This window comes from Diadema antillarum, unplaced genomic scaffold, assembly GCF_040938485.1.
Source record: "Diadema antillarum isolate AM-2024a unplaced genomic scaffold, OU_Dant_1.0 scf00000031, whole genome shotgun sequence".
Taxonomy (NCBI): Eukaryota; Metazoa; Echinodermata; class Echinoidea; order Diadematoida; family Diadematidae; genus Diadema; species Diadema antillarum.
In genome coordinates this window covers 1,499,444-1,560,391 of record NW_027270920.1, presented here as the reverse complement: position 1 = coordinate 1,560,391, position 60,948 = coordinate 1,499,444, and the positions used below count along the sequence as shown (strand labels likewise).

The window sequence follows — 60,948 nt, the reverse complement described above, 5'->3', positions numbered from 1 at the left end:
ATCAAATAGGAAAACTGAAACTTGTTTAAAAGATGTGGGGAAATTTTGGCCCTTGTTTTGTTAGATTGTCACCGACTTGATCTGTGGGAATCCTCATAGCCGCCTTGCTCCACTTATATGGTGGATTTAACTGTGCAAAACCAGATATACTTTCACAGGGGCGGGGTCTTGAATTCCTAGCCCATCACGGGCCATATTGTGATAGTCTCGAAAAACTGATGAATTGCTTTCACTGGCTTTCATACAACTGATGTTTGAGGTTTCAATTGCGGGCATCTAAATCTGAATTGCCAACTCAATGAGGCTGTAGGGGCATACACTATAATCATGGAGGTATACAGCTTCATGCCGTGGTGTACTGTGAGTATATCTGTTTTCTGTTCGCTGTGCATTTGTGGGCGGTGCAGACATAAAGTAGTACATGACATGCATCGCTACCGTTATGTTGTTGACTGACGTGCACAATGCCACAGACGGGAGCCACTACAGCAGACGATAGTAGTAGTGTCACTATTTACCGTCACGCTCGGTAACAGTGCATTGTAATGCGAAATCAGATGAATTCTTTCGGTGGGTTGAGCATGACTTCTGATACTCCTGGTCTCACAGGTCTCTCAACTTCTATCTGGCAATTCAAAGTCTTGATCACTCTCTCTAAAATCTCATGATTTCCGTTTCGCTATCACATCAGGATGGCGAGGAAGACGTGTTCTCATGGTCACGGAGGTTGGCCGTGCATTGTGCTCGCCGCTGCTTTCGTCCATCGGTTTCTGACCTACGGTATCGTAAAGTCCATGGGAATCCTTGTTCCCAGCCTCGCAGATCAGCTGAGTGCATCGTACACAACTATCGGCTTCCTCTTTTCACTTGAGCACACACTATGTACAATGCTCTGTAAGTATCATTATATTTGTCATGTGGTATATGAGGTGGTAGATGGTGGTGTGTATATTTTGGTGGTCACTGGATCCTAGAGGTATAGGCCTACTGTATCTATACAAGGAGGGTACAAATGAATATACAGCCAGCTAGAGTAGTTGTATAAAATGGTACTGATCACTGTGCAGATATGTACGGTACACTTCTTCTATAAAAAGGTGGTTTTTTTCGGGATCTAGATATAAATGTCATCTTAGAACAATAGTTGTACATGTCTTCTTAAAATGTCATTCATAGCAGCAAAGTCTACACACACACTTGCCCAATTTCCATAAAATCACTAATACATAATGTAACTATCATCTCTAATGGCCCAAATTCACCAAAGTACTACAGTACTGAAATTCAATGCATGAACAACTATTCCAAATGTGAAACTGGTATATAATATATGTATATATAATATGCACAATGTTGTGTACATTCAGTACCAAATATCTATTCATATACACCATATGTGTCATGTGTATATTAATTTATTAATTTTGTTTTCCTTTTTTGGTTTATGTTCTTAAATTTATTCAAAAAGTAAAGTTTTTTGAAATTCTCTTTTTATTTTCTTTATATGGTTGTACGCATATGACATCACACACTGTAGTAGTCTTCTCATCCAGCAGTGACTACCCAGATACTTTAAAAATTCATAACTTTTGAACAGATTGTCCGATTTTCCTCAAACTTTCACTGATGTGTTCTACTAATATTGCTGCATTCACTCAATCCACATGTATATGAAGGTGGACTTGTCCTTAAATGATAAATGACGCACAGTTACTTGACACTGGGAACATGCCTAATATAGATGGAATAAATGGTGTTCAATCATTGCTCATGTCAACATTTTGAGATGCATAGTATTAATGTTATCTCAACATAACATGAATCTCAACACAGCATGAATAACATTAACATACTGATCTCACACAACATGAATGTTATTAATGTTCACTTAAGGTATTAATATTGATAAAAAAGAAATGCTTGAAATATGAAATGATGTGGTGTAACTTAATTCAGTCTCAGTGCTCACTAGAACACTGCGTGCATGAATGTCCATGAAAATGGTAGAAGTACAAGTGACATCAACTGATGGGAGTATATAATGACAATGCATCACAATTCAACCCACAGAAACTATTGTTAGACAGCTAAGTTGACATTAGAGTTTTCTTTTGGTTTAAACTTCCAGTTTTAGTTTGGTATTCTGTTCGGTATTTTCTAGGTCTTCAGGTTGTCAACCATTCTCTTTGATCTCTCCTTTTAATATTCCTCTCATCTACTTCACTTCTTTCATACTCAGCATTTAAACGTCCATTCATTCCATCCCCATTTAAACACAATCATTTTTATGACTCTTTTGCATCCCCACATCTCTCATGTGCTGATGAACATCGGTAGGTGAATAGAACCACCCATCTGTAACATTGCTACTTTGAAATAGTTCTGAATAGAATCACATACAATAGCTGGGTCTCAAATCTAAAATTTTTTGACCTAAAGTACAAGCTTGGCTTAGGCATGTTTGACTGTGCATAAAATGCAAAATAAGAGCTTTTATAAAATGGAGCTCTGTGAGTCCATGCACACACAGTAAAGAGTGAGTTATAGTGTTTATAGATACTTGGAGATCTTTTATTCCACACCATAATCAAGTTTGTCATTAAATAGATTGAAAAGAAAAGTAAAAGTTTATTCAAATCTGTTCCTGTTACAAGATTTCTTTTTTCTTTTTCTTTGTTACCTTGGTATAATATGCAAATGTAATGAGGTGAGGTTGCATACCCCCATCAAATTCTTTTATTAACCTACACTACAGTTTTCACTAAATTTTCTTTTCATGCCCACCGTTTTCTGCAAATGCAACAATAAAAGCTTGTATTCCAAGCATTAGAATTTAAAGGGAAAGGGATGTAGGTGCTGAATTATTGACCAAAAAACTTTTAATTTATTGCTATATACTTTTTTTTTGGTGAAAACCAATATGAGAATTGTGATTTTCTGTTGTCACCACTGTAGATATTTTGCATACAGTGGTTGTGGCTATTGTCCTTTTTTATTTAAAACATGTAAGACTTAATTTACAATTCCATAACTTTCTTATTCCAGGCCCAGTTTTGATGAAACTTTCACCATGCATCCTGTTCATCTGCCTTTTCTCTCTGTAAAGTTGATTCAAACATGGAGAGGAATTGTATGTACCCTAACTTCCCTGAGGTTGAATTTCTATTATAGATGTAAATTGATTGGTAAATTCAAAGTTTTGAAGAGTTATGTATCCACTCTACATCAAAATTAATGTATCAGGGCTGCCAAATTGGGGGGGGGGGGGGGGGGTTATAACTGTAAACAGTATGTGAGAATTCTTCAATTAGTTGTGTTTCCTACTGAATATATTTGTAAGTATGGGGAAAAGAAAAGAAAAAGCAATGGAAAAAAAAAGATAAAGAAAAGCTTGATAAGAATTGTTAAGGGGGAAAATGAGGAAAGATCGCACTCTATACCACAATGAATGCCTCAAGGTGAAGGTGGGTGGGAGGTACAAAGACTCCCCCTCATAGCAGCAGACAAACACATTTTCTATTTTCTTTTTCATACCATCTTGATATCTAAAGAAAAAGCCTTTTAATTCCTTTTTCTCAATCAACCATGCATCATTCTCTTTCCTCAGTTAACCATGCATCACTGCATTTGTTACTTGGCAGTCTGGTACACTATACCTCCTTCAACCTATGTATACATTGTCACTACCACAGACTTTTGATCTTGAGGTCATAATAGAATGCAAACAGGTAGAATTGCCCAACTATTATTCTAACAGCATTCCACGTAGATAATGGCATGCTGTCTATTGAAGAGAAACAGTGCTTTATGTTGCAGGGGCGGATCCAGGAATTCTGTAAAGGGGGGGGGGGGGGGCGCAACTAATATTTCTGGTGCCACTTCTGGGTTTCATGTCATTGGGGGTTTCTTTTTATTTCTTTTGTTTTTATCGAAAAATAAAGGGGGGGGGGGGGATGCACCTGTTGCGCCCCCCTCTGATCCGCCACTGATGTTGTATACCGGTATAATTGTTTCACGTGAGATGGTATAGCAGAAAGATAGAATCACCCACTCATGTGGAATCAGGCAGAAGTTTTTCAAAACTTTTCAAGAAGCATCTTTTCAATTTGAGCTAATGGTGATTTACAGTCTGTTGATTATTTCAGTCTAATGTGAAAAACAAACTGAAGGCCACCTGCAATACAGCCTCACATTTTTCTGACATCACAACAACTTTGATCACACATTTCATATTCATTTCAGATTCAGATTCATTTATCGTCCATAAAGGAAATTCTTGTTGTTTTTAGGTGTTTATGTATTACTGATTCTCTATCTACAGGAGCGTGACAACTCCTGGCTTTATAAAGAATTGTTTTTATCTACCTTGACTCTTGTATCTTGTATATCTTTGAGTGAAATATTCAGATGAATATCAGTGGCGGATCCAGAGGAGGGTGCACTGGGTGCGCCCCCCTCTTTCATTTTTCGCTAAAACAAAAGAAATAAAAAGAAAAAAAACTGGGGGGTGCGTGCGCCCTCCCTTTAATTTCGCAAAGGCGCCTCCCTTTTACGAATTTCCTGAATCTGCCCCTGAATATCGTCTGCACTATCCTGTTTAAATCTTTTATTTTTCAGTCAAATGCAAGTTTTTCCAAACTTCCTGATAAAAACAGGATAACAGGAGGATAATTGACCGATATATGATTGCAGGTCCATTCGCCAACCTGCTACTGCGGAAGAAGATCAGCCCCAGGGTCCTGACCATCAGCTGTGGCCTTGCGACAGGTTTATCTTTTATCCTGCTGGCATTTGTTCAACAACTTTGGCTGATTGGAATGCTGCTCATTATTGCAGGTATGCAGAAAATTGATGTAATAATTCCAGAGAGGGACTGATCATTTGTTGTTTGCTTTGTTTGTTTGCATGCAGGAGGTATAGATGTTACAATGTAATTCTCCACACTGTAGGCCTATAGTTATATATGCCACATAATTTTGCTGGTTTTTGTTTAATGATTGCAAATTTCCCAAGTCGGAGTGCAATTCACAAATATAACAACACAGGAAAATATCAACTCTGATTATTACATAAAGTGATATGCATGCATCTGTGTATTTCTTTGTCCATTATTGTACTCCATGATCACAATTTTAACCACTTGCAAAATTTTCAGGAAGTCCCAGTTTTTATGTTAAAAATGTTTTACATGAATACTGTAAAAGTGGATATTTTTTGCGCTACTAATTTTTCGCGCTTAGCCGGGTAAGAAGAGATTTGCATGTTTTTAAATCTGCGGAATCAGGACATCAACTACTGAAACATATGGCAAGCAGTAATATTCATGTGCTTTTATTTTCACACAAGTTTCTTGTTGCGCGAAATGCATGAAAATTTCAACACCACGAAAATTTCCACTCATACATAACTATTTTTGCTGTTATTATGACACACAAAATGGCTTTATATTCTTTCATCCCCATGCAGTAAATTAGTAGTTTCTTTAAGTTGTTTTTCTTTGATGAATGGTGTCAAGATGAGTTGTGTTGCATAGTGATATGAACTTAGCTAGCTTGGTAGGCAAGTTGACAATACCAGACAGTTACACCATGGTTGCGAATGGGTAGCACTTTATTCAGAACAACTCTCTTGCTCAGCCATGTTCCTTTTGGCTATCATACAGCCCGTGTGTATTACAGTGCATGTGTGTGTGTGTGTGTGTGTGTGTATATATATTGCCATAGCCTGTTACGCAATACTTTGCAGTGGCACATTATTACTCATTATGTGGAGGGCTCCACCTGGAGTCACATGTATTACAGATGGCAGATGAATGAATGGAAAGACAGTACACTTTTGTGGTATGTTTCAATTATGCTGAGATTCTTTATCATGCATTAATGATTCAAATGTTATTTGCGGCCTTTATTTCTTTTTAAATATCCTTTATTTTTCTGTTTGTTTCGTTGAAAATTATGTTTGCAAGGATCATGCACTGCTCCCTTCTTCCAAGTTGCAAGCATTGCCATGAAGCAGCACTTTGGAATGCGCTACGGATCAGTGAATGCTATCACCCAGCTTGGCTCGGTAGCAGGAGGCGTGGCACTTCCCTACATCACGTCCATGCTCTTCCAATCATACGGCTTGGCGGGGACGTTCCTGTGCATGGGGGCGATAGTGCTGAACAGGTGTCCTGTTGGTGCAGCTCTCAAATACACACCAGAGTCTAGCAGAGAATGTAACCAAGGAGAGGTCATTGAAGACAGTGGGGTCAGTCTGCAGGTCCAGAAGTCAAGAAGACATCCATGCAGCGATGATGGGGATGACGCCCATCGTGAGGTGGAGAGTCGCCTCTGTGAAGCTTGTGAGGAGAGAACACCATGGATGAGTGAAGAAGGGGAGGATGGTTGTATTAGGTATAATGGTTCACCCACCCAATCCAAGCCTGCGGATGAGAGTGTGACTTGCCACCCTAACACTGAGAGCAATCAGAGTAGGAACCTTTGCAGAAAATTCCTTCATCTCTTTCCCACCGTCTTTGACTTTACGTCGATTGCGAAGGAATGGCGAGTGACGGCATTCTTCTTGCCTGGAACTTTCCTCATGGACTTCTGCCTCTTTGGTTTTGCGCTTTTCTCCACCTCTTATGGGCGCTCCGTGGGCATCGCTGAAACCCAGGTGGTGTACCTCCCCATCGTTGGTGCTGCTGGTGGTGTCCTCAGCCGAATCATCCTGGTCTTTCTCCTCTACATCAGGCCCTTCTGGAGTAGCCACCTGTTCCTCGTCAACGCTTTAATATCAGCAGCAGCGTTCCTCGTCTTTACGCTCAACTCATCATTTGTGAACCTGATGTTCTGCTCGGTGCTAGCGGGCTTCGGTCTCTTTGGAGCAAACTCTTCCTTCAATGGTGTCATCTCCGTGTCTGTGACAAAGAAAAACTTTCCAGCAATCGTAGCTGCATCATTCTTCCTCACAGGTGCAGGAGCTGTTGTGTCTGGGTCCTTGACTGGTAGGCATAATTCAACCATGTTTAGAAAAGAATAATAGAATATGACATTACAGTGCACTCCGGCCATAACGAACACGGTTATTACAAAATTCCGGGTACGGCAAAGTAAAAATTCAGGCCATTGCATTATCCATTCTATGTTTTTTATTGTTTATTTGTTAGTTTATAACGAAATTTAGATATTATAACAAAAGAAAATTGCAGGTCTGGAGAAGTTTATTATAATGGGAGTCCACTGTGTACCTATAACTGTAAGTCGTTTTTCACAACGCTGACATCCTGTGCCTTTTTAATTTAGCATTTCCAAGTGCGTTTACTGGTTATCAAAGGTAAAGTAATATGAAAGTGTATTGTGCATTCAAAGGGTCACATTTTTAGTTGAGCAGAGAAAATACTAATTGAATTTAACAAAATTTACATTTTCAAAACAAAGAGAAACAGAGGTGAGACTGAAATTGTTCTTCATCGCTACAGGATATTCACACATATTAATGATTATTCTCCTTCCATCTCTCTGTCTCACTCTGACCCAGGATACCTATACGACGTCACGCAGTCGTTCAAAACCGTCTTCAGGGTGTATTCAGGATTGTGCTTTGCTGTCGTTCTTCACGTTCTCATCTCTTACAAGTTTCGACGAGTGGATGGGGAGGAAGTGACAGTTCAGCAGAGAAAAAGAAACAAGCAAAGGCCTGTAGAATTGTGAAAGGGATGAATCACATAATTATGCATGAGTATTTTGAATATACTGTAGTTCTGTCTTCTCATCATTAAAGCAGAAAGGATTGAAGTGTGAGAATTGCACAAGTGAGCTTTATGTCTTTTCAGCTACCAGCTGTGAGGATAATGTTTGATACACTTGTAGATAATTACACCATACAGGATTTGCATGGACAGTGTTCAAATTTTCATGTGATTAGTAGAGTAAAACAAAAGAAATAAAGATTTATTGTAGAGCAATTATGAATTTAAGATTTTCACATACTTTACTAACCAGTAATATCAGAGGCAATCAGTTACCACAGATGCCAATTACGACCTAAGATGTCAGGAACAGTATATTTATTATACCCCCGCCAAACGAAGTTTGAAGGGGGTATATAGGAATCAGCGGACGGTCGGGCAGTCGGGCGGTCGGTCGGGCGGTCGGTCGGGCGGTCGGGCGGTCGGGCGGTCGGGTGGTCGGTCCGTTGCAAATCTTGCGTCGCGAACTACTTCCTCAGTTTTGCACCGATTCCCATAAAACTTGGCACAGATGTGTGCCTTGGGTTGTAGATGTGCAAGACGTTTTTTTTTGACAGTACCCAAAAGTACGTTGCCATGGTAACGGCATATTATGGGCAAAAATGGGTACAAATCTTGCGTCGCGAACTCCTCCCACAGTTTTTGATCAATTTTTATGAAATTAGGTACAGATGTTCATCTGAATATGTTAATGTGCAAGACACATATTTCCGCAGTGGCAAAAAGTGCATTGCCATGGTAACGGCATGTTATTGGTAAAATATAGGGCAAAATGCTTCATGGCAAAACTGCTTCATCAGTGTTCTTCCAATTCTCATGGAATTCATATTGAATGTTTGTCTTAGGATATAGGTCAGCATGACACATTTCTTGACAGTGACAAAAAGTATGTTGCCATGGTAACAGCTCACATATTATGAGCCAAAATGATGGAAAATTTTGTGTTGCAAACTACTTCCTCAGTTTTTGCCCAATTTCCATGAAACTTGGTACAGATGTGTGCCTTTGGTTGTAGATGTGCAAGACGCATTTTTCGACAGTACCCAAAAGTACGTTGCCATGGTAACGGCATATTAATGGCAGAAGATCAAGGAAAGATCTTGCGGATTTAACTACTTCCTCAGTTTTTTGACCAAAGCTTATGAAATGTTGTTTTGACCAAAGCTTATGAAATGTTGTTTGGCGGGGGTATAACCAGTCGCTGTAGCGACATTTCTAGTTGTTTCTATTCTTGGAAACAATTCGTAAGACAGAACAAAATGTCAAATGCACGTTGAAGCTAGTAATAGAATCCTCAGTGTCAGTCCATCCAACTATGTCAATCAAAATCTATTAATAATCAATCATTTTCAAAATACAACTCATGTGAGATTAAATCTCATCTGAAAAATAGTAATATGAATGGAAATTGTCAGCAATGTATATCCGTGTACCAGTGCTCCATATATTCTCAGGTATTATGATTCAAGTCATTTTCCATGTAGAGAAAGATGAAGAGGTGAACATTTTAAAGGTGCTGTGCTGAACAGATGACAGTTACTGTGAATCCACATTTTACAAAGAGGTGCAGTGCATCTCAACTTGAATGTTTAACCTGTTGAGGATGAGTCCCGAGTATACTCAGGCAAGCATCTATGGGAAATGTGTGTTGTAGCAAAATCAAACTGTCCTCAACAGGTAGATAATTTTCATTTGTGGAGTGCAGATCACTTATTGCACTTTCTTCATGTTGAGGTTTCTTTGTAATTGATAGATGTGTTTCACTGAGTCAGGAGGCTGTAGTGACTGAGTGTAAGAAGACCACAGGACCTCAGTCTTGAGGTACCCAATTTAGGGTCCCGTCACTTGCAATAGCCTTACCTGTAGAGGCAATTTATCCTCATAATCTACCTGTAGTCCTTCAAAAGGTGCTTATAGCTGCCAGTCCTGTGGTAGGTTCCCTCAAGCCAGCAACCAAAGAGTCAATCTGGCCAGCAATTCCATGCATGAAACTAAACCAAAATACAAAAATGACATTTTTCATGGACTACTAAGAAAATTAATGTTCTTATTCATATAAGTGGTGTTCTGTATCTATTGTATTGGAGATGCTTATATGGTGTATACTGTTTAGACAATCCATGGAATATAGAAATGTTCAAATCATATCCTGTCTTGGGCACCCAAACAATCACAGCAGATGATAATTAGAATGATGCTTGCCATACTCCATGAAATCCACTCCATATTGTAACCGTGCATACGTAAAGAAAATGAAATGTGAAATATGGAATGTGAAAAACTGATATATCACAGTGGAGGATATTCACCTAATCTTATAGCAGTGGTGGATCCAGGTGGGGACATTAAAATAATTGAAATAAAAAGACAAAAAAATGGTAAAGGGGGGTGGGGGTCATGCACCCCCTTTAATTTTGTAAAGGCCTCCCCCTTTACAGAATTCCTGGATCCGCCCCTATTATAGTGTATTCTTGTGTTGTTCATGTCTTTATGTATCACTGACAATCATCACTCAAGCTGACCAACTACACATTCCAACATAATGAAGGCACAACAATTTAGACTTGGTTCCAAGCTATATGTGTATATTATTGGGATTCCATTTTGTATGCTTATACACTCTGTCTCCTGGCAACAGGTAGCACTATTTCCATAACTAGGGCTCAACTTTAAACGGTGGCCCGGTTGCCTGGTTGCCTGGTTGCCTGGTTGCCTGGGGTCTCTAAAAATTTATGTTAGGCCACTGAACTTCCAAAAAGTGATCTTTTGGTGGCCCAATTGGGCAAATAAGATTCTAAATGGATTGTTAGGTTCCTGTTATTTTAATCCACATTTATTCTTTGGTTTACCAAAATTTCAAATTTAAAGATTTTAGCGGCCCAAGTGAGCCACTAACAGAGACTCCAACCCCAAGCACCTGATGATCTGGAGATTCTCCTGCCTGAAACCCCTAGCAAACGGGAGACTCCAACTTGATGTGCACTTCATGCACATCACGAGCGCGAAGTTCGTTGTGGCGTGGGTTCAGGGCCCGCTTAGGGCCCTGGAAGCTCTAGGGTTCTAGATACTCTCTCGTGCTATCGGAGGCTTATTTTTTAATATACAATGGCACAAAGTAAGAAATCATTTCAAGCGGGAGAACAGGAGATTTTGCAAAAATGGGCTTTTGGCGGGAGATCTCCCATTGAAAGCGGGAGAGTTGGAGTCTCTGCACCAAAGGAAAGACTATAATATGTGTTGAGCGCTTCCATAACACACCTGTTGATCAAAGCAACTGTCCATCAAAAGCCGCTGATGAAGCATGGGGTGATCGAAGCAGGGCTTGACTAATTTGTGAGGGCAAGGCCACTGTTTTTGATATAAGGCCATTTTGTTTCAATTTGGCATTTAATGAGGTGAAGAGTTAAGAATAGGCCAAAGAAGGATTAGACTAATCAAGAGACATCCAAGGCCATGGATTAATATTAGGCCCTGGTAGAGTGCCTTCAACCTGATGACCACTGCCCTACTCTGTTACTCCAGGAAATATAAATGGGTACTTGGTAAATAGTTGACCCTTAATATGCTTGAATATATGTATTATTATAGTTATATAAATAATCATTATGAATATATGAAGAGTTTGTTCGCAAAAACCGTAAGTCTATTTTTGAAGATTTTGAAGTACAGTCTCTGTCATAAAGGACAAAATAATACCTTTTAAATGATATATTGGTCACTACATAAAAAGGTATATTTGAGAAGTTATGGTCAAAAGAAGCAAGAATTTTCTTATTATTCTCTTTATTTTTCTTGACATTTAATCGCAAATACCTCCATTTGGCAAATATGGACTTATTGGTTTTTGCAAACAAACTCTTCATATTATATATGTGTCATATAGGATAAAGGAGCAAGTAGCCTTGTCGGAATGCTCCCCTGGGAGTAAGATGAGTGCACCCGGTATATAGAGCAGGTTTGATTCCTGTGGCTGAAGTATAGACAGAAGTTGTACAGTAGAACAGTGTTATAAATAAATGGGATATAACAAATCCCTCTTATAACAAGGCGATTATGCAGGTCCCTGCTCTTTATATATTTCTATTTCTGTACCCTGTTATAGTGAAAAACCTGATATAACAAGGTCTTTAGGATGGTTACTGTGTCCTCTTTATAATATAATATATATATTTATATATTTCTATTTTTGTACCCTGTTATAGTGAAAAACCTGATATAACAAGGTCTTTAGGATGGTTACTGTGTCCTCTTTATAACAAGGCTCCCATGTACGCCCTAAAAAGCTTTGAAGACTACAAAGCAGTGGAGATGAGGTGCAGTTTTTTTCCACATTATTAAAGTGACAATCGTATATGAATACTTGTTATATCTATCAATTATTACCAGGTATCTCTATTGTGGGCACACTCATGCATAATGAGCAATTTGGACTTATCTAATGTCACATTTTCCCCCCATTTCATAGTTGCCTTATATTCGGCTTTACAATAGGACATTGAATACAAACTGCAATGTTTGTAATCACGTAATCATAATACAAATATTGTATAGTATGACAGGAATGTAACTTGTTGCTGGTTGTTACATCTGTATCTGTGTTGAAATAGATTTGAAAGCGTATAACAATCAGTAGGCCTATTCATCATATTTGTGTATATTTTTGTCACTTTGAGTTGTCAATCAAAATATATTGAGGTTGGATGGCATATTATTGATATTTATAACCCTACCAAACAAAAGTTTTGGTGATTATCTCAAAATGTATTTTGTCATCAAAGTCCACTTGGGTTTCAGTGACTCATTTTTAATAGACTCTATCTCAGTACAAAATGATTCGAAATAATATTACTGTCTCCTGAGGCTATTTTTCTCTCTTGCGTTACATTTTAATTCCTGAGGACCAACTAACCATCAAATGAAAATGTCTTGTGGACACAAATCTCAAATAAGACTTGGTGATTTACTTTGAAAAAGAAAGAAAGAAAAGATGTTGTACATGTATTCTGGAAATCCTGCATGAAATCTGTGGATTTGGCATGGTTCTCTCAGTTTCTCGAGAGGAAGTGTTTTACAGCCTAATGAAATTCTAGGATCAATGAATGAGAGGCTGTCAATATGTATGCTGCCCTCTTTGGTGATATTATGGCCAGTCTGTCTGTGCTTGCCAGTCTGGCAACTTCCATTTGTTCTTCTGAAACATTTTACTTCGTGTCTCTTGTTGGGTTTTTTTTTTCGGTTTGTTGTGTGTTATTATTCTGTTATTGTTGTGTTTTCAAGGAATCAGATTATTGATATTCTCTGTGTTGGTGCCATTGGTACTATTTTACAAAATAATGCTGCAGTATAAGAAATATTAATGATTTGTTCATAATTGCTAGGTGGCTTTATGAAAAGTTTTTATATTTTGCTTGATTGAAAAAAAAAATATGAAGGCTACAGATGATATTTTGTTGTGTTTAATGTTAGCCCAACATTCAGGAGTTTAACTGCCTCAAAATATTAACTGCATTGCATTCAAAGAGGTTACTGACCACTGGGAAGGAGTTAATCTATCAATCATGTAAGCCCAATGTATAGAGGACATTAAGCATCTTCATAATGCTTTTGTACACTCTCCTGCATACCTATAGATCTAGTAGAATCAGACCAAAGTTTTCATCATTTTTCAAGGACACACAATACAGATTACTTGGTGAGTTGAATGAGTGGAAATAATTGATTGACAGTTTTTTTTATTTTTAAATGTAGATTTTATAGTCTTGGATTTTGTTTGTTTGTTTGTTTGTTTGTTTTGTTACATTCTAGAGAGCAGTGTGAAGGCTGGGGCATGAACCCGTAACCTTTCTGGAATCACTCAGGTGTGCAAACCACTAGACCAATATATCTGGCCTCATGTGTGTTAAGTTGTGAACGTGCTTAGTATTATGTTACCATGTATAAATGTGTACATTGTATCATTAAGTGCACATGTGTATGTGTAGTGTGTTGTATGCACGATTGTAGTATGTTTATCTCATGAGGGTATGCATTCTTTATGACTACATTTAATGATTTAATGATTTGTCTTTGTTCTTAAAAGGAAAGGTTCTATATGCACGTACACTGCTTTTAAAGGATATTCTTAGGTAGGAATAAAATTGATATGTAGAAGATTTGAAGAATGGCTTCTTTCCTTGGTAGGGAACCTTTTTTTTGTTTTGTTTTTTATATGCCCTTTTAGTTTGAAACCTTCAAATATGCTTTTTGTTAAAAACAAACTTCAAACTAGAAGGAATTGCACAAAACTAAGTGTCTGCATAGCATACAAGGGTTATTCAAGTCAGTTGACTCATATACCTGTGAGTTGATTTTTGTCATAGCAAAATAATACATGTTACCATGTAGTGAAGGTGCTGCATTGAATCAATTCATCAATCATTTTTTTTTCTTTTAGTGCAATGGACATTTCTAAAAGTCTTTAATCCTGTCAGCATTTTTCCATGATATTTAAGTCGATATTACTCTAAAATGTATAAAACTTTCCCTTTAAATGAACTATATATCTTTTTTATTGATGTGTATGTATGAATACATAATATTGGGGAAAAAAACCTGCAAATCTACCTTGTGACAAATGTTTTTAATGTAGGCCTGTATATGAAACATATTTTTGCAATAGAGCATACATCAGAATGTTTGCACAATTTTAGTACTGTTAAAGGTATATAAATAAGTTCCTACATAGGAGCCTAGTTATGCCATTTTAAAAGTCAGTAAGCTTTCTCTACACAATCCAGCAGTCTTATTGTTATGGTCATTTTATTGGGTTGTGGAAAAAAAGAAGAAGACAAAACAGTAAAATGATCCTTTGTGTACATACAAGATTGCAGTGAACAAAATTGATGTTCTCCATGCAGAACATTACAATGATCTTCTGTAGTCATGAAAATATGTGTACAATAGGAAAGAATGAAATTAAACAATCATTGCACACAAGATTGATTAGGAATTTACACAAGCGGCATGACAGTGACATTTTCTAATAGAAATTTTTTACGAGACACCATTTGCATGATGTCTTGTCAAGTATATCTCACATTGATATCAACTTGTGATAATTTATCCAGCTCTGTACTGTGTAGGCCTACTTGTCATTATTCCTATGTTTCTACAGATAAATGGTGCTATATAAATGTTGTTTTATCATTATGTACAAAGCCTACAACAGCTAACTGTACTTTTTTGCTGAGCATGTTGTCCTGGTGTAGATACATGTAATGTTTCTCCTATGGAGGATGTTGTTTGTAATAAAATCATTGGAATGGGAACTCATATCTTGAGAGCAGATTTGTGTGATATTTAGAGAAAGTTATGCTTGACATGGTTAGGACTCACTTGATCAGACCAAAACAATGGCATGAAGGGACAAACCTGCAATCAACATTGAAAAAAGTGCACTTTTACTTTTCATGAAGTGTTTTAAGCAAAGAAGAGACACAATTTCAGTGTATACAGTATTCCCTATACACAGTGCAGATTGGGTGGGGGGGGGGCACACTGGGCGAGTGCCCCCCTTATTTTTTTTTGAAACAAAAAGAATCAAAAAGAAAAAAATGGGGGTGGGGGGAGCGTGCGCCCCTTTAATTTTGTAAAAGCGCCTCCCCTTTATGGAATTCCTGAATCTACCCCTGATACAGATGGCATTGATGTAATGGATACTAAATAATATAGGAGAATAAAAGTGCAGGAATAAAGCTGTAAACATGCCTCCAAATCCACTTATAATTCCCATCTGCATTGACACACAAGCATAAAAATATCCAAATAGTAGGCTTTGATGATAAACTGCTCATGAGCAATAACTAAATCTTGACTCTCCTTGGCTTGCATGGAAACTTGGTCCATTTATGGTCTTAAAAGTCAGGCCTTCCAGAAGTTTCTAGCTTTTTAAGAAAGTAAACAATTATACATCAGACTCATCACCTGACACACTTTGTTTACACAGCTCTGACCTTAAGAGTTACTTGACCTACTTTGGCAATTAATATGTAGCCTTAGTACACACTCACACAGAGGTATAAGTATATACAAACAAAGGGTATATTTACTACACAAACAGTGCAAACAATAAGGGGTGTTCCCCTCTGTGAATAATCAAATGTTTGATGTTAAAGGGACTGTGCAGTACTGGTTGAGGCGGGGATTCATGTTTTGAGCATTCATAAGTGAGATGATGAGAAACCTCTTATGAAATATGAAAGAGCATGTAATTTTAAGAAGGATTCAACATTTGTTTGATGAATATTGGTTTTCAAAGGGCTGAGATATCCAAAAAAGTGATAATAATAAAAGGCGACAGGTCACGCCTTTTATTAGGATCTCTTTGTTTCACCTTGTTTTTGGATATCTCAGCCATTTCCAAACCGATTTTCATCACATAAACTTTTGATACCCCTTAGAATTGCATGTTCTCATAGAGTGGTTTCTGAATATCTAGCAAAACGTTAAAAGCTAAATCCTCACCTCAACCAGAACTGTACACACCCTTTAACAAACACTTTATTTTACCAGCCAAGCCAAATCTCAGATATTCTAAATCAGTGGTATCACATGTTAATTCAGTGATATGAATTCAAAACTTTGATACATAGGCCCTACTTCTAGAAAATATTTTGACAAAGAATGAAATAACATATCTCTAAACAAACACCTTGCAATACAAGTTTGTATAGTGCATATAAAAGTATCACATGCATGTTGAATGTAATCAAACCATCACGGGGAGGGGGGGGGGGGCACTTTTTTGCACCATACAAAGGATTACTTTGGGCCTCCCCTTTTTTATATACCCCGGAAGTGCGTAAGTGGCACTAGAAAAAAATAGATGGAAACCTTGAAGTGTGAGCGCGGTAAGACTTTTGTTTTGCACTGAAGACCATTTTCATTTTCTTTTTGCTTGTTAGCTCATGAAACCTGGAAGTGCCCCCCCCCCCCCACTTTTGAAAACGTAGCACCGGCGGTTTTATAGGCCTATATTATTTGAGATGAAATAATTCATGGATGCATTCTTACAGCACACAGTCAGCACATGCATAGTCTTGTAAGAAGTTGCTCTTTCTGCATGGGCCAAATATAAAACCTCCAAAAGACCCATTGTAAAGCAAGTTTCACCAAACACCAAGCAAAACAACTTTTATTCTTAGACTACAGACCTTGAGTTTTTCATACAAAAAAGAAATTGCTTGGAGGAACACAGTTGAAGAGGGAATAAGTGTAAAGCCTGGCCTTGACCCTGTCTGACAAGCATGCGACAAAATTTATAATGAGGAGGACTGAAATAAGTTTTGTCGTCGCAAAGTGAAAATTAATCTTAAAATAAATAGTCTTGTGATTTGTTTCTGTCGACTGTATAATGATATGCTTGAGAATGCGTGCGCGTGGGTATCGCAGAGATTACATAATACGGTTCTAAATTGTGTACGCGACCGCTGAGCACTGTGCAGCCTGGATTTGTTTGCCCTTCTCTGACGCACGTACATGTACTGTGTGTGTACTAGAATGTTCTCCAACTTCCGGGTAGTTGCGGGTATGAGTACGCGCGTGTATATTCTCGAAACGGCAGGAATCAACGAGGGAGGTTTCGTCGGCGATATAAACCGTGAGTGTGTGATGAAAAGAGTTATTTTAATCTTTGCTTTCTGGATATAAGCTGTCGGTCACAAGTCGCTAGTATCACATCACTTTACAGGATAGAGGAATCATAATGTCATTGGTACGTATTGTGGTGAACGTGAACGGTGATTGCTCGTGAAATTAAAGCGTAAAACTCTCTGCTGCTCTGCTGAGTATACTATTCTGCCTGCTGCTGCAACGCCGCAGGATTTGAACAGTTGCTTGTCGAATACTACGCGGGCGCTAAGGCGCGCCAAACAAGTGAAGGTTGGTGTTGGGACCGCGATACAGAAACCAGTCAGTCTGCTGCTCGCATTCTTGGGAACGTTTACTGTGCTCCATTTATTGGTATTCCATATGAACTTGTGAACCAGTGCAGTGAAACACAATGGGAAAAGACTACTACAAAGTGTTGGGCATCTCTAAAGATGCTGGGGATGATGAAATCAAGAAGGCCTACCGGAAGATGGCCCTGAAATACCATCCGGATAAAAACAAAAGTAAAGGAGCGGAAGAGAAGTTCAAGGAGATCGCTGAAGCATATGAAGTCTTGAGTGACAAGAAAAAACGTGACATCTACGACAAATATGGCGAGGAGGGCCTCAAAGGAGGTGACGGCATGCCGCAAGGAGAGCAAGGCGAGTCGTTCCACTGGACCTTCCACGGAGACCCTAATGCGACATTCACCAGCTTCTTCGGCGGGAACAACCCGTTTGACGTCTTTTTCAACATTGGCGGCACGGGAGGCACACAGAATACCCGTTTCTTTACCGGACAGCAGGAAGCCATGGACGTTGATGATGACTTTGGTTTTGGTGGCTTTGGGGGCCTGCAACCGGGCGTGGGCACACGAAGCGGGAGTCAGAGAAAGCGCCAGGACCCTCCCGTCCACCATGATCTTCGTGTGTCGCTAGAGGACATTTTCAGAGGTTGCACCAAGAAAATGAAGATATCGCGGCGAGTTCTGAATCCAGACGGCCGGACAACGAGAACTGAAGACAAAATTCTTGAAATCAATGTGAAACCTGGCTGGAAGGAGGGGACGAAGATCACGTTTCCAAAGGAAGGGGACCAGGGCCCAAAGAAAATCCCTGCAGACATTGTATTTACCCTAAAGGACGTACCTCATTCAGTATTTAACAGGGATGGATCCAATCTAATCTACAAGGCCAAAATCCCGCTCAGAGATGTAAGTATTCCCTCATTTTTGTCTTTCTTTAAAACTAAATCAGTTCGGGAAACCCACTCACAAGGGGGGCCCCTCCTTATAAGTAACCCGTCCCCCTTATAAGTAACCCCGTCCCCCTTATAAGTAACCCCCGGGGCACCCCTTATAAGGAGTCTCCACGCTTTTTTGCAATGCAACGCGAAAATGAAAGGACTGCGGCAATTTGCTTGATTATGTCCATAAAGCTTCACAAGTTTCCTAGTTACTCACGAAATTTGAGCAAAATCGGTTCAAGGCATCATATCTAAAATCATGGATTTAAATGCGATGTCAAACGACCCATGCGAATGCTGAAATGCGAGCGATTACTGGCATGAGTGTCGCCAGGCGCGGCGGCGCGGCAATGCTTGAGTGCAGACGTGGCGACTGAGTACATGTACATGTACATGTACTCAGTCGCCACGTCTGCACTCAAGCACTCAAGCACTCAAGCATTGCCGCGCCGCCGCGCCTGGCGACACTCATGCCAGTAATCGCTCGCATTTCAGCATTCGCATGGGTCGTTTGACATCGCATTTAAATCCATGATTTTAGATATGATGCCTCGAACCGATTTTGCTCAAATTTCGTGAGTAACTAGGAAACTTGTGAAGCTTTATGGACATAATCAAGCAAATTGCCGCAGTCCTTTCATTTTCGCGTTGCATTGCAAAAAAGCGTGGAGACTCCTTATAAGGGGTGCCCCGGGGGTACTTATAAGGGGGACGGGGTTACTTATAAGGGGGACGGGTTACTTATAAGGAGGGGCCCCCCTTGTGAGTGGGTTTCCCGAACTGAAATGCATTATCATGAATATTACCCCACTCAGTCTGTGTGTGCGCACTTGCATAATTTATACATGTCTCATTGAGTGGCACATGCAGACTACAGATACTGTGCAAAGTGAATGAGTGGGGTCATATTTTTATGATGAATATAAATTATGTTTATGACACATGTATGCAGTCGGTTGGCATTCCCTGGGATTGAGGCCTGTGCCTGCAGCACAGCCATGATGTCAAGCATGAAAAATGTGCTCAGGGGTCTACTGTATAATGTATTGCATAGATGATAGATACAGGAGCTGAGGCATAAATTTGCAGATGTGTCTAAAGTGCTTTCACTTCCTTAGCATGACCAAAGCACACTCATGCAGGTAGAATCTACTGCCATCTACTGGGGGGGGGGGGGGGGGGGGGGGGCATTTCATGAAGCATTTTCTTTTTTTCCAACAAATTTGCTCTCAGCCAATAAAGATGGAAGGATTTCAGTAGCTTATGACAGTTTGTCAGAAAAAAAACATATCAGACAAAGTGCTTCATGAAATGCCCTTCCTATGAAACCAGACTTGAACAGTTGTGATTCTTGCTCCGTGCTCCCCGTCCCAGAAAATATTTTGTGCAATTGCTCCCCCATGATTTTGCCAAACTTTTCTATATTACCCTAACCTTCTTGGTTTAAATACACAGATGTACGCACGTATGCACATTTGGCATGTGGTAGGGGCAGCGTGCATCCATGCGTAATTTGTAAGTTAACATGAGTAGGGTAGTGTAGAGTGGTATGGCAAAATGGGGGGGGGGGGGGGGTTATATGTACACATCATGTAAGGCAATCTTTTTGAAATTCCTCTTGACATCTCGAGATAGAAGCAGTAAACCTGTGATCTTACCATACATGTATTTGGGTGAATCGTTCAGCAGTTTGTCATCACCATTTACAACATGTAGCCCATAGCTGACAGTGAGAAAACAGTGGGTAGAACTACACCATTTGTAGGGTACTGACTTTATACCATTAACCTGCATCAATACAGTCTGACAAAGAATTTAAATCAGCTCATCATGTCATCATGGTTCATATCAGGCACCAGCTTGAATGCCAGTGACTAATTAATAATACCGCCCAGTTTTTGCTTGATTTGGGATACCAATAATATTTTGAAACCCATGCATTCATGAATACTTGTTGTTACATACTGTATTTGCCAGACACGGAAAAGATAAATTTGCTTTATAGTGCTGAAGAATAAGTCAAGACAAAGAAGAACTTAATGAGAGATTTTGTTTAGCAAACATGTCTTGCCATTATACGTTATACATGTAGGCTGAGTAAGACATGAACAAACCAGGTGCTCAGTGGTGCATGGTGTTCAAGGTCATGAATATATTCTCCTACAGAGCAGAAGGGTAGTCTTTGCATAAAACGTGTCAGTGTGAGCTTGGATCTATGGACTAAAAGGTTGCTTACTAAGTAGTGCACTTGGTAGATGCTCTGCCCACCACCCACAACCATGTAAAAGAATATTCCAAAGTTAGATGATAGTACCAGCAAATTCTTTGACAACCTACAGCCAATGGAAATTGGTCTGTAAGTTGTGCCACAATTATTACATGGGAAAGCTCCCTGTGTAGAAGCTTGCAAATTGTCAACACATGAGTGTACCGACTACATGTGTAAAAAAGCGAAAGAAAAAAGAGCTGTTTATTTGGGTATGTTGTGCAGAAGAGGGTCACAGGAGTTTGAGTGCATTTTAATGCATACCCATTGGATTAATCACTGTATTTAAATGCATGTTTATTTTGGACAATACCTCAATGGAAGAAAACCTCTCAGAATAGATGAAAATTCTTCGTCTGTTTGCTGTGAAAAACTCAACAAATGTACTTCAACTCAAACAATGTCCAGATAGTTCTAAGAGGACCCTCAAAGACAACAGAATAGATATGGGGAACATGTGAATCATATTGAACTTATGCCACCATAGCAGGATCATTCATGCACAGAATGGATGTATACCCTTGCCTGTCATACTTGCTCAAGTGGTTTTTGGGAAAGAGAAAACTTTCCAAAAATTCTGCTACCAACCAACTTGGAGTTTTTAGGAACAGACTTTCAATAGTTAAGCAGCTTTTTAGAGCAAGTAAATATCGTTACATTCTACCTCTGAAAGGGCAGCTAAATTGCATTTAAAAGTGGTCTAATTAGCATAAATACATAGACCAATATCACTGTTTTGTGAAAATGTGTGAAATACCCCCCAAATTTTCGATTTCATGTCTGAGTTTACAAATCTTCTATCATTCTATTTACACTGTATGAATCATAAGGCTCAGATCAGACATAAATTCACATTGCACTTTTAACCCTGTATTTTAAACATTTTACGAAATTTTTGTTTGTCTGTTTGTTTTCGTGGAAAATGAGACGAGATGAAGGTTATCCACCAAGCCAGGTCACAACGCAAACACAAATGCACAAATGAAGTGCAACAGATTGGAAAGAAATCATTCTTCCCAAGTGTAGGTTGGATGGGTCCTGTGCCCACTAGGATAGATGTACAGGTTTTGTACAAATGGTTCCAGTCGTAATAATGAAGTTGTTTGCCACGTTCTATTTGTGACATCCCAGACAGTGTAAAAACGGGAAGTCTGGAACAGCTCTTTGTTTGCTTAGTGGAGGCATCCATATCTCTCACCCCCTTTTCTATGGGTGAGGAAGTTTTCTCAGCAAGTGAGTCATGATGTGTTTTGCTGAGTACTCATGTCATTGTTTAGCAATCTTGTTTTCCCTTCTGGGCATACAACATAAGGAGAAGACGGTGATGTGGGTCTTTGTTATTTCAATGTAGGCCTATAATAACAATGATGATAATGGCTGTAATGAAAGGTAATAACCGTTAATCATAATTCTAACGATATTATAGTGATAGTAATAATGATAGTAGTAATAATGATAACTATCAGCAATGATCACTTGTATACTTAAATGATTTATCGTGATGATTAATGACTTTATTGCTATCCTTGTTATCAAAATTCAATATGTGACTGCTGCAAGTAGACAAGATCTTCTGTATCCTGTTCTTGTTGAAAACAGCAAAGAAGACGAAATTCACATATTATCACTATCATTCTAGAAATAGCTGGATTCAAGAGGGTGAATTGCTGTCCTGTAGTATTGAAGCTGACAGATTCCACTCAAACCTCAGGGTAGGAAGAAAATAGATAGCGGGAGAGAGATAGGTGGACAGGAAGAAAAATATGTAGATTATGTATTTCTGTTTACTAGCTTTTTGTCACATGCAGTCAGTTAGGAAAAGTGATTTGGAGGGGTGTGAGTTCCAGCTACTGGATAGGAATACTTGGATAGTTAGTCAAGTGTGCCCTAGACCTTCTCTCATTATGTGGTGTAGTCTGCACCCCATAGACCACTTCTTTGTTTTGCAAGCGCTCCACTTCTCTAGCGATATATGGATAGCTGCCATACCAAGCATTCTTTGCAATTGCATCTAGCCCTGCGAGAAGCCACATAGGTCGCTCACTGGATGTGTTATGGGATGAGTGATCGTCGGCTGCTGATGGATGGGACATCCTACCGTTTTATGGAGTAATTTAGAAACAGAAAGTATCCCATGGTAATCTTTAATGAGCAAGGCCAAGTGAACTGTTCTTGTGTGCAGATTTCCTCATCATGCAAGGGACTCTGAGACTTTGCCAATGAGTAATGACAACCCTGGTGATAATTGGCAGACTTCCTGATAATGCCAAGGCAAATGAAAGTTTTTATTTAGAAAACATTCAGATGAGATGGAATTTGAGCTGGCATGCAGCAATTTAATGGGATGATTTTAAACCAGAAATGCTTTAATAATATCCACATTAAATTTTTTGTGAAAGCAGTATAAATGCAAAACTGACAAGTGACTGAAAATTTTAGTGGAAAGATGCAGAATTTCAGAACTGTTGCAAATCACAAGATATTTGATGAGCTTCTCAAAATGACTGTCATATTTACCATCATTTCGCGAAGTGATTTTACCATGCCTGCTTTTGAAAAATACACTGATCTTACGTATCCTCATAGACCTTTGTCAATGCCTTTTAGACAAATTACATAGAGGTCCTTAAAAAAAAAACAAATAAAAACTGGTGCTACATGTACATGGATCGTGTAGTCATGTGACCAGTCTGCTTTTTGGAATGGCCCATGGCGTCGGGTTCAACGATGTAGACTTGCAGGCATTAAAGGGGTACTTTGTCTTATCATGCGCTTGGCCTTGGGTCTGATTTTCATTGATGCTCTGCATGATTTGAGCAAAAGATTGTCATGTGGAAAGTAGTCTCTTCATAGGAAAATATTCTGCTTTGATGGCATTACTGCATACTATTGTTCAATTATTATTAAGACACAAACAGATAGGGCCTACATGACCACAGAGCAAAGAGGTCCCAGTCAACAGACTAGGAGCTGGCTTGGTCTGGGGTGAAGCCCAAACGCCAGACATTCCTTCTGGCTCTGCCTCGGTACAGTCAGCAGCATTCCCCCAAACACTTGGCCTACTTTGGTATTTGCGTCATGAGGTCACGCCAGTATTTATAGGGCCCCTCCTGCCATGACCCTGAATTAATCCACCCCCAATCCACCCTAACAGGCAACATTTAATTGCAGCATCAAAACTGGACAGTAACCTGCCCACCCTGCTGTCTGGCAGTATCCTGTGATCATAGGGGAAAGGGGGGGGGGGGGGGGGTGGTAAAGAGAAGGGGGATGTGCAATGGGGAAATTATGGCTGACCATGGAATGGCCATGTGTCATGACTCACAAACATTCCCACTGTGACAGCTTTGAAAAAAAAAGGAACAAAACAAAAACAAAAACTTTCCCAGATATGATTACAACTTTAGCTGATATTTGCTCTGACCTTTCACTTTAGCGTGCAAAAATTGTTATTTTCTCTCCGTTAAAAAGGGAAATTCTTCTTTGAGTTTCTAATCACAAAATCCTCTGGATGAGAATACATTCCATAGAGCAACATTTAATCACAGCAAAGACAAACTAGAAATGCTATGTTTTGGCCACTTTCTGTCCGAAGGGAAAAAAGGAGGTGAGAGAAGATGGAGGGAGTGAGGGAGGGATATCAATGATGTACCGAACTTCTCCCCTCTTTTTACGTATCATGATTGTTGTAAATGATAGACTTTCTGGAGGTTGAATTGTGAACATTGGCTCAGTGGGGAGCACCAGGCAATAGCTTGTATTCTGGCGGAGCACGCTTTCATTAATGTGATACCCTTCATCAGGCCGGCAGGCTCTGCAGGGGGAAAATGTGGATTAGACTACTTGAGTACCTGAGGCGTGAGCTAGAGATCCACCTCCCTGCCTCCCTGCCTCACTCCCTCCCCCAGCAAGTATGAATGTAATCGAGTTAGACGAAGCGCTCATCATTACGTGCGGGAAGTGTAAAACATTATAGCCCCATGATGAGCTTCGTGCACCAGCCCAAGAATCGCATGCCTCCGTGTCTGGGCGTTAATGGCAAGGGGAAACAAACACGCCATGTACCTGTACGATGAATGCCCTTCATACACCTGTGTAGCAAACGTCTTCATGCTGTGTGACAGTGCAGCCATATAGTAAATATTTCCCATGTGAGAGCACTGGCCATGTTCATTAGCTCCTACCCACTATGAACATGGACTAGATTTAAATGATCTTAATCAAGGCAGGTTTATGAACGTGTGCTGCTGTCACTTCCTCCCATCCTAAACATAGAAGCGGAGCAGTATTTTTCTTTTTTTCCCAGGCCGTATTTTCTTTTGATGGCATTTACTATGTGAGGCAGACATCACATGACCTTATCCAGATGGAAAGTCTGGAGGGGAAATCAAAGATCCATTCGTCCGCAAAGATATTACATCTGAATGTCAGAGGCATGCCCCGCGTGCATACTTTATGCTGATTTGGGCAATAAACTCGGACCTGATGTTTTCATGCTTCCAAGCACTGCATTAACATCTCTCCTTGCCAGTGCTGTCTCAGCATAGGCCTGTGGGGATAGCACACCCCATGCTTTCAACTTTAAAGGGATCGTATAGATTTGGTTGAGACCTAACTTCAGATTTCTAGCGTTATTTGGTAAGATAACAAGAAACCTCTTATGAAATATGAAAGAGCAGGTAATTCTAAAAGGAATTCAACCTTTATTTGATGAAAATTGGTTTTGAAATGGCTGAGATATATCCAAAACAGAGCGATCCTAATAAAAGGTGGGACCCACCTTTTACTGTGATCGCTTTGTATTACTTTGTTTTTGGATATCTCAGCCATACCAAAACCAGTTTTCATAAAACAAATTTTGAATTCCTCTTAGAATGGTATGCTCTGTACTATTTCATACGTGGTTTCTTGGTACTTTGCCAAAAGTTTAAAGCCCAATCTTCATCTCCACCAATACTATACAATCCCTTTAAAGGACAAGTTCACCTTCACAGACATAATGGGTTGAGTAAACGCAGCAATATTAGTAGAACACATCAGTGAGAGTTTGAGGAAAATCAGACAATTCATTCAAAAGTAATGAATTTTCGAAGTTTCTGCTCATTCACGGCTAGATGAGAAGACTACTATAGCTTGTGATGTCACATGTGTACAACGATATAAAGAAAATATAAAGAAATTCAACATATTTTCACTTTTCTCGCAGAACAAAAGAACACTTGACTTCTCTCTTTCAGAAGGCAAGGGGATTGATATTACCCATAACATACATCAGTCAACAAGTCAAAGAAAGGTGCACTTTATTCAAAAAGAAAAGTTTTGTGGAATTCTCTTTTCATTTTTCTTATATCGTTCTACGCATGTGACATCATACACTGTAATAGTCTTCCCATCCAGCAGTGATTGCGTACATACTTTAAAAATTCATAACTTTAGAATGGATTGTCAGATTTTCCTCAAACTTTCACATATGTGTTCTCATAATATTGCTTCATTCACTCAATCCACATGTATATGAAGAAGGTGGACTTGTCCTTTAAAGGGATTGCACAGTTATGGTTGAGACCTAATTTCAGGTTTCTAACATTCTTTGGTGAGATAATGAGAAACCTCTTATAAAATGTGAAAGAGCATGTAATTCTATGAGGAATTCAACGTTTATTTGATGAAAATTGGTTTTGAATTGGCTGAGATATCAAAAAAGAGCGATTCTAATAAATGTGGGACCCACACTTTATTACGATCGCTTTGTTTTACTTTGTTTTGTTAATGTTTCAGTCATTCCAAACCCGATCTTCGTCAAATAAACTTTGAATTCCTCTTAAAACGGTATGTTCTGTACTATATCATAAGTGTTTTCTTGGTATCTCGCAAAAATTTAAAAACCCAATTCTCATCTCCACCAAAACTGTACTATCCCTTTAATACATTGTACATGGATGTTTCCAGCTTTCCATTGTGTCCTTGATGTCTGCAGATTCCCATTCTATAATAATGGCATTAATTACTGGCAACCATAATTTTTAGACTTTCCTCGTACAGTATCATGCCATGTACTCATGTAATGAGATTCTTAAGTGACATAAACATAGTTTAGCTTGCTCGATAGTGAGAGCTGAGATACAATTGTATAACCCAATCAAGTTTAAAGGTTCCTGTCACACAAGTGTAAATAGCCACTTAAAATTGTGTTATTGTTTAGACCTCCATAGATGCCTTTGAGAAATATAGTAAGGAGTTTAGATTTAAGTTTATTATGAAAAAAAATGATCATAGGGCTTGGTTGAATTTGTACAATGTAATTGCTATGACATCATTAGGGGTAAATTTGCTTGAGCTTATTGAGCTTTGCTATCCTCAGCAGTTAATGGTCTGAACAGCTGGCAGACATAGCATGCAGTGAGTTTCCCCAGATGATATGTCAGGGTGATTAAGGAAAGAGGTTCAAGTGTAAGTGAAATTCTTGTGAAAAGACTAGAATTGATTGTGAAATGAAGTAAACTTCCAGTGAAAGACAAAAAAAAAATGGAAAAAGTAGGAATTTTAACTTATAAAGATGAATATGTGTGATGCTTGCACAACAGAGCACCTAATTTGTTTTTTTTCTCTTCAAAATGTTTTTTTTTGATGACAAATGAATGTGAAAAACATTATCTTTGTGCAACAACTGAATAGATAATTGACCTAGATGTAATGAACACTTGAATACTGTAAAACGAGGAATTTTCGCGTGCATTTTAATTTCGCGAATTTCGCGAGCGCCAAAATTCGCGAAATTAAAATGCACGTGAAAGTTTTTGTCTACACTACATGCATTGAACGCCAGTGACAATTCGCGAAAATTTCATGCCACGAAAAAGGCTGTCGGCTCCAATTCGCGAAAATTTCATGCCGCGAATATATCATGTTTTACAGTAAATGAGATGAGAAAATAGGTATTTTGTGTGATCATGTACATAGATTGTATCAGACATCTTTGTCTGTAACAATCTAGTCTGTCTTCCTCTTTAAATTAGTGTTTTGTGTTTGTGCTTTTCTAGGAGGCATTTTGAGTGAGCAATTAAAACTTGTTGTTTCCGAGGTCTAGGCTTTTGTGTAAAAATCAAGCAAGAAATGAAGAGTAGTAGCAGCTGCTTTGACAGTGACATTAATGTGTGATGTGGTGTAGCAAAAACAATAGAAGTGGGCCTCGGTTGAGCAAGGATTGTGTCTGTTGGCAGTCTGCATCTCTGTGTAGAATCACCCTGTACACTCGTAAGAAGACAAGGTCTGCTTGAAATGCTTGCACTGCTGGCTTGGTGATACATTAGAGGTCTAACTTTAAAGGGTGTGTACAGTTCTGGTTGAGGTGAGGATTTAGCTTTTAACGCTTTGTGAGATACTCAGAAACCAACCTATGAGATGTGAAAGAGCGTGCAATTCTCAGGGGTATCAAAAGTTTATTTGATGAAAATCAGTTTTGAAATGGCTGAGATATCCAAAAACATGGTAAAACAAAGAGATCCTAATGAAAGGCGTGGCCTGTTGCCTTTTACTATTATCACTTTTTTTGGATATCTCAGCCATTTGAAAACAAATTTTCATCAAATAAACATTAAATCCTTCTTAAAATTACATGCTCTTTCATATTTCATAAGAGGTTTCTCATTATCTCACTTAGGAATATTCAAAGCATGAATCCCCACCTCAACCAGTACTGTACAGCCCCTTTAAAGACCCGGTAAAGCTTGGGGATTCATGGGTTGCCTGATTCATTTGCTGTCCAGCGGGGTACATTCGAAAAACCCTGAATACTGAATAGCGCTGGTCAGTGGATATGTGCATCGAAGCATATATGCTCATTGGTAGCGATTGACTCCAGTCAAGATATTTTTGGCTTGTGTGTACTCACATAGAGATCAGTGATAAAACTGTACACAATTCGTTAGAGTTATTCGTGAATTATATCCGAGCCAGGTCAGCCTACCTACTCCATAGCATACCCCTGTCAGTGCTACCGGGTCTTTAACACCAAATCAACGTTTTTCTCCCTTGATGAACTTCACAGCCCCTCATGACTTGTTAAACTTACTACATATGGAATTTAAAATGAATGCAATTATTTTATATATAAAAGCACTTTTCTTATATGATTGTCATGTTTGATTGTTTGACGGGGCATGTATTAACCTCTGATATGCATGGCTATGCTTGTAAAGATGACCACATGTAAGTCATAGTTTCCTCAATGTCAATTGCGAAAGAGATTGATGCTTGCAGTTCATCAGATAAAATTGAGGCATAGTATGTCTCCCAATGCGACAAGGTGCATGACATTTCATTGACACAGGATCCTCACGATGTCTTTCACAGTCTTCAGATGTTGAAAGCTGCTTTCACACAAACTTGTGGTTGCAACCATAATGGTATACCAAGAATGCTTTGTGTCTTCATTGAGAAACATACTTCATTCACTAAATCTTGTCTACCCCTTTCTCTCCCATCTCCCTTCATGATTTCAGGCCCTCGTGGGAACGAGTCTGAGGGTACCGACGATAGACGGCAGGACAATTACGGTCCCGTGTGTCGAGGTTGTGAAGCCGAACTCGCGAAAGAGGGTTACCGGTGAGGGCCTCCCATACCCAAAGCAGCCCAGTCGCCGCGGCGACCTCCTCATCACCTTCGATATCGTGTTCCCGGACCATCTGAGCAGCACCACGAAGGAAATTCTATCGGACTGTTTGCCAACCTCGTGAGGAGATGAAACGACGCGCGGAGCTGTTGGACTCTGAAGGTTGCCTCTTGTTGGCTCCCTCCTCCTCCTCATCTTCCCTAAACTTCCACTCCTCTTCGCCCCCTCCTCCCACCCCCAACCTCAACCCGACCCTTCTGTCGACAAGCATTGATGGTATCATGGCATTACTGGGATCACAGATCGGGATGAAATGAATGGAAAGATATGCGACTGGCCCCTCAGAGCAGGGTGTGGCAGATGAGATGCGGGATAAATGAGTGTTGGCAGTCCAAGGGTCCCCGACGAACCAAGCCTCACATGAGCTGCTGCATAAGACACATTCTTCTCTGTGATATATGTGGAGAGAGCTGGCATATTGGACGTATTATGTGCTTGTAAATTACATTGTATGGACACTGTGTTTGATACTGAAAAATAAATCGCTGTCCAATTACCCATATTTACCAAGAAATATGTTTGAAAACTTTATTTTGGAAAAAGTGGGAGCTGTATGCATTCTGTGTAAGCTTTATATTATTTGCTTTATAAGCACATTTTGAATGTAATGTGTACATTTTTTTCTTCAAATGTATCAAATGAGATACATTACCAGCTTTTGCATATATTCATATATACCTGTTGCAATTCAATGCACACTGCCTGCCATTATTTCTATGAGATTTTTAAACATGCCATTGCAGAAGTTGACTTGTCCGATTGAGAGAGTTCAGGGAGATGGAGAAATGTTATGGGTGTGGAAGTTGACAAAGCGTACGTTGTTTTTCTTTTGTTGAAGCAGATTTTCATGCCTGAAGATCTGAGAGTGTTCCGATATGAATTTTGCATGGGGAGGTGGAAGTGTACCTTCGGCAGATTACTTTATTTCACTGCTGTTAAAAGAGATGTACAGTACAATATTATTTAACTTCGACTCTTTCATAACGAGTTCAAAAGTCTTATGTGAAATGTAGTTTACATTTTTTACAGATAGTTCAAATATCATCATCCAGCATTATGGCATACACATCATTGTCAGGGGGAATTTATGAAATAAGGATATTGTATCTACATGCCTGTAACTACAACTGTAATATCAAGAGATAGTGTGTTTAATGCTGAATTACATTTTCCTCTTTGTTCTTCTTTTAGATGATTTTAATACATTTGTTATCACTTGCGTACATCAGAGATCTGATGCATCATTGTATTGACAGTTGTACAATAGACACAGTAGATGCAAGCTGTTTGTTTATCAAGGAGGGTTATCTTCTTTGAATATGATAGTGCTTCTTTCATCTGTCACAACTTTCACTCACTGAGTTGATACAGAGAGATGCAATTGTACAAAGGGGAAGATGTGAGCAAGGTGAGGACAAATTGTAACCATGGTAACCTGGAAGTTATGTAACTACCATGTCAAGCTGTATGAGAAGATGAGGGGATGGTGAGAAGTGATGAATATGTATGAGCAAGCTCAGAGAATTGAGCCCAGTTTCTTACGAGTGCTCAAAGCATGCAAGTTTCAAGGCAGTGTCGAGATGTATGAATTATGTTGATGTACAGCCCGTCAGTACGTATAGCTGTACAGTCTAGAAAATCTATTGATGCATGTAATGAAAGCGACAGGAGGGAAGGTCAAGAATGAGACGAGGAAGGATGATGTCGTTCTTGGTGATTTGCCTGTAAACCTGCGTGGCGGTGTACTGAAATAAAATGTTGAGTTAAATTACCAAAAAGAAAAAGAACAACCTGATGTGTATTATGCAAGTATGTACTGCCAGTGATCTGAGAGATACATGGATGTAGATAGATAGATATATAGAGAAGGAGAGAGGGGGAGAGAGTATAATCCACCAAGTGTTGGTCAGATAACATCATTAATAGAACAGAACTCCAGATAACATCATTAATAACATCATTAATAGAATAGAACAGCTTGATATGAATTAACCTGTCGATACGAACAGTTTATTCGAAGAACACACAACTTTTGGGGCTGTCCTTTGTCAAGCGATTACATAACTGCTAAGACAAAGGGCAGGGAGCCTAAAATCATGTTTGTTCCTCAAATAAACTTTTGGTGTGGACAGCCTGATTCATATTCATTTCTTGATTTCTGTTCTATATATATATATACACACACACACGCACATGTATTGAGAGAGAGAAGGCAAAAGATAAGATATGAATGAGGTCATAAATTATGCAATTACATCAAAAGATATGTTTTAAGCATTATGTTATTTGTGGAAAAATCACAGGGGTATTAACTTCGTCTTAGAGGCTGCATCAAGTAGCTTTGCTCCTATTTATACATGTTGTGATGCAAATGTGGATCAACTGTATGTATAAAAGATATGGTGAGATAAGTTTTTGAAATGAAATAAGAGGAGAGGTATTTCGTAGCAGATCATTTAAAAGTGAATTGTCTATAGATGCTAATAAAGAGGAGAGGTGTAAATTGAACTTGTGAAATCCTACTACGATTTAAATGGAATATTGTTAGATTGAATAACTAACAGTGTTTTTTTTTTTCCCACGACCTCTTTCACAATTTTGTGTGTGACATTTTTACAGTGATTTCTAATGAGTTTTCAGATTTGCAAACAAGTTTTTACAAAGAATAATTATGTGCTAATGGCTTAACGGGGAAAGGTTGTGAATGAATCACGGATTAAGGAGCAGTACGACGTCAGAAATCTTAATCTGCATGTGATTGAATGGTTTTATTTGTGTATTTTGGAGAGGCAAATTTAATTGCGTGTGTTTTTTTTTCCTTTCACAACTGAAGTAAGATATGAGTGGATGAGTGGGAGATGTGGGTATTGCTGTTTTACAAGTCTAACATAATCATACTTCTCTACCAATTACTTTGTGTGCAGATACCGCAACAAAACGCACTCATTCACATTTGTGCCACACTCTGTGTGTATGTGTGTGCGTATTTTAGTATGTTTGTATGTAGTTGGTGGAAAGTAGCAAAGATGAATGCAGAACAGCTAACATTAAGTGCATGGGTGTTGATTGGTGTGCATGAAGATTGTTCCAGCAAACCAAAGAAAACAGATGTTGCATGCAGCAAACCCAGAGAAGGGAAAAAAAGAAAAATGATGTGAGTTTCAGTGACAAAGAAACCATGACGTGCAGTGTAGGTCCAGACCAGCAAAGCTTCAGTTAGATGTGTAAATGTACTTCAGAGACGTGAAACCTAATTCTGTTCTTCTTAGGTACTCTGGATCACCAATAAGTATTTATGACAATAACAATGAAAGGATATAGAATTTATTAGTGTATTGAAGTAGCAAATCCTATAGTGGGCAAGGTTACCATGCATATATTCCTGCCCATATGCAGTTGCCATAACAAACAACCAATATTTATGATAGTCTGAAGGCCTGGATATAAAGGATATAAATATCTGCCCTGAGAACAATGTTATTCCTTGGATGTCTTTCTGATTTCTTTTCTGTGTGTGGTGGAGAAGTAACAAGAAGATAAGCCTGTTCATTTGTTGCTGTATACTTTAATAGCTAAACCTACATGCGACCCTTGGTATATTGATGCACTATTCGGCATCACTTAACCTGAAATATTGCAAGAGTCTTGTCAGTCTTCCAAACAGAGGGAGAGTCACAATGCAAGGAAAAATGTGCATTCTTTCCATGTGCTTGTGTCTGAATTTATTGAAGTATGTGTTGTCCTTGTGGACCAAGGGGAATATGTAATAGGTATAGCCTGAGTTTTGGCTAACTATCCAAACGTCCAATGTGGTTACAGCTTGCAAAGAAGCAGTTGTGTGGGAAAGGAGTCCTACGACTGCATGCGGCTGTGAAATGACAACACGCAGTTGTGAAAATGAATGGGAAGGGGGAAAAGAGTGAAAAAAAAAGTTACCTTTCCTTTGTTTGAGGGGGGCAAAGAGTGCACCCTTCTGAATACTTTTCTCAAGGGTTCAGATGCACAAACATTCATCATTCTGGGTCTGTATGTCAGAAGGCCCTTATGTCTGTGCGTGCATGCGTGCCAGCGTCTGCGTAGGAGGGGAGGGTCTAACTAAACGAGGATAATGATTATGGAGGATTTTGCCAAGCCTTTGTGATCTTGTCTTTATTGCATCAATATCTGGTAAAAGGGGCCCCTCTTCTCCCACCAATGCATGGCAGACCTTTTGACAGACGCAGTTTGCTTTTCGTGGCAAAGTAATGGAATATACCCACAGGCATTTTGATGACAGGAAGAGACACAGGCAAATATCTCTTTCATGTATGATTCCCTACGAATTATGTTAACAAAACTGGAAGGAGCAGATTATGCAGAAATGCTCCACTATTGTAGAAACCCTTTATATGCGACAAGTTTTACATTCTGCATTCAAAATGATCAATTGGTAGTTTGCTGATTTTCTTCAAAAAGGTAAATGGAGGATTTTGAGAAACTGAAATAGATGGAAGCAAAAAACAAATAGCAGGGCAGTAATGCATACATTTGAATAATGTCTAACATTGCAGATAGTATGGTCTTATTAGTGAAACTAAATTTCTGTCCATTTCTCTTGAAATGTTAGTGACAAGCAAGTATAGTATATGAACATTTTCCAGCTTACCTTTTTAAAATGAATGACAAGAAATGATACTAAATTCAGTGAGTTCTTGATGACTTGCAGAAACATAATTGACATTGTACAAAGGTCAGGATATAAATTACAACAAAGTTGTGAGTTAAATTGTTGAAATCAATTAAAGTGAAGCTGCAAAAATATGAACATGAATAGCCTGTTGTCTGATGCATCACATTGAAATCTTGGCTTACTGTAGCTTTTAGCTGTCGAGTGACCGTGATGACGTTCATACAGAAATTTTCTCTGTTTTAACACATTCGGTGAGACCAAAATCAACAATTTTAATTAAGTTGAGCCAGGTGATTTTAATTCTGCTATGTTCCATGCCATACGATATTTTTTATTTGTCTAGTGTGGAATCTTGCAGATGGAAAATTTCAGATAAAAGGCAGATAGATTAATAAATATGGTATTAAGTCCACGAGGACACACTCATTTAAGCATGCAGACCATTTCAGTGTGAGAGTGAGACCCTCTGGTAGTTGTCTCACCCTTATTTGTTTGTTTGTTTGTTTGTTTGTTACTGTTCCTACAGGCTGAAATTCTATTTGCTTCATTTCAGAGCATCAAGTATTTCTGTTAAGTTGTCGCTGTGTTCTAGCAAGAGTAATATCCTGTTTAGCGTTGCTTTCCTATTCTTGTGCCCCTGGTGTCAATGTTCAGCTAGGCTAATTTTGTTTTCCAGTGAGATTTTCTGTTTTTACCTGATTGCACACACAGCTGTGCCTGCTTTTGTTTGTATGACGCCAAGGGCAGGTTTGCTTCATTAAACTTGATCCATTGTTTCTTGTTGAGAGCTGCTTTTGCGTGAGGTTCCACTAGACCTTAGAGCCAGGTTTTTTGTTGTTGTGTATACTGAATAAACAAGTCTTCCCACTGTTAGGCAAATACAAATGAAATTGAAGCAGCAGGTTATGTGATGTCACCTGATGGTCAGAATTCATTAACCTTCATGCGTTCTGCTCAGGAATGCATGATTGCCTCGTAAGAGAAACAATTTGTAAACAGTGAGAACGTCTTTGTGTGACATGTTCAATGTATCAATGAGTATGTGATACAGTGGCTGTCGGTCCTCTTCCATCATATATCCACACAATGTAGGGAAGCAGCATAATCGTTGGTTGAGATTAATAAGGGCGTTAAGTTGCCGCTAAAGCCATAGTGTTTGAGGCACCCTAACATCCATATCATTCTCACCTGACGACTATTAGCGTGTTTATTCAAAAGGAAAATGGTTACCTCAGAGGTTATATAGGCAGAGAACAGTGTAAAAAAAAAAGAAAAAGAGTAAAATACCTATTAACTGAGAGTCTGTGCAGAAACGGTCAATACAAACCATCATCCTGTAAAGACCTGTCTCTGAGCATATCCAGTCACTATCCCCCCATTTATGTATCAGGGACCTGCTTCTGAAAGATGTTTGCAGATGATTCTAAGATTCAATCAATCATGTATGCCACAGCATTAACTTAAACACAACTGATTGGTTGTTTTATGGCTGCTGCCATGGTAATGACAATTATTGAAGCTGACACTGATAGCAGAGATCACTATATGCAGTGATCTCCTGGAATGCTGGAATTTATACCAATTGCAACTGTAACAATCTGAGAAGTACCATAGCAACTAGCTGTATGCTCACAACTGTTTGATCACTGCATAAGTAGATATTTAGCTCTCAAAATTACACCAGTAATGCCATTGATTAATTGAAGAATTAAAACACAGTGAGGAAAATATGGGAATATATACACGTATACATATATATATATTTTTTTTGGTGTAATTCCAAAGCCTGAAAACTCCTGTGCTCGCAGTAGGAGGGAGCCATTGCTAAAGTAGTTTGTGAAAGGGGCATAACTGGTGTAAGAAAATAATGAGTGGGACTGAGGGGATGAAAGAAGTTTGAAGGAAAGTTTATTGTAACAATTCTACCATATCCTGCTTCAGGCAGTGAGGTGTATGTGTGCAAGGTGATGTAGAAATTGATGTGAAAGCAACAAAAATGTAGTGGATGTGCTGCATGCATGACTGAGTTTTAACGAGTGTTATCTCGCCTGTGATGTGTTTCTTGGGCGATTTTTGTGAGAGCTGTATTCAGAGAGAGAAAACAAAGCAAACCAGCTATTAAATAGAGAAGAACTGGCCATTATTTTCCTGTATATAATTGGGTCTATTTATTGTGGATTTCAAAGGATATGGCGAAGTGTTGCATGTATATTGATATAAATATTGCACAGTGAATATAGTGTACAGAAATTATAGCTTACTGTGTGTAGTTTGATTTGCTTCTCAAATGTTTACAATGCTAGCTACTTTGCAGGTATCAATGCATTGCAAGCTCCTGTACATTGTTTTTGTTGACGGTATTCACAATAAACACTGTGAAATGGCTTTATTCACAAAACAAGAAATTAATCTCCATATTGTATCATTAAACTTTTTGTGCTGTGATGTGGCTGTTCAGTGTCCAGTATGATTTTGACCTCTACCAGGGGAGGAGGGGCGGCGTTGGTTTGTTTGCTTTGTTTGTTTGTTTGTTTGTTTGTCCGTGTGCAAAATAACTAAAAAAGTTGTGAACGGATTTGGATGAAACTTACAGGAAAGGTTGAGAATGACACAAGGAAGACATGAATAAATTTTGGTAGTGATCCGGAAATTTTTATGGATTTTATGAAGAATATTCGATATTTTGGCAGGTTGGGTCAATGAACTTCGGAGTTCAAAGCTGCGCATATAGAGGTTTACATACACACACTAAAGTGCGAGCTCTAGTTTCTGATAGGCGAGGCGCACCGCGTAGCTGGAACTTGATGATGTAAAAAAAGGCTTCTATAAAAGTGTATTAGGAAATTGGGCGATTTTCAGCATGCATACATATAGATGGAAATCACTGATCTTCATGGAAGAACAAGATCATTGGTGGAAATGAGCTGCTTGATGGAGGTCTGTGCTCTCAGAGTGCTTCTCTAGTTTTTTTTTTTTTTTTTTTTTTTTGAATTGTGAAGAATTAGAAAGCGTGGACTGTTTTGAGAAAAAGACAGTTTGTGTGTGTGTGTGTGTGTTCATCCTTTCATAACTCCAGAAGTACAGCACTGTTCATGAAGACCCTTTTTACCATAGCACTAAGTTGCATAACTGATGTAGTCAATGTAGGCAAATGAAAAACAAGTTTGAAATGTGGTGATATTGTCATAGCAGGCAAAATAAGTGAAAATTGTGATGTTTTGTGTATGTGTGCATGTGTATGTGTGTGTGTGTGTGTGAGCATATTGCAGGCATTTTGGGAGAATATATGTGTGTTAAAAAAATACGGATTGCGTTTTTCTTGGTAATAAAAAAATGAATCATAATGTAAGATTGACATTATTTTGTACTATGTTTGTGTATAATGCATTTTGTCTTTGTATAATGTTTTTTTTTTTGTGAATGTGAATGTGAATTTTGTGGTATTGAACAAAATTTGAATAAAGAACATCAAAAATAGTGCAGAATTTGATTAAAGGAACACACAAAGCATAAGAAGCAACCTGAAACTTTGAAGTCTCATGGTATGGACAAACAATATCAATTTATTATTTACAACCAACTGAATCTTTTACATAAATATTACACAAGTACAAGAAGTTTTCATTATTGGACACCAGTAATTGAACTGAGTTATGCTCTTATGTGAATTATAAACACACATACAGTATTATACACACTCTTCCACTCACTCCACAGTGTACAAACTTCCTCTTATTCAAGATATAATTATGTAATACATACTTTAGGTGAAGTGCAATATTTTCTCTTTTTTTCTACAGTATTTTTGCTTTTCTTTCAAATTGGCATGTTAAGACTGCATGTAAAGTTTACAAATTTTCCTAAAATGTGGAGAACTTCACAATGAATATTTGGTAAATGTTGGTCCACTGCTTTTACGTATGAATAAAACTTTCAATTGCCAATCAATGCAAAAATCAAATTTCTTGTTTCCTAGAAATTCAAAACAAAATTGATAGCAACAAATATTTGTGTACATGTATTTACAAGCAATGTAGCAAGTGGCATTTCCTCAACCTTGACTCAATCAAGTTTAATGTTACATTAACGAGAGGATCTCTGCATAAAGTCGGGAAACATACAAGCTCTAAAAAAGTTTAGACTCATTTCAAGAACACCTTCCCCATCTGTGCAAACAGAGGATGTAAAATGCAAAAGCCTTTTGTTGATGCCTCGGTCATTTTGTGCTACCGATCTGTCGGTATATCTCACGCATTGTTTGCAAATATGTAACCACACAGTGATGACCTAACTTTAAATCTTGCCGGTCATGTTCTAGCGTGGTGCATGACTCCATGGTGTTACAATCCCACCACGCTACACCAATTAGACCTCACAGGAAGGTGAGTCAGGGAAGATATTTGTCGCTGAGAGAAAAGAAGAGCGGGCGAGGGGGGAGTTAAAGCCCCCTTTCACCAGAACACATTCACCCTTCCCCTCCCCCTTCCCTCCCTCTCTCCCGCTCTTCCTTGTTCCCACCATGTACTTCCGAATCTCTACTCCTCATGCTGGGTTCGGGATTTGTCGGGATCACGAGTCTGCGGCGGGGGACAACCCCTGCACGGCAGTCTGCTGCTGACTCTGCAGCTAGGCCACAACACCACCAAGACGACGGTGATTCACCCACAACCAGGATCAGACGGCCGCATGAAGACATCAAGTCTTGCATGGGTGATTCAGTGAGGCGTTCTGCATGTGTAACTAAACCCCCTTACATGGGGGCAGATGTTCCCACAGCGGATACTCTGGTATTAGTGCAACAGATTGAAAAGTGATGTACAAACCACTACCACCTTCATACTTTGAATACATACAATCATATTTTTCCTTATTCTCTGGAATGCACTTTCAAAAAGTTGTGTGCATGTATGTGTGTGCGGTCATTTGTTTATGAAGGTTGGAGGTGCGATGGCATGAGAAATTGAAAAATCTGACAAGATGCTTTCCATAATTGTAGCCTGAAGTGACACACCCAATACCTGACAAGAACTACCAGTATATGATTCGACTTTCTTGGGTTGCTGACGCATATCCTAAGAGAGTGTGCCGAGGTACTTGAAACAGGCAATAGCTTATTTGACCTTTGACCCTCAAACTGCTTGTTACAAATAGGAAGACTGCTTCGGATTCTTTCTGATCCTGCTCCTCATGGAAGGCGAGCAATGCACTCTTCACTGTTAAGCTAAAAGCACACACCTTTTGATAATAACCTGTACTCGCCAACGCTAGGACTTAAAGCAAGGAGGCCAGTCCGGTCTACAACATCAATGATATGATAACAAAAATAGTTGTTTGTACCATGTTCTTTTTACACATTGAATCGTACATACAATGGACGGTATGGTATACAGAACATCTACTCGCTCGGCAGTATACTGCTTCCTGCCTTCATATGAATCAAATAAGCATATTAATGATCACACACACTTCATCTTTTCTTATAATATTTGAATGGCCTTTTTAATTTGAAGTGAGTAATCAAAATGGAAAAAAAGAAGGAACCTTGGCATCCGTTGAAAAACATGCAGACATGGCAATCATAATTCTAACAAGCCAGCAATGCTAACAATAGCTCACATACCTTAGCTTGATGCCTTAATTTATACATTAATCATATTAATCCTGACCAGCAACTTAACACCCCCCCTTCACTTTTAATGAGTCCATGTCTGAAAAAAGAAAGAATGAAACCAAGCCAGCACAACCTCTGCCTCTTCAGCATTTATTTTATTACCTGTGGGAGGGCATGTCGTTAAGAAGGGGAGGTGTCAAATGAACAACTTCCTACAACATGCCTGAAGTGATTAACACCCCTTAATTAAATCACATTTCTATCTTTGTCTCGTTATCGGCCACAACCGGACTGGAACAAAGGCAGGAGGGCAGACATGTGATGATTTCTCAATGCAAATGTTTGAACCGTTCACACAATTGCAAGAAGACAGCTTGTGATCATGCGTACTAAATATGTTTGTCATAACCATGCTTTATGAGAAAGAGCCTGCTCACACATATACAAAAACTGAGTTACAGTTGTGATGATACCTTTACATCTCACACAGAAATGGCCTCAATTTTATGCACTTAAGTTCAAATGTCACAGATTGTTTTCCCAAAGGCACAGACCACGAATATATTCATCCTGACACATTTTCGTTGTTGCTTACACAAGTTAAGAAGCAGGTGTTTGAACCTATGCTGAAGAGGGTTAGAAGGTGTCAAAAGCTGAGAACAGGCGAACAATTATTTCACTGTACAGAGCCACGGTATGTGTGAACCACCTTCAGCTTATTGCTATCGCACTCCTGTGCTGTTTATGTAGCTGTCTCTGGTGCGTAAGGTTTTGTCGTACAGTTTGTTTCTACGCAGTGTTGATGGAGGCAGAGCGTGCTTTGATCAAAGGTGGCATTGAGGTGCTACTACAGCGCGAGAACTGGCGGCAGCTTGGCCCCCGAGGGCGGCCTCTGTGAGGCGAACTGCTCGGCCTCGATGAGCGCCGACCGCAGCTTGCGGATTTCCTCTCGCTGCATCTCGATGATGCGAATGTTCTCCTCGTGCCGGCCCTCGCGGCTGGCCAGCCCAGAGGTCAGAGAGCCGTTGGGCAGTGAGGTCAGGTCCACAGGGCCAGAGGGCGTCTTGGACTTCTTGTTGATGCCCAGGGCCGCCTCTAAGTCGTGGACCTGGGTCCTTGCGATCTTCAGCTCACGCCTCAGGTCATTGATCTCCTTGATGAGTGAAACATTCTCCTGTTGGGGGGGGGGGGGGGGAACAATACATACACCATGAACAATTTTAGTGACGAGAAAAAAGCCCTGATCATAAATTCCAAATTGATGGCAAACATGTATCTGTGAGTCAATGCAGCACTCAATGCAATGACAATTTCATGTTTGTAACCATTGTCAGACAAACAGTGTCAAATAAGACAGAATATTACACCACTCTCTGGCTTGGATGGAGCAAAGGAAACTGAGGTCCAAATTATTCAGAATATCCATCAATAGATAATGGCTACTAAGGGCTGTATCTTAAATAGTGTTTATTGATCAGTGATGATCCCTTGTGAGAGTCTAACAGCTGATATTAACTGGCACAAAAGTGCGGATTGCAGCTAGTGCCCTCGTCCACATCAAACCTCAAAGATCTTGTCCTACATACTTGATTCACCGCAACAGATGCGAGGAATTACATCGCCACCCTAAGAAAGACATCACTCCCCAGATCAAGGCCAATAAAGCTTGCATTGTCTGCAGCTTCACACAACACTTCACCACAGTATTAGGCCCCACTGTAGGACGGCCTAGATTTGATACGCCGTCTATTGTTTCAACAAGTAATCCACGACACCCTCTTTTCGGACCCTTGTAGGCAACTGTGCCAAGTTGACAAGAATCCCCAAAGACTGGCACACACATGCCTGGATCATCTTGCTCCCAACAATATGTGACTTTCAGTCTATTATTGTACACTTTTTCCTTCATATAATTACAATGGCTGTCACAAGTTATGGTTGTTTTCATACAAAAAATAAAGAAGAAGAAAAAAAGGGGCTACATACTTCATTTCACTTAGTAGGAAAACAAGGAAGAACTAATACTTAAAACTGGGATTTTTTTTTTTTTTTTTTTTTTTTTTTTTTTTTGGGGGGGGGGGGGGGAAAGAAGGGGAGATACATACAAACACACTTGTAGAAATAAGAGTTCCCAGTACATTTGAGGATACCCCACCATGTCACTGATACAATTTCCGATATAGCACAGCAACCTTCACAGACCTTGTCCTTACTATATAACCAAACAAAGTGACTTTTTCTAGCAATAAGGATTTTAGTGAAAACAATGTCTCCACATCACATAGTGTCTTTCCTATACCTTCAATTTTTAAGGGGGGGGGGGGGGGGGGGGGAGAATATCAATGGCAGCTGCAATAACAGCCTGACAAACTTTCACACACAAAGCAAGCATCTGAACTCACCCACACAAGCATATTATACTTTCAGACACCTAATTACGAAACCCCTAATGTGCTCATCATTAAACATAATATAAAATGTCTGTGTCTATTTCTTCATGGAAAGAAGTTTTTAAGACAATCGTTTAGATGATCAACAGCAAGGAGGCGTAATCAGCCTCACACACAGGATTACGAGACAAAGGGGATGGGGTGAGGGTGGGGGTGGGGTTCAGGGTATGGCCAGGAGGCTTTGTGGTGATTAATTAAACACTGCATCTTGTGTCATCTATTTGGAAAACTACCATATAATACCTCCATCACAGCCATTCTCATCAATTCCTCATGTGATTGGCAGATATGCTGAAGCAGTGAAGGTTAGGAGAGGTCATTTTATCATATTTTTGAATCTTCTACTAAATATATGCAGGTCTGAGCATGGAACCCCCTAATTCCTAATATGGCTGATCAGCTTAGAATTAAGAGGCAAGTAAAACTTTGCATGTTGCAAATGGGTGTGTGACTTCAGTGCAATAATCTTAGAGTGGTCAATAGCAAGATGCAAAAATGTTAGAGCAAATCCCTGGTTTTCGTCCACCCGAGAGAACCAAAATCTTCCTGTTAATACTCTTAATGCTGAGAGTAAAGACCTCGCTGGCTGATGTTGGAAGGAAGAGGGGACTATCTCTTACCTGCATGATCCGGACGTTATCCGCTCTGTGAATCTCGGTGTCCTTGGCCAGCTTCTTGCGCAGCGAGGCCACGCTCTGCTCCAAGTGCTTTCTCTGACGGCTGTACTCCCGCTGGATGTCGGCATCCACGCTGGCAGACTCAATCTGTGTGCCACAAGAACGAAAAAAGAAGAGAGACAAATGTGAGTGTTTTGGGATGCCTAGCTTTAAATTCTTATTTATAAAACAGGGTCTGATGCCAAGTAAGGGACTCATCTTTGCATAAGCGTATCCTGGCATTAAGATTGTGTGGGCTTGTCACAGTGATATAAATTTTTAGACTTTAAAGAGGAGAATATGCACACCACATACCAGGGCTGCACGCTAACCCATTTCTTCTACTGGTGCGACCTGTCTGTTGGACCAGCAGGTACCCAGTTTTTCTATTTTTTTTTGGTAAATTCCTGAAAAAGTTACTCATCTGACAGTGATTTTTTTGGTCAGGGACCATCAGACCAGTGTCAGTGTGCAGCTTTGCACATACTACAAAACATCTTCCAGGAACTACTTTCAACATCTTGAGAAAATGTGTGCCTTGCCACTTTATTCCTGCAGTAAAGGGAAAAGTATGTCATAAAACATGAAAATTTCTTCTCGCAGCATTTCATCTTCCAACCACTGCAATGAAGGTACCAGTATGTGTGGTGATAGTTGCAAAAATTTTGTGGGACTCCTCCCTTGGTAATGGATTCCTCAAATTGGCCAGACATGGCACAAGACAAGAGTGCTAGTCAGAAGATAAGATCATCCAAGGAGGAGCTCAGATAAGAGATGAGGATGGTTGCCATGACAACATACTGTATTCAGGACCACTCACTGTGTCGTCCTGGACGTGTTTCTGGTAGAGCTGCTTGATGCTCTCCTTGAGTTTTTTGGGCTCCTGGACGAAGCCAACACAGTTGTGAAGGTCCGTCTTGAAGCGCCTGCTGATGGCTTCCATGTCTCTCACCTGGTAGGGGAGAAGCGGGGGGAAGCAAAGACTGTTATTGTAATCAGACAGTTTTATTTTTATTTTTTATTTTTTGCCGAAATTATCCACTGAAATTTGATCTATCACTCTGATACTCTTTATTCAACATTTCTCTACAGTAGGCTTATAGACCAACTTGTACTGGGTACTGTTTTTCATGGTAATTTCTGACTGGGGGGGGGGGGGGTGGGGGCTTCACCTATGCCTAACAAAAGATAATCCATGCACTGATATAGCAATGCACTTGGCTCATTGCATAACCCATTGAAAGTGCTTTTGTTCCTGTTTGGAAGCCTCCCAGTTATGGCCGCCAGAAGTTACAGTGCTCTGAAGTCAAGATTCATCTATATTCTACTAGTATGCTGCACATAGCAAAACAGAGCACAAAAGGGATATCACAGCGAGATGAGGAATTAAAAAATATATATATATCACAAACACTACATGTGACAAAACTAAAATCAAGATGTACATGACAGGATGACCTAAGAAAAAAGAGACAGATCATCATCAGTTTATTGAAGTAATATGTGTGTGTAATGATTTTTATATTTCATAATTAACTTTTCCTACTGCACCTTGAGCACATTACTTATGTGGAATTGGCGCATTATAAGTACCCTGTATTATCATCATCATTATTATTACATGACAATAGAAATAACAAAATCATTATATCAATATGTTGCCAAGGACTAGACGTTAAAATGAACATCCAGGGCAAAAGCGAATTAGACATAGAATAGACATATAGGAATCCTAAAGAGAAGTACCAAACATTACATAGTTCTGTTTGGATCTAACTCAAATGTTTATAAATAAACACACACATGTATACATATAAATAGATAGATAGACAGATAGATAGATAGATAGATAGATAGATAGATAGATAGATAGATAGATAGATAGATAGATAGATAGACAGAAACTTGTACAGTCAACCTTGCCTGAGTTGAATCTATTTGGACTGAAGAAATAGTTTCAACTAAGAGAAAATTTGACTTATGAGAGATTAAATCAACAGAATATAATGAGAAGAGGCCTTGAAAAGACCTTCGTCTTTGGTGATTATTTGACTTATGTGAGGTCGACTGTAGATAGATATCTGTGTGTATGAAGTGAACAGATAAAATAACAGAAAACAGTCCAAAGAAAAGACAATAATGACTTGAATGCAATGTACAAGAAACAACAAAAGTAATGGACGGGGAACGGGTGAAAGACTATCTACCAAATCTAATATCACAAAAGATCACCAAAACTGGAAACAGATACTTGACGATAAGAGAAAAGTAATTGGAGTTCTAAGAGTAACAGGAAGGAGTGGGATCACCATGGCACTCATCATCCAGCGTCCCACCCCATCCAACACCTCTCCTCATCTCACCTTCTGCCGCTCCATGAGCATCTCCTTCTCCGTGGCCTTGAGCTTCTGCCGCAGCTCGGTGATGTTGAGCTCCAGCTGGGTGTTCTGTTTGTGGAAGCGCTCCAGCTCGCTCTCCATCTCCTGGATCTGCTCCTTCATGTCCTTGATGTCGTTCTCCCGCGGCTCGATCTGCTTCTTCAGCTCCTTGATCTTGTAGTCGAGCACAAACTTGAACTTCTCCAGCTCCTGGTTCTTCTTCTTCAAGTCGTAGATACGCTTCTCCTGTAAAGGGAGTTTATCTTAGTCCATGAAATGTATTCATACCACGGATTTGATTAAGATAACCTTTATCTTTGTGAGTATGACATAAAATCCCTACTGTCTGACTATCCTTCCTACTTATTTTTGTTCACTGTTAAAACATTCACTTTGAAAGTGAAAGGATCAAAGAAAAGATGGAAGATGAATCATAGGTCCTACAATGTCTATAAATCATACAAGCACAGCTACAACTGGAGAAAAAAAAATCTATTGTACACAGAGAAAATGGTTCTAGCTTCAGCTGAATTGGAAGGTTCATCTCAAACCCCCTGAAGATGGACTTGCGACTAACCTTGTCCTGGATGGTCTCATCTCGCTCCTGGATCTCCTTCTTGAGGCCGTAGATGTCCTTCTCCAGCGACTTGATGACGTTGTTGAGCTTGGCCTGCTCATTCTGCAGCTTCTTGATCTCATCCTTGTGGTCTTCAATCTCTTTCTGCTGACTGGTAAACTGTTATGGCGGAAAAGAGAGCGCAAGAGAGATATGGGGCTGGATGAAGAGGGCGTGGCAGTTGACTGGGCTGCATTTTATAACTATGACTCTAACAAACTATGACTTTAATGGAGCACTAACAAAACATTCTTGCTATATACTTTTCATGTCAAAAGGAACCATGCCAAGATATTTTGTCTCTTTTCAATACAGCAAGGAAATGAACTTGGGCACATATTATGTACATCATTATAAATGCATTTGAAATTATGAACCACATTGTGTCTCTTCTATAAAGTAGTGAAAGGAGTCCAAGCTGAGCACACAAATATGGAGCTTGACTTCAGTATTTTGCTATTTTTTTTTAGTAAAGAAAGGATTTAAAGTTGAGCACCAATTGTGTACACTAATGTAGGATGCATGCACAGCTTTATTACAGCTCGTTACAGCCCTTCAAGTAGATAATCCACTACACTCAAACAGTTTGCCCTTTTACAGGTCAAAAAGAAGTTGTTAAGGCTATTCCTTGTGTGAATTGTTTTTGCTGATTGATGGGCAGATAACTACTCCCTCTCTAACTTATTTCCCGCCTGTAATGTAACTCTGAATTTAACTCCGAATCTGTATTTTTATATTTTTGCGTACTCAACTCTACAAAGGGGATCACATTTGTCACAAGCCTTTGGCTTTCTTTGTGAACTCCCCAACACATTTTACACCGTATATATATTTCTGTTTATATAATTATCAATAAAATGAATTGAATTGAATTGAATTGAACTGAATTGAATTGAACTGAATTGAATTGAATGTGTACCTTCTTTCTCATGATACCAGTCTCTCCCTTCAGCCTCATGTTGGCCTCCTTCTCGTCCCTCAGCCGCCTCTCGTACTTGTTCTTGATGTCCAGGATCTCGCGGTCGGCATCCTCCTCGATCTGCTTCTTGGTCTCCTCGTACTCCCGCTGCTGCTGCCGTGATTCCTCAGTGGCCTGCAAAGGGGATAAATGGAACAAGACAAAAACGGATAATCAAGGAGCTATCATGGTTGTATTATATACATGCAAACAAACACCTAATGACACTGTCATTGGGTCTCAGGCAAACATCATTGCATCCTTTTACTTTTTGTTTTAACGACAAAATTTGCAATACTCTGTGTTTGCTTTCTATGGTATGAAAGCATTTATGAACTGGAAAATCATACAAAAGCATAGCAGAACATTCAGAGCGCAGATTATTATCAAAGAGAAAGATTGAACAATATACATTTGACTCAAGAAATACTTACATTCTTAAACTCATTAATTTAAAAGTATGAGTAGCAGACACACTGAATATTTCAGCACAATTGTTTGCCAAAAGGAATCAAACATAATTTCAATTCATCCTAGCAGGCATCAAGAAAAATGCTTAAAGTATCAAATTATCTTTTTTATCCACTTACAACCTACCCCCAAAAAACACACACACAAAAAAAAACACAAACAAACAAACAAACAAACAAACAAACAAACAAACTTGAATTCAGCCACACATTTTCACCAGTTTGCAACTTAAAAGAAGGCCAAAAACAAAAAGGAAAACATCAACCAACTATTTTAAAAAAACAAAAAAAACCTTAAAAAAAGGGGCAGCATAACTCAAAGAAATGCCTGCATGTCTGATGTAACATAAGTTGTACAAATGGACATACTGCATGTTATATTCATGGGGGGGGGGGGGGGGAAGGGTGACTAAAGCAGCAAACGATAATAGGGAAAAAAGCATACCTGATCAAGGAGCGTGGTCTTCTCCTGTAGCTTGGTCTCATAGTACTCAGTGAGTTCCTCAAGGGCTTGCTCCTTAGACTCCTCCATCTCAGCCAGCTGCCTCTCATAGTCCTCCTGCATCTTTTGGCTCTTGGACTGAAGCTCCTGGTACTTCTCATACTCAATCATCAGCTTCTGGTTGTTGGCAGACTCTGTTGGGTTGAAGTAGAAAGAAGAGGAGGGGGAAAAGATTACCAGTCTGCTTTGACCTTTTTAAATTCTTACAAACATGTATATCAACATTATGATGTGCCATAATGATGTTTCATTTACCTCGGGTGTACTCGTTATCATTAAACACCCATCTCTCTGAGAAACTAGCCATTATTTTCACCTCGCAAATTGCCATAGACCACTTCTCACATCTAGGGAAAGATAGAGATTGTGGGTTTAAACATTTTGCCCAAGGATGCAAGCACCACGCAGGACTCAATATCACAATCTCTTGATAAACTGTCAAGGGCCTTACCTACCACGCCACAGAACTCCATGACATGATGAAATGGAAGCGCTGAAGAAGTCTGAATTATTCTTACTACTATTAAGAAAACAATTATGCATGCTTATCTTAGAACCACGCTTCTCAACCTTTTTTTAATCGGAGGCCCATTTTGACTCATGCAATATAGTCCCAGGCCCATTCACATATCCAATCTGAATTTTTTTAATATCATTTTCGGCTGACATCATGGCCAACCTTTGGGAGCATTGCAGCCCACCGGTTGAGAAACACTGTCCTAAAATACAATGTGACTGTGAAGGAGAAAGTTTATTCTATGCTCATCCTTCACTAATATGACACAAATAAACTAATACAGAAAAGAGAGTGCAACCGATCAAAGAACTTAGAAGGCTAGGAGACAGGAAGAGAAAATTTATCCCATGCTCAGCCTTGAACACTATGTGACCATTGAAAAGACAGTGTAAGATATATTTGTCCTAGAATGCTGCGATACTGCAGAGGAGAAAGTTTATTTGATGCTCAGCCTCAAAACACTACAAGACCATGGGAAAAGAGAGCATAGGTTTGACATGTCCTAGAATACTAATAAGGGACTAGCAAGGAGAAAGTTAGGGCTCCCTCACCAAGGTCCTGGATCTCCTTGCTGTGTTTCTCCATGGTCTCTGCCAGCTCCTCGTCATGCTTGGCCTCCTCCTTGTCCTTCTCCGTCTTCAGGACCTGGTTCTTGGTCTTCAGCGACTCCATCTCCTGGATGAACTTCTCCGTCAGCTCCTTGATCTTCTCGTTGTAGTTCATGTCCTTCAGCCGCAGCTGGTACTCGTTCTCCATCTTCAGCTCCTCCACCCGCTGCTTCAGCTCCCCCATCTCTTGGTTCTGTCCGTTGCAAACGTTGGAGGTGAAGAAGAGACAACAATGAGGGACAGTGCAAAGATTGTTTATCAATTAGGTGAAAAATTGTCCGTGAGGAAAATGGTCTACTGTCACTGTACCATTATGTCTGTTATACAGATATAATTGTTACTATCAAAACGATGGTAACATTGCTAAACACATCTTTACTCTAAGAGAACAGTTAGCATGAAAAATATATACACTATAACAACAGAAAAATTTGACTTTCTTTTCCCACCTAACCTGGTGGTGCAAGTTGTAAACTTCCGCCTCACTTTTCATACCTGACAAATATTGTGCCATCATGTGTGCTGATATTCATAGTGAATTCTGTTAAATTCATCACAGACTGCAATGCAACAAGTGTCTTTAATGTTTCCTTCTGTAAGATGTTCTCATTGTTTAGTGTTCAGATACGTTACTTTTTTTTTTTTCAACAAGAATGCCAGCTGTTTCACATATGCATGAGTATATTCAATTTTATACTGAGGCTCAAAAATATACACGAAGAGAGGCAGTAGTTGCTATGTTAGGGATTTACAAGCCCCTCCACAGATAAGAATGGGTAATTGCACTAATTCACAGTGATAATTTGAGCAATTAGCACACAGGAAAATGCATCACTATCTAGTATGTTCATATCCTCTGGAGATCACACAATGTAGATTACAGAATCCTTACAATTCTATTTTGATTGTATGTGATTGTTGGTGTGTTTAAAGTTCAGGGGGATAGGCATGAAGCATCTGCATTATTTTGTAACACACTTGTCTATTCTCATGTGCTTGAGTGCTTCGACGGTGAAATCTACTGTGGAGGGAATAACTCTACTTCTCAAATTTGATTAGCAGTTTTGATCAATGGGAAAATATTTTAAACAAAGTTCTGTACAGTCCTATGAAAAAAAAAACAACAACCCTGCTACACACAAGAAAAATTGCCTAGCAGTCATAAAATGTACAGCAAATTGTGATGCGCTGCCAGGAAAATTATTCCCTGCTGTGGATGTTGATATGGACCCAAGACCCACCTTGTCCTCAAGGTCCGACTTTGTGATGAGGATCTCCTCAGCATAGCCAACTTCCTTATCCGTTCTCTTGAGGCCACGCCCTTCCTTGTCACTGATCTTCCAGATCATCAGAACCGCATCGTCGGAGATGGTGATGAGATATTGGTCATCATAGGTGATGCGCATCTGGAGAGGAAAGAAGAGCTTACAAGTTTATCATAATCAGCAGAACTGTACACTTCCTGGCTTTTTTTAAAGTGGGAAGCACTTATTCAAGTGCTGGTCAATATTACTTTCTAGAGCTATGACATATGCTGAAAGACTATCACCACCGAGTCAATACACACTCCTAACTCTTGACAAAAACAAAACAACTAAGACAGCAACAAACTTGCATTTGTAGGGCACTGCCACTGCTTTCTTTTTGCAATGATATTATCTACAATTGCTCTGGACAAACCTGGGACTTCACTGCTGATACTCAATGACAGTTCTAATACAACATATAATGAGATTAAGCACAAAGAAAGCAGATCAAGTTACAAGGCAATTGGCTCTGCTCTCGACATACATCTCAGCACAAATCAGAATCTATCGCAGGAATATCTTGCAAGATACATTGTCATCTTTCATACCTTTGTGATGGAGCCACCGTGCCCCATGTGCTCCTGCCATTCTCCCGGGACAGTGAGAGGGAACTTCATGGAGCGCAGCGTGCCGTTGCCCGTACCAGCAAACAGCATGCGGCCGCTGTGGGACATCACAACCTGGGATAGTGTGGTCTCATTGGAGTCCACTTCACGCAGGATCTGTAAGTTTGAAGGAATGAGAAACATGTGATAAACTAAAGCAAACATACTGGATAATATTCAGGCACAGATCAAGTTAAACAAGAGTTCTGAAGCTGTGATGACACATTGTGCAGCAGAATCAACAACCGCAACAAACTTGATCCCTTCATCAAGATAATTTGGTACTAAGGGAGAAATTCAAACAAAAGGAGTCTCACTTGGATGCAAATAAGGCATTTAGATGATGTTTTTCCTCAGACATGAACAGAAATTCAGCCACATCCTTGATTTCTTTTCTTGTTCTTAATCATTTACCTGTGAGTCTGAGATCTCTTTGAGTGTCCGGTCAGATCCAACAGCGAAAGTGACCTTGCCATCCGGCGTGGTGGTCACCGAGGTGTAACTGCAGGACTTCAGGACGCTCTCCCCTTCTCGCTTGCCGGAGAATGCGTTCCACTCGTAGACAGCGCCGTCCATGCCGCAGGAGATGATCTTGCTGTCATCGGAGCTCCAGACAACTGATCGCACCTATTGACGTAAAGTGACAACGGCTGAGAACGTTTTCCGGCAAATTTGTCACATTCTTGTCTGAAGTCGACCACCTACAAAGGATACTGGGAGATTCTTCTTCACTGACACTAAATTGGGTTTGCATACATGAGAATTACTGTAAATACAGTTGAACATGTCCATATTGTGTCAGTATGCTCCTCAAACAATCTTAATGTTGCAACTGTAAACAAGGTGAAAAAATGAGCACAGTTTGTTGCCTGAACGTACACAAGATAAGTGGATAATGAGCATTTGACAATATATTTTGCTAGATGATCATGTGAACACAATGCGACTGAGAAAAAAATTGGCAATTGAGAATTGCAGAATTTAGAAGGTTGGCTTGAGAAAGTGAGCCCTGGATCAGACAAGATGGCGAGAAAGTGTGAGAGTGGTTGCTGCTAGAGTGAGGTAAATCCAGCCACCCCAGTAATCGGGGACAAACCTGGATCAAAACCAGAAATGATGATGAAGATGATGACATCGAGAGACATATATGGCATTTTACTTTTTGTATATACTGAACTCACCTTGCCGTTGTGACCTTTCAGGTTGGCAACATTCTCAAATGTGGTGGAGGAGTAGATCTGGATGACATTACCATGGACAGCTGCAAAAAGGTGACCGCCATTGCTGAAGGAGCACTGCATGCGTTAGGAGATAAGGACAAAAAAGATAAAATTCAGTTATTTCACAATCCTGCACGGTTACTTGTCTACATTGCATATGTGTATATGGCAGCATAGTAAACTAGTGATACAAAATTAGTAAAAAAACAAACAGTCAACATACTATTAACTCCTCAGTCAATACAAACTAGATATCTTCATTTGTTTTCCAGTGTGGATTCATATGCCATTTTCAGACATATTATTGTCTACGTATACCTTTACAGAAGATTGTCTCCAATTATTACTGATACTTACAATCAACATCGCATTCTATGGTGCCCTACCACACATGGTAATTCCAACACGATTCCTCCTTCCAACAGTTCCACGTATTCACCCTGAACCATTCATTGCAAACTCTTTCAACTATGTTCCAACATTTACAAAGTATTCAAATTGCTTAACACAATCAATTTGGTACAGACTTTGATTGCCCTTGATTTCCCCAGCAAGTAATAATTATTCTTGAATATTATCTCAATTTTTTTCCTCTATAACTACAGAGCACACACATTGTAAGCAATAAACAGGTTAATACATTTGACTATTTCACCCCTTTCGTGCCAGGAGTGACTTTGGAAAGTGTGTACAACACTATAGGGTTTCCTATGCCAATGGGCACTCAAAGCATGCATAGGGTTAATATCAATTCAGGACTGACCTCTCTGCAGCCCCTGATGGGGAACTCCTTGAACTTCTTGATGTCGTCGATGAGGAGGTTCATGAGACGTAGCTTGTCGCTGAAGCCCACCAGGATGTAGAGACCAGACGGGTGGAGGGCGATGCTGTACGCCTCCTCCTGGAATTCCTTGTAAAGTTCCAGAGAGCTGCACAAATACAAGTAACAGGACAGCTGTATGTAACGACACCCCTATTGTATACATGCAGACAGTAAAACATTGCTTTCCCCTACACTTTGTTTGTTTGTTGTTGTTGCTAGTTTTTTTTTTTTTTTGGGGGGGGGGGGGGGGGGGGGGGGGGGTTGGAGGTTTCTCCTCAATTGACAGAGGTGTAAGGTTATGCAGTAATTTCATTATGGAGCTCTTTAAGCTCTAGTTCTGTCAGCACAGTCCTGATGGCACTCTGCAAGGACTACATGAAATTCAAAGATTCTCACTTTGTTTTACCAATACACTAAAATTAGTAGTCATGCTTTTTCACTCTTTTCTTCAAATGGCGGAAACAAATTTTGTATTCAGCTGTACTTAAACATTCATGAATGAGTATAGGAAAGTAAAATTACACTTGAAGTTCTGCTCGTGTTACAAGGGGTAGTACTCACCATGTCTCGTAGTTCCAGACGCGTACTGATCTGTCGATGGAGCAGGTGGCAATGAGGGGCTTCCTAATGCAGATGTCCAGGCCAGTGATCATGTCAAAGTGGAATGGCTGGGACAGGACTTCAAACGTAGCCTGGTCACCCTGTAATATCAGTGAATGATATCAAAAGGCTTACACTATGTATGAAGACACAAATACAGTTCAAGTGGTGTGTATACCTTTTTCTCTCTCTCAAAAAGAAAAAAAGGTGTAATTCATCAAAAAGTGGTATCTCCTAGGTTCATATCATATGACAATGTTGGATGCTGAAAAATGATAATTCTTCAAGTTTGACATACCGTACTATAAACTTGATATTGCAACAAAGATTGAATGCATGCCATTTTCTCCTTTATTACTGTCTACTTGTGCACAATGTGTAATGCTCTATTTGTGTTCAACCTTTCTTTCAATCATCAGCAAAGGTTTTTTGTGACCAAAGCACCACTCATGTTTGCTTTCAAGAATAACATTTAAATCTATTCTGAGCAACCCAATCTTTATACATGAATTTGAAATATTTCACTGAGCAAACTGAAATTATGCAGTGAATGTGCATGTGAAAATTCCATCATTACAAGTATAGTAGGGCGTTTTAAGCCTTTTTGTGCTAACCTTGCCGATTTCTGCTGATGATAAGGTGATGGAGTACAGCTGGTTTGTCAGCGTGCTGGCCACCAGCGTCTCCTCTGATGGACTGATAGTGAGCGTCTTGATCACGTGACTTTCTGCCCGACTTTCGTCTGCACCGAGAGCATCATGGACAATCTGCGACGTGGGCCAGGTGGAGAAGAAATTTAATCACTGAAGTAAATGTCTTCGCTATCAGATATGTTCAGCTACCCATGCTGGAGATCATGGTAATTGTTCACAAGCGGATACAACTGAGTTAAGTGTGGTTAATGCATCTGAGGTATCATGATAGAATCTATGGAAGAGGGCAGTATCAGTTCTAATGTCCCTGTTCCTGAAGCAACACAAACATCTAACTCAAAAAAAGGAAATTTGACAATTTAAATCACTTTTTATGCACTTTGTCTTGCAGTTTTGTGTTCTATGTTAAAGGCAAGACTGCTCTAAAAAAAAATACATGGAACAGGGAAATAACTGTGATCACTTTAATAAAACAGTTATGCTCTCTCAATTACATTTTAATAGTTGAGAATTAAGCCATCTCTTTTTGTGTTGTCTTTACCATTTGTAAGTCGTCTAAAGCATAAAACAAGTCTTGTTTTGTGAAAAGATGTGACATGTACCCTGATCTCTCTTGACTTTTTGTAGGAGTCTTTGTCTTCCGTCTTCTCATAGACTACAACCACGCCATGACCCGCCGAGCATGCAAATCCTTTGGATGATGAGACAATGGCAGTAATCTGTAGCGGAGCACCGGAAGGAGTCTCATTCTCTGCTATTGTACCCATGGGAGCCCTGCGAAGATGAGAAGGAAATGCATGAAGAGGAATACAGTTCGATCCAGATATGAATAATGTATTAATATGCTATGTTGTAGGTATCATTACATGATTATGAGGCATATCTTACACTCTTCTACAAAAAGAGGACCAATTGATATCAGTGACATCAGTGACAACTGCCACATTTCTATGACAAATTTGCTCTCAGCCAATCAGCTGCAAGGATTTCAGTAGCTTGTCACATCAATGACAACTTGTCACTGATGACAAGTATTATGAAACAGGCCCCCGATGTGCTAATTTTTGTCTGATACTGTTTATGCTGTTATTTTCACATACAGATAATTTCGTGAAAGAGGAGGTCACAGACATTTTTGTGAGATGTTATTTTTGCAAATGGACACAGAGTCCTTCATAAGCGAACTGTTACCTTAGCGCATGGTGACATTTTCGCGTGCTGTTAAATTCGCAGTCCAAATGTGATTCCCGAAATTTGCAAAAATTAAACCCTCACGAAATAACAGTTTGTAATATATTGACAGCAACAACGCTAAATTTTTAGTACATGTATGTGACCTTTGAAGATTACACACAAATAGATATATTGCAGCAACCAAAAGCAGTAATCACTCATCACAATCACAAAACATATTTGAACTCACTTTTCTCCGTCCTTTTTGCCGGAGGAAACGGTGACAGTCATCTCGCTACGCAGCTCACCGGCCTCAAAGAGGAGGAGCTTGCCCTGGTCGGTGCCAACTATGACCCTCTCATCAGAGACCCAGGCCTGGGACAGATAGTTCTGCGGTTCCAACTTCTGGAAGGCAAACTGTTTGAGGTTGCCCTCGCTGTAACGGTAGAGCTTGAAGATGCCGTTCCCCACCACACAAATTTGGGTGTTGTCTTGGGGATTAAAAGAGACCTGTAATGAAGGAAACACAGGTGTGTGAAGAGTGAGAATGTTTGTTGTGTGAAAAAACAACAACAAAACACGAGGGTATGCTGAGAGTCAACAAATAATGATATGCTAGTGCACAATTATGCCTTTTCAACTGTCAAACCCTAGTTTGTTGTAGAATTTGATGTACAAAAATAGCAACAATTTGTATGAATTTTTTCCTACAAGCATATCATGTTATCATGTTATCATTTTATGTCAAGTCTCCAAGCTCAATACTCCAGGAAGGCACATCTAAATCAGCAATTACTTATATCAGATGTTAAAAAGTCAGCATATACTCACATACATGTGACAAATAATAAAGTTACTGTTGTACAACTACATATGTATTTGAATTAATTAATTAATTTCTTTCCTTCCTACCTGGTAAACATCATTATTTGCAGGATTGGTCGTCTTTGTCACAGCCATCACTTTGGATTTCTCCCATGTCCAGTATACCAGGGTCCAGTCGGGCCTTCCGCCCTGGGCAATCAGATACTTGGAGTCTGGAGAGAAGGCCATGCTGACAACCTCATTGGACTGAATGTCTGTGGAGCTGAGGGCCTTTCGCTTCCTCAACGAGTGGAGGTCGTAGATTGTGATCATGGCCTTTTCTGCACCCTTCTCGGCCACGGCGATGTAACGTCTGTTTGGGCTGACACATGTTGCTGTAAAGCCGGAGCTCTTGTCTGACCCGGGAATGAACCTCTGTGTTTTCTGGTCTATATTGTAGAGGATGATGTTGGAGCCGCATGGATAGACCACAGTCTGCTCGTCTACGTAACTGATGTTGCCGCTCACATCTCCCTTCAGGCCAAATACATGGCGGGGTTGGGAGAGTGCTATGGACATGGTATCCTGCTTGTGTTGTTTCTTATTACGGGTTCAATTACTGGAATGATCAATATGACAAAGCAAAATATTGGTCAATGAATAATCAAAATTGAGATAGAAGTTTAATATGGATCTCTCTACTATCCTTACAGTAGAACACACATTGCCAAATATTGCAGAAAAGCTTTAGTTTAACTTAAGTGTCCGAAAACTGATGGTTTTACTCTAGTGGTTAGACCTAACGACCTAGAACGTTAGTTACATCCATGTGTATTACTATTAAACACCATAAGACTAAGAAACGTTAACAAAATTAGTTATTGACATAAACAGGCAGATTCATTGGAAAAGAAGTAACGTTAGACGCGAGTTGACTGGCAATTCAACTCGATTAATTTCAACAACCTGTTCTGAGAACAGGACAGGGAAATATATCATCACGGTGCTGAGCGATACTCTACCCAGCAGATTCAGCATTAAAATACTGAAACGATTTTTGCATACGTTTTATTCAAGCAATTTCATTTTCTTTCGGTTCGTAAACATAATTTGTAAAAGTTTCGGCAAGTTTCCCTTACCATGGCCCTGTAAGCACCGTACCGTCATTCACCGTACATGTACATCACGCTGCTGCTACGATATTCCGTACAGTAGTATGTATTCTGTGCATGCAATCCATACATGACAATCACAGGTGTGCAGATGCGCTGTGTGTGCGCGGCCATCGCTAGTGCGGTGGATGCATACTAGTATACTGCTGCAGCGCAGGTACACACCACGCCACGGCATTCCCGCTCGAGTAGTCGCTGTACGTATGTAGAGATTCGCACAGCTAACAGCTATTAGCGTCGCGTCGCGCATCTGGCTGGTCGGGCTATCCCGCGAGCAGAAAATGGCATGCGGCAGGCAGTTCTTCTGCTGCCGCTTCTTTTACTGTCAAAAATTCGCCTTTGTCACCACAGAACATTATTTAGACGCACATTGTATTGGAATGTAAACGAACTTTCTTCGATAGCAATGTGTGTTGGTGTTGCCCTCTTATTCCAAAACGCTTCCCGACTTTGATTTTCACTTGCCGCAGGAAAGCGCTCACTGTAATTTCACTCGCGGTACGTGGTAGCGTGCAAAAATGCGTGCAGTTTTCCATAGCCAAGAGACGTACCATGACGCACCCCTCGGTTCAAAATAATGGGTGTTATTTTCCATAGCCAAGTGACGTACCATGACGCACCCCTCGGTCAAAATTTTGACCGACAATGATGGGATTTTGACGCACCCCTCGGTCAAAAATTTGACGGACAAAGCTGGTAAAATGACGAACACCTGGGTCACAACTCACAAATTTGACGGACCAAACGAGGAAATGACGCACCCATGTCCGGGGGTAGTGGGGTGAGTCATTACATTGACAAGTGCATTAAGACAGTATCTAATCTAAATCATCCAAGAATCGAGATCCAGAATCAGATCCTGTTCAAATGACCCACCTACATACAACTACAAGTACAACTAGGAGTGTAACAGTTGAGTTAAGTGTAAAATATTACGTTACAAATACATTGAGACTCTACTTTGTCTTTGGATTACGATCTACAAACTCTAAGTAAATGTTAGTATTCATTTTTTTTAAAGTAGAACTAGCTCCTAGATCTAGCTAGTTTGTGTTGTTTGAAGCTAGTTTGGCATTTAAAGCTACATTATTATGAAGGTAGGTCTAGGAGTCTACGGTATATTCTCGTTGGAAAGCGAGCCAACCAGCCAGCCAGCAGAGCCAGAGCCGAGGCTAGTCCGCAGGCCGCTGGTGGCAGAGCACAACCCACACTCACACAATGTTTGTACAATTGTACCATTTGGTTCCCAACAGAGAAAATAACACGTGGGACTACACATTTCGACGCATTTGCATACCCTGCTAAATACACACGAGAAATAACATACTGTTGAAAGAGAAGAAGCTGACATAACGTACCTCAGGTGAGCAGTTTATATTGCATTTTATAATGAGAACGTTTTTACTTGATGAAACATGAGAAAACTTACCTAAATCTGTCCTGAATTCTGCGAGTTACACTACCATCGCGGTTTTACTGTGAGCGCGTATTTATACGTGGTTGCTATGGAGCGTCTGTTGCTAAGCGTAGGTATCGTGTACGTACGTAATAAGGGTGCATGCTGTCTGTGTCTATGTTTTAGTTCGGTGGTCTGAATGCCTCTCGCAAGCGATTCTCGACTTAGCATCTCGAGGGACAGAGAGAGGTGATGGGCTCGAGGCTACCAGCACCCCCCCCCCCCCCCCCCACTCTCGACAAGAGTGTGGCAGACTTAGGCCAGGTTGTGTGCCTTTTTTTTGGGGGGGGGGGGGGGGGGGGGTGGTTGGAGGCGGCAAGAACGTGGTTTGACAAGAGTGTGACAGACCAAGGGGGTGTGCCTTTTTACCAGTATTGGGGGGGGGGGGGGGTTGAGGCGGCAAGGACGTCATCAATATGTGGTGCCGTGACAAATGTGCTGGAGCAGGGGCTGTGTCCTCCTATTTTTTTTTTTTTTTTTTTTTTTTTGGGGGGGGGGGGGGAATTGAGGCGGAGAGAACGTCACATTATGTGGTGTGACAAGAGTGTGCCAGATCCGGGGAGGGGTGTGCCTCTTTTCTTCTTCTTCTTATTCTTCTTTTTTTTTTTTGGGGGGGGGGGGGGGAGGAGGAGAACATCATCAATATCTGGACAAGAGTGTGTGCTAGACAGACGGGCATCTGCCTTTTTGTCTTTGGGGGGGGGGGGGGAGGGGGACACTTCCATAGGTGCATATTCTTAGACAACTTTTAATGGAGCAGTAATACAATAAAATGTATGTAATTTATTTACGTTTCTTAGAGAAGTACCTATATAACAAATTTGGGTTTATATAGGTCTACTTTATCCTTCTTTGTTGTTGTTGTTGGTGTGTGATTTTACCTTTAATTTACTGATTAAAGGGATGACATAGTTTTGGATGAGATACGGCTTTTATGTTTCCAATTTATTTGTGAGATAATGGGAGATCTCGTATGAGCTACAGAAAGAGAATACAACTGTAAGCTTATAGAGGAATTCAAATTTTATTTAATGAAAATTGGTTTTGAATCGTCTGAGATATTCAGAAACAGAGTTCTTAATAAAAGTTTGGCCTACCTTTTAGGACCGCTGTTTTACTTTTTTATATATCAGCCAATTCAAAACCGATTTTCGTCAATAGGCCCTACACTTAGAATTGTGTGCTCTCTAATATTTCATAAGTGGTTTCTTGTTATCTCGCAAAAAAAAAAAAAAATCTGAACCTCCCTTCTCAATCAAAGCTATATTTTGAATACCTAATAATCTAAGCATATAAAAGCAACCAACATGACCAAGCAGGGGTAGTATGTGGGAAGGGTCATTCCCATCCCACATGTAGAGACCTTTTGTTTATTTTGAAGTAAAGTTCTACAATAGGCGTTTTCACATCAGCCCGATAAAAATCCAAGCTCGAGATGTTTTTCGCAGAAAATAGTCAGCAAAACAGCGCGCTATTTCGGAACATCGGGCTGATGTGAAAACGCCTAATAAGGTACATTTTCTTTGTGATATTTGGAAAATTCTTGATTCACAAAATAATACAACAATGTTCCTACTTGTCATGCTTGTATTAACCGATTGTAAGTGCAATGAATAAACTGAAAGACTAATTTGATATCTACCTGATTTTCTCATTTAGGGTCATTCTACTCAAAACATAAAGATCTAATGTATACCCCTCCCCAATAAGTTAGACAAGGAGCTTTTGCCTTTCTAGAATTGAGTTCCATCTATCTGGTGCACACTTCGGGTGAAATATTTGGAACATTTTCACTCAAAAAGGTGAGACAATACTTTTGTTATTTACTCAAGTTCCAGAAAGACAAAAATACTTGATTCTTTCAGTGGTGCGTGATTAAAAAAATACCGGTAGCAATACGGTCAGGCCCTGCTGGCCAGGTAGGTTGAGGGGGTCGTTCTTAACCCTCTGGGATAAACATTGAGAGATCCGTCGTATCAGTAATGATGTATAGTTTCGGTTGAGATTGGGATTCAGATTTCAACTAACTTGCAAGATCAGTAGAAACCACTTACGAAATACAATTTTACGAGTTATTCAAGTTTTTTTTTTTTTTTTTTTTTTTTTTTTTTTTATGAAGATTGGTTTTAAAATGGCTGAGATATTCACAAAGTAAAACA

General features: G+C 39.7%; 3 protein-coding genes across 3 annotated transcripts; 2 read left to right on the top strand and 1 right to left on the bottom strand.

Moving 5' to 3' along the window:
* Window positions 1-692: 692 nt before the first annotated feature.
* On the top strand, window positions 693-7,694 carry LOC139741745 (monocarboxylate transporter 7-like). Its single transcript, XM_071652333.1, has 4 exons — window positions 693-894; window positions 4,693-4,836; window positions 5,993-6,988; window positions 7,522-7,694. Exons 1-4 carry the CDS (start codon window positions 693-695, stop codon window positions 7,692-7,694), a joined length of 1,515 nt encoding a protein of 504 aa, XP_071508434.1.
* A 9,642-nt stretch (window positions 7,695-17,336) lies between these two features.
* Window positions 17,337-31,944, top strand: LOC139741478 (dnaJ homolog subfamily B member 5-like). Its single transcript, XM_071652065.1, has 2 exons — window positions 17,337-18,572; window positions 29,372-31,944. Exons 1-2 carry the CDS (start codon window positions 17,772-17,774, stop codon window positions 29,603-29,605), a joined length of 1,035 nt encoding a protein of 344 aa, XP_071508166.1. The 5' UTR covers window positions 17,337-17,771; the 3' UTR covers window positions 29,606-31,944.
* Window positions 31,945-40,668: 8,724 nt separating this feature from the next.
* LOC139741735 (cilia- and flagella-associated protein 57-like) lies at window positions 40,669-58,820 on the bottom strand. The gene is made up of 19 exons (XM_071652322.1): window positions 58,763-58,820; window positions 56,270-56,780; window positions 55,608-55,867; window positions 54,787-54,958; window positions 54,146-54,298; window positions 53,493-53,632; window positions 52,872-53,037; window positions 52,070-52,183; window positions 51,303-51,515; window positions 50,832-51,005; window positions 50,218-50,382; window positions 48,920-49,169; window positions 47,795-47,985; window positions 46,841-47,014; window positions 45,883-46,041; window positions 45,291-45,551; window positions 43,748-43,879; window positions 42,892-43,035; window positions 40,669-40,995 (listed from the first exon to the last, which is right to left on the bottom strand). Exons 2-19 carry the CDS (start codon window positions 56,738-56,740, stop codon window positions 40,669-40,671), a joined length of 3,666 nt encoding a protein of 1,221 aa, XP_071508423.1. The 5' UTR covers window positions 56,741-56,780; window positions 58,763-58,820.
* Window positions 58,821-60,948: the final 2,128 nt, after the last annotated feature.

What these genes read in the sequence shown, in the direction of transcription:
- LOC139741745 (XM_071652333.1), top strand. Translation starts at nt 693, where the DNA reads ATGGCGAGGAAGACGTGTTCTCATGGTCACGGAGGTTGGCCGTGCATT. An exon ending in AATGCTGCTCATTATTGCAG is followed by an intron (nt 4,837 to 5,992) that starts GTATGCAGAAAA and finishes CCTTCTTCCAAG; the next exon opens with TTGCAAGCATTGCCATGAAG. An exon ending in TGTGTCTGGGTCCTTGACTG is followed by an intron (nt 6,989 to 7,521) that starts GTAGGCATAATT and finishes ACTCTGACCCAG; the next exon opens with GATACCTATACGACGTCACG.
- LOC139741478 (XM_071652065.1), top strand. Translation starts at nt 17,772, where the DNA reads ATGGGAAAAGACTACTACAAAGTGTTGGGCATCTCTAAAGATGCTGGG. An exon ending in CCAAAATCCCGCTCAGAGAT is followed by an intron (nt 18,573 to 29,371) that starts GTAAGTATTCCC and finishes TCATGATTTCAG; the next exon opens with GCCCTCGTGGGAACGAGTCT.
- LOC139741735 (XM_071652322.1), bottom strand. Translation starts at nt 56,740, where the DNA reads ATGTCCATAGCACTCTCCCAACCCCGCCATGTATTTGGCCTGAAGGGA. An exon ending in ACGGTGGCTCCATCACAAAG is followed by an intron (nt 50,383 to 50,831) that starts GTATGAAAGATG and finishes TTTCCTCTCCAG; the next exon opens with ATGCGCATCACCTATGATGA. An exon ending in ATGAGACCATCCAGGACAAG is followed by an intron (nt 45,552 to 45,882) that starts GTTAGTCGCAAG and finishes CTCCCTTTACAG; the next exon opens with GAGAAGCGTATCTACGACTT.